The following is a 72089-nucleotide window of genomic DNA, read 5'->3' as shown; positions in this document are numbered from 1 at the left end:
TAATACATGTAGATTTTGAGCAAAAATCTACATAATGAACTAGCAGCTAGTGTGTGATGATCACAATAATTACCAACGTGTTTGAGCAAATCAAATGAAATCAAAGAAGTCAACGATACACTTACACGTGTTTTTTTTTTTTTTTTTTTTAGTTTCAGAGTGAAAGAAAATGCAGAGGTGTATCATCTTAAATATGTGATTGATAGTTGACGAACCGCCATAACTTCTCGATGTTTACGTAAAGGCCACGTTTACTCAGAAGTCCGTTGGACTGTTTCCAAGCATACCAACACCACCACATAATTTCATCTATTGATCACGTTATTTTTCTTTTCATACGAAAATTGTATAGGTGCATTATCAAGCTATTTCACAGTTGTTGTTGTTGTTGTTGTTTTAAATAAAAAAAGAAGAGAGAGAGAAAAATGGGGCACTGTACAAATAATTTGCCCCAGACAGCACTTAACATAAACAAACATTATAAATCTTAGAGAGATATAAACAAGAATATTAAAATATATATAACAGTCGCACTATTTCCAAGTGATCATTTGTTTTGATTACTAAGTACTCCATACCTGTCAAGACTGTTTTCATATGGTTTGCTCAAGGCACTTTAAATAGTAACAGGTGATTTTGTATTGCGTTTGTATCAGTAAATTGACTGTTATCCCGGGAAACTCGTATATTTTCACTGATACAATTTTATGGCGTAGATGTCAATTCTTTGTCTCGTTGAGTCTATGTCCCTGGCTCAGTTCTCATGACAGCAATTCTATCCATACATAGGCCTAAAACACAATATCACAACACACACACACACACAAACACATAATTCACGCATACACACACACACATATCTCACACATACACGCACACACACACACACACACACACACACACACACACACATAACTCATGCATACACACACACATACGCACATACGCCCACAGGCACATAAACATACGAGTACAAGTATCTACCTTTGCAAGCACTTCAACAGAACGCTTGTAATACACTTAGATGTTATTTCTAAGAATGGGAATTTTGTATATTTTTAGGCAATTCCGTTCTTTATGTGCAATGAACTGTTATTGTTTTCTTGGTGCAAATATTGACGATTTTGTTATGCTTTATGATTGTATTGTCCGTCATATATAATTGGAAGAGTTACAGCGATTTCATAGCTGTGGATATTGTAAAACCATGAATTTGAATACACACACTGATGCACACACACATACATTATACACATACACATTATACACACAGCCGCATCCATACACACACACACACACATACATGCACGCACACACACGCACACACACACACACGCACACACACACACATGCTCACAGACACACCTCTCAAGCGCCTCAACACATGTTTGAGATACAGTAAGAAGTTGTTTCCTCGTGGTAAGAATTGGAATTTTTTATATTTTAAATCATTTTGCTTTCTATGCAAGGAAGTGTTTTTGTGGTTTTATTTGTAGTAAAGTAATAGACAGTTTTGTTATGTTTTGTGTATGCATGTTCTTTGATCACAAGTGGGGGCAATTCATCATGAACAAACACGCAATATTATAATACGTTTGAATAAACACACGTTAAATGCACACACACATAACTGCATACACACAATACAGACACATGCTTAAAGACACCGTCCCTCACGCACCTCAGCAAATGTTTGAAATGCACTAAGAGGCATTTTACTCGTAGCAAAGTATCGGAATTATATATATATATATATATATATATATATATATATATATATACATATGCATTTTGCTCTGTATATATAAAGAATTATAATTTTATGATTATATTTGCAGTACAGGTATCAGACAGTTTTACTACACCTATATGTATGCATTATGTCTTTTATGTACAATTGTGAGCAATTCAGCAATCTCATTGCTGCGAGTCACGATTTCTATAAACCATGAATAAACCCTGAATAAATAAATAAATATAAATAAATGTCCCGAGAGGATAATGAAAACAAAAACACTCACACAAAGAAAATGGAAAGTTTGCCATTGAAATTTATAATATGCTAAGTTAATGGAATCAGCATAGGAAAGCTAGTGGCAAAGGATTGACTAAAGGAAGTGAAAAATTATACATTTAAATATTACTTCAATTCAATTCAATTTATTTTCATACTTCTCAATGAAGGAATGTACATCAAATATAATAAAAACATAGTGAATCATGATATCCGGCTTGGATGTACAGTAAATTAATGTAAGCATGTAAAACATATAGCGGTCAATCATCGTACGTTTGGTTCTATGTATAACGCTAAAGAAATATGATGGAACCTACTTAAAAGCGAGCTTGTTAAGCTTAGGTCCCAAATTCTGAACAGAGTGTAAAGATGAGGAGCACGGATGCAACGTAGGACCAAAATAAAGACAAACAAAAATGAAGGCAAAAATACCTGGGGCACTAACAGAATCTCCTCAATACATTAATAATTATATACAGACAACCACATTCTGCAGATGTAAGAACAGTCGATTTAGCAATGTTGACAATAGTGTAATAATATGATTTGAATAATGGTGAAAAGAGAACAACTCGACATGCGAGTCCATGTCATCCATTCCTCGACGGAGACGGACGTGCAACTGTAGTTACTCCCGGGTTCTCGGCCGCCGCCCTATTCGCTCGCCTCTCACTTTTTGAAACAGTGACAATATCTTTGATATCAGTGACAATATCTTAGTATGAGGTATGAGCAGATTTTATGTGCATATTGCTGTCGTTCGCAAATGTTATACAAAATAATCACATCCTGGAACTGTGGAATCCTTCCAGAACAAAATTGACGCACGAACTGGTACGAGTACTTGTTTTCTTCCCCAGCCATTCCCCGTATGATTTCTTATTGGAGCCTCTGAGATCAGAGGCCATATTCCGTCAGGCTGAAGATTGACATTTGACACCTAACACTCTAACCCCCTCACTCGTCCTGCTTGGTGTAAAGCAGGGAGAGTCCCGACCAAGTTGAATGAACTCTTGGGGTGCGTGAGGATTAACAATCAGTGTTCACCTTGCGTTCTTGACGATGCCATGCGCATGCTCATTAATCTCTGGACCAATGAAGTTCTAGCTCGTCTTCCAGTCTTTCATAAAGTTTCAAACAATTCAAAGCCTTACTCTTCATGATGCAGATGATCCGAGAAACAGCCTCTGTTGAATACAATCGCTAACTCGAGGAATTTGGTCAGCAGTAGTCAGAAGCAACCCACTGCATCAAAAACACAAGCACGATTGCCCACGGTTTTTGACAAATCTGACGGAGAGCCGAGACAAGATTGCAACTTTGGCAAACATGTCGAATCCCGCCATGATCACGCTAGTTTTCATCGCATTTGCCGTTTGGGTTCCTACCTCGATGTCATCTCCAGGTACATTTATTATTATTATTTTCTTTTACAATGTAGTGGTTTTAAAAATGCAGCTGAAATTAATTTGGTTAGATTTAGGTGAGCAAGTTCCTGCAAACCCACTTTAGTAAAGCCGAATGCACTATCCATTTCACTCAAGATGTGTTCGAATGTCTATATACTTTTATGTTATAATCGTGTAGTTAAATGATTTCCTTCCTACTATTGAATTTCCAGACTTTATGTTATAACGATATTCCTTGATCATCATTAATTAATGTCATGTCAAATTTAATAACACACTTCTTTCCAGAAAAGCATGAAAAACACACACACCAACGTCGAGACGGGTGATGAGGTTGATCTATTTATTACTGTCAAGAAATGTGTTCTTTTTTGTATTATCTACCAATACAAAAAGCATCATAGAGGGATTTAGCTCATATAAACTGTTCCTGTATACCTTTCTGCTGTTCACTTGATAGACTTATGTTCGATGAATAAACATTCTAAATGCAATTGTTATAACATTACAACAAGTATTTAAATAAGACGGCGTTTAACAATATTTCAAGCCCTTAAAGATCTGAGCTGCATTTATAACCTCTACATGCTACGAGCGGTTTTTGAAATGCTACAATCATTATATTACATGCATACGATGGTATAGAATATGGATAAAAATTAACGCTTTACACCTTAAAAAAGTAAAAATAACTAAAAGTGACCGGATTTACTGTGCTCAATATTTCCCTTAGAAAATAGTGTAAGAGTACAAGAGTTAACCATTCAAAAGACGGCTTGTTATATTATTTTGTTCATAGACCTTTTTAGTGATGACAGCATTTTATAACTCTTAAAAATTTAGTTCAGTCATATTCGACTCTTAAAGGGATGGTACAGTATTGGTGGAGATGAGAATTGGGCTTTTAACTTTTTGCGAGATGCCAAGAAAACACTTATTATATAGTATAGAGAATACCATTTTAGGAGGAATTCAAAGTTTATTTGATGAAAATCGGATTTGGAAGGACTGAAACATCCAAAAACAAAGTAAAACAAAGTGATCGTAATAACGTGTGGGTCCCACACTTCATTAGAATCGCTCTTTTTTGGATATGTCAGCCATTTCAAAACCAATTTTCATCAAATGAATGTTGAGAATTCCTCTTAGAATCACATGCTCTTTCATGTTTTACAAGATGTTTCTCATTATCTCACCAAAAATGTCAGAAACCTGAAATTAGGTCTCAACCAAAACTATACGATCCCTTTAAAATTTAGTTCAATCAGTCATATTTGACTTTGATAAATTCAGTGTGTTTGCAACGCTATTATAGTCATCATCGTGGACGGTATTGCTTTCACGTTTTATTGCTGTTTTTAAATTGTATACGTTACTCATGTTAGTGGTGCAAATCGCTGATGTGACTAAAACTGCACCGTGTTTGAAGGGTGGTCGATAAAAATTTAATGAAAGTAAAATCCTGAGCATCATTATTACCAGTTTCATCATAATCATTGTGATTCTACAGTTATCAAAATCCTTATTTTCACAGAACATCTCTTCTCTTTTTCATCAGTTCCAAATACGATCGCATCATCGGAGGAGACGAAACCGCCCATGAGGTGGCGCACCATCTCTGCCAAGGAGGAAGCCAAATGCATTGAGATGAAGAACGTCTTCAGAGCCTACAATCTGGAGCTCAAAGTGGACTGTGTGAGGAGGGAAGAACATGCGGTAAGATTTAACATCAGTATTTTATGGATGGATGATGCATGGCAGTAGTAATGGACTGTCTTCAAGGTCATACCCTTACTGGAAATAACACAGTGTCCCACAGTGTGAAACACAATGTGAAACCAAGGAGGTTCTAGAGCATGGAGTCACAACCGTCTTATTCCCTTTGCTAGATGTTCGAAGCCGCCGCTCAAAAATATTTGAAGCATGTGCCAAACAGGGTCTGCCGCGCAGATACGAAGACAATTGACTTGTGTCTCATTGCATAATCACCAGCCACTTTCAAAGGAAAATATGTCTTTGTGGTGGTAATTACTTTTCGCTATCCCTTCTCATAAAATGTAGGTGGTACAGACACGAGGATGCGCGAATAGAAATCGAGCAAAAAATGCTGAAATAAAGATGAAAATTACTCGACTGGGCATACCTGGGCACTAATCTGAATCTATCAATAAAGAATTATGCTTGAAGATTATTCCATATTATTTTCACTTGTGGAAATTAAGCGGAAAAATGATAAAACCAGCTTTCTAGGATGGTACAGTTTCAAACATTTTCACATGATAAAGCTCTGATTTACTCTTTTGCGCAAATTTCTGGACGGAAATGACTTTTGTTTTACATGCTTTATCATTAATTGAAATTTCATTTCATTTAATAAATGAATAAGCAAAATATGGCCAACATTATGAAAACGTTCCAAAATGAATCTTCAGATTGCTCAGCAAGACGGCGGCTTGGAAAATCGATCTTCAAAGGCACAAGTGCACCTGTGGAATTCTTTTGTACATCAATAGAAATCTGACGACTGTTTGAATGATTACAGCCAGTTGAAACTTCAGCTATTAAACCTCCTTGGTGAAACACAGCGTGGACTCTCTTCGCATCGTTAGATTCGAGCATACTAAACATTGTAAACGCATTGGGAATCATTAAATCAAAGTGTGACAGAGAACATGGCTATGTGAGCACTCTGTGAAAAACCACATCACAGTCGTAAGTGTGAAATCATCTTCACACTGTTAAATTAGAGAAGTTTCACATTGTCAACTACGTGAACACGTTGTGAACACACGGTGGGACACTGTGTTATTTCCAGCTGGGACAATTTTCTTAATTCAAGAGATAATGCTTCCGACAAGTTGAATGCAGCCGGATGAGTACGGTATTCTGCTGTTTTGTTTATTTGTTTTAAGGTGAGAAAATGAAAAACAAAAGAACTTATTCTTATTTTGGTTTTGCAAATTCATTCAGAATGGGTACATGTTTTTCATATGATTGCCTAGACGAGAAATTTCTCCGATTGCGCATGTGTATGTGTTTCTACAGTATGTGTGTGCAGATGTTCAAAGGTACAACCGTGTAGAATGTATATGGATGTATACATATTAAACATATGAATATTTTTATGTATTCATTTATTCACGTTTTCTTTAAAAAAAAAGAAAAACAGGGTAAGTCTCGTTCAAGCCAGAGGCCTGCTTTTCAAGGGAGCCCTGTAATTGTACAGATACATTTTGCATATTATGATAAAATCATACAATGAAATGGAAGATAATACAACAAATGAGAATTCAAAATACAAAAGATTAAAGAAATAGACACAGTCAAAACCTTACATATACACACAAGCGCATATACTCATGAATGCGCGCATGCACATCATACACACATGCAGACACACACACACGCAGACGCACACACACACACGCATACGGACATAGACACATTTATCTGTCTTGAAAAGATATCCATAATAATAGATAATGCGTATCATTGACATGTTACAATATACACTACTGCCAAATAAACTTACTAAAACATTATCTAATTTGCCTTTTGAATGTTGACAGTGATGGACACGTTTGTGCAGTATTTGGTAGATTGTTGTATAAAGAGCATGCTATGTACGAAAAGGAGCGTTTCTTATAGTCAGTACGCGGGTGCGGAATGAATAGTGGGACTATTGAGGGCGTGTCTGGTATGATACAACATAGGGCGTCTTTCAACTAGAAGGTTTAAGTGCGGAGGGGCTAAATCGTTCAAGATTTCAAAAACTGTAACACAATACTGGTGTTTTAATCTCCCATCTACAGACTGTCATTTCAATGAGTTTAGTAAAACAGCTTTTGGAGTAGTATAATCAGTCTTCAGAATTAGTCTTGCGTATTTATACTACCTTTCGTGCAATTCCCCCATACCAGTGCACAGTAATCTATGTGAGATAAGATCAGGGAATAATATAACTGTATCAACATATATTTCGGTAAGGATTTTTGAATCCTCCTTATACATGATATAACTCGAGAAATTTTGCTTATGATTTGGGAAATATGTGGTGACCAGTTAAGATTTTCGTCAAAATGTACACCTAAGTATTTTAGACCAGACACACGCTTTAAACATTGACCTTGGTAACAAATACTAAGTTGACATTATTATTGATGTGTTTCCTTGATCCGAACAACATCAATTTAGTCTTATTAACATTAACTTGTATTTTGTTTATATCAAACCAATTACACATCAAATCGAAATTATTCTGTGATATAATTTGAACAGCATTTGCATTTTTCCCTTTTACAAAAATGGCCGTATTATCTGCGTATAAGGATACTTTATATTTGATTGATTATAATCAATGTTGCACAAGTCATTTATATTCAAACAAAACAGAAGCGGTCCGAGTATTGACCCTTGTGGTACACCTGATTTAACTTTGAGAAAACTGTTCAGTGCTCCATCATAAAATATACAATGAGTTCTGTCAGTCAGGTATGATGTAAACCATTCTAACTCCATGTCATGAATACCATAAAAAGGCAACTTCTGTAATAAAAAAGAATGAGATATAATATCGAAGGCTTTTTTCAGATCTAGAAAAATTACCCCTGTGACGTAGCCAGCATCCATATTGTCTAAGATAAAGTCACTAATGTCTATCAGACATGTTGCGGTTGAATGCTTAGGCCGAAAACCGGACTGCCGTTCAGATGATAAGGAATTGTCGATTAAATATTTGTAAATTTGTTCATGAATAGCTTTCTCTGATATTTTTTATATAAATGGTAACAGCGAGATTGGTCGAAAATTTGAAAGTTCTGATGATTGTCCGGTTCTTGGAATTGGAATTATTTCAGCCACTTTAAAGTCACTGGGAAATTTTCCTGACGAAAGCGATCAATTAAAAAGGACAGTCAGTGGGCCAGCAATGAAAGGTGCAGCAATTTTAAGTAGTTTAGGATGCAAGTCATTTAGACCACCGGCCTTTGAACAATCGATACAAGTCAGTTCCTTTTCAACAAACTGTACACTGATATTCGTAAATTTAAAAGTATTTACAGTTGGTTGCAATGTATGTATATTATTAATACCAAAATTATCATTATTATGCATATTCATACAAACATTATTAAACATTTTATTTAATTCATCAGCTATTTTATCTTTATCATTACAATGTTTTCCATCAATTTCTGATCAGGAGCTGATGAGGTTTTGTTTGGTAATAATTTTTTCATCAATTGCCATGTTCTACCCATATCATTGTCTGTTCAAATTGTTCTTTATAATACTTCCTTCGGAGTTTTTTTTTTTTAAACTTATTTGCTTTATTCCTAAAGTGTATAAATCTCTCCCAATATAAAACATTTCTCGTTTGAAGAAATTTCTTTTTATTATAACTTCTTTCTCTTGTTAAATGTAAATATTCATCGTTAATCCACGGAGAGCCATTCTGTTTCTTTCGTACCGTAGTGAAGGGAGCATGTTTGTTACTTAGTTTAACAAAGTTCGATTTGAACTTGCCCCACATTTCGTCAACGTCTTGTGACTCTGAAAAAGAGCAATCCCAATCAATTGCTGCCAAATCTTGCAAGAAGAGGCTCTTGTCAAAATGTCTGAAAGAGCGAAAGGTAGCGATTTTGGACGTGTACTTAGGAATCGACGCTTTCATAGTTACATACGCAAGAGAGTGATCACTAAATCCCACTGACTGAACTCCAGAATTCGTTTGAAGAAATTTCTTTTTATTATAACTTCTTTCTCTTGTATCGGTGGCTAAGATAAGATCTATTGTATTAAAGATGAACTGGTTGGAGTTACGCGGGTGGAAACATTGATTAGCTGGGAGAATTGTAAAGAGTTACAAAGTTCGTTGACTTTGTTTGAAAGAGGATTTTTTGTTAGCATGTTACAATTAAAGTCACCAATAAGAAAGATCTTAGAATAACGCAAAGAAACACGGTCTACTTGGGCTTCCAGTAACTCAAAAAAGGTATTAGTGCAGCTGGGTTTCCTGTATACAATTCAAAGTAAAACTGACGGCGAGTTTGAAAACTGAATCTCGACCCACATTAATTCAATATCGTTAGTTTCTACGTTATATTTTCTCACATATATATATGATACAATATCTTTAATATAACATGCTACACCACCTCCGTGTTGGTCTCTATCTTTTCTTTCACATCTATAGCCTTCAATGGATAACATATTTGAACCAATCTCCTCATTAAGCCATGTTTCTGAAAGTGAAGGAATATCATATTGGTTGTTCCTTAAGAACATAGATAATTCATGAGTTTTGTTTCGAAGACTTCTTATGTTCAAATGTGCTATTTTCATTCCTTTACAAGATGAAAAATGTAAAAAAAAAATCGGGTTTTTCCACAGGTTCAATTTTGACATTAACTTGATCGGACGTATTGTAGAATGGTAACACTTTTAGAATACATTTTGGACACTTCCAATGTAGCAATTTTTCAGATGAGTTATTCTGATCAGATGTCACACCCGCACAGGAAATGTGAACCCATTCATTACACTCTGTACACAACAACGCTATTTGGTTTGATTTGACAGGTTGCAGACAACACACGCATGGATACTTAAATACCATTACAAATTAACAACGAAGAATATCACAGGCAAAAGTCGTGGTAAGTAGGCAAAATGCTAAAAACAAAATAAAAAAAAAATAGAAAGGCGATATGGTAAGACATAGCTCAAGTTCTTACAGCCGGGAATTGAGTCTCTCGAGATCACGGCCTTTGGTGATGGTGAATCGTTCGCCTCTGGGTGATTTCACTATGATTTTACCGTCTTGCGTCCATAGTTTACAATCTTTCTTTGTCCGGTCTCGCTTGATTTCCAGAAGAGTTTTGATCGTCGTTTCGTCAAGTTCTCGTTGATGAAGACGGTTTTGTGCTTCGAAGATTGCTTCCTGAGGTTGAATCGCGCTTGGTAGACCTTTTCTCTCACACGATAATTTGCGAATTTGATGATGACGTTCCTTGGCTGCGATTTCCTTCCCTAGTTCGAGGTCGAGGTGGCAGCAGACGACGGCTGTTCGAGGAGGGGTCCTAATCGATGAGACGATGTCATCGTCACGTAGTTCGATTCCGAGGTCCTCCTGGCATATCGTTTTGATGATGGAGTCCGTGTTTTCGTCCGCCTTCTCCTGTATTCCAGCAAAGATGAGGCAGTTTCTCCTGGAATATTGTTCTGCCTCATCCATTGCGGTTTCCAGATCACGCACGGCCTCTTCCAGGGACACCATTTTTTCATCGCGGCTTTCAATGTCGAATTGCAGAGATCGCTGAACTTCCTCACATATGGTAGCCTGGACCTCATTTAGCAGCTTGTGTTTTAGAGCGTTGACGAGCTTGGTGATAAAATCCGAGTCAGATAGCAGGTTTTCCACTGCAGCTTGAATAGTTACAGTCAGCTCGACATCATCAGCTCCGTTTACGGCAGGATCACCATACCGTTTCTTCGCTGCAGTACACGGGCTATCGCTGACTTTGTTTGTAGTAATGGCCCGTTTCGGTCGGTCGTTGGCAAACATTTTGTGAGGTATAGATTGCTGGTCTGTTGTAAAGTATATGTTCGGCGGAGCGGTACTTCACACACGTCTATACATTACGGTGTTCCGATAATTATAAGCAGTCACATCTGTGTATAGCGGCCATCCAAGGGAGATGGAAAAGTGGCCGTTATAGACAGGTGGCCGCTATAAACAGGTTATCCAATTTTGTATGCATTGCTTACATGTGCATGTACAAATGTATCATCGTTGTATACATCTATAAGTACTTACATGTATACATCATCTGTGTGTGTACATATGCACACGTGTGTTTCATGCATTGAACAATGCCGGTGTTCATGACATTGTTGCACAGTATGCCATGCAATGTGTACAGTCGTAAAGAAATCGTAACACTAGTGCATTATAATGACTGAATGAGAGATGAATGCAAGGTGGCGATCACTGGACGTTGCCCATGAATGATTGGCACAGCTACAAAGCAGAAAAACACGCTGCATTGTCGGCTCTGTGGCCGCTATAGACAGGTTAAAATCTACCGCGAGAAACAAACTTTGTGGCACCGCTGGCCGCGTTAGACAGGTGGCCGCTATACATAGGGTCTTTAACAGGGTTTTTCTCTGGGGGGATTTTTCAGTGGCCTCTATAGACAGATGGTCGCTTGGTACTTGGTACTTGGTACTTGGTAGTGATCCTCCAAAAGACCCCAAGCGGAGTTTATACTGGAAGTGGCGGCAGAGGGTGGACTCAACTCTGGACTCAATTTGAGAAATGATATTTTGAAACCACCGCTAAGGTAGGTTTGACTGTTTAGGCCTATATATATATATATATATATATATATATATATTAATAGTATCGCAGAAGCGCTAAAGCCTTGAAGAAGAGAATATACTTTGTATGAGTTCGAAGTGGTTGACTTGCGAGTGAAAAGAGAAGGAAATCAGACAGCAAATAGAAGGCACATTGCTTTACTTGAAATATAATCGTATTATACAGTATGTCAAAAAATGAAATACAATCAGATTTTCACATCGATAACACCCAATATGATTAAACTGTCAAAATTCTACTTCAGGGTCTTAAAATATAACATCTTAGCTCTATTTTGCAGAAAACCCCATTCAGTTTGGTTAAGCGGTCACAGAGAAATGTGAATTGTTGTAAAGCATGCCATGAGTCTGATTCTTCCAAGTTTAGCACTTCGATGATCTTGTGTGTGAATACAATACACAGAACTTGGAGGGAAGAGATTCCTGACATCCTCTACAAAATTCTTCATTCTCTTTGACCACTGAAGCAAATCGGATGGAATTTTCTGCAAAATGTGGGCAATGAGTTATAGTTTCATACCCTGAATTTGTATTTAGATTGATTCACTATTTTTAAAGATATCATTGCGGAGGGTCCCGTTGTGATTTTATTTTATTTTATTTTATTTTATTTATTTATTTTTTTTTTTTTTTGGGGGGGGGGGACATACGACACATTATGATAACTGGCTCATAGGCACTTTCACTAAGCAGCCTGTGCTTGCTGAAGAACAGCGTTAAAAGAGCAAGTAAGAAGGTGGCATTAATTTTGCATTATTTGCAGAAAAGGACAACAAAACACTCATCCCTCGTTTCCTTCACAATCAAAACATGCAATTTTCTCTTCTTTGAACATATAATACTTTGCTTTCCTTTGTCCTCTCACGATCACTTTTGGACCATTTCTTTATGCTTATTTTCATGGTTTTTTGTTTTGCTTTGTATTTCGATTTGTTCTGTTTTGTATACTGTGTTTCGCACCCGGATATCCAGGAATTTTTAAGGTAGTACTCTGAAGTTGGTGACAGGGGAAACACCATCTCATCATAATTCAGTGGATTTAGAAATGCTGTATTCGTCCTCTGAGAACTATAAACATGTTCTGGGTCATTGTGATCATAATATATTGAAATATATAGATTTCAAAGAAACCCAGCACATCACCGGTTCGTATTCAAAAGTGTGAGAGTGTGTGTGAGTGTGTGAGTGTGTGTGTGCGTGTGTGTGTGTGTGTGTGTGTGTGTGTGTGTGTGTGTGTGTGCGTGTGTGCTTGTATTGTCTTTAATATTTACCCTTCTGAGCCCTAAAACAGATATTCAACAGCTGGATCACGCTATGCAAAGGGGCAGGCAGCAGGGGGTGGTAATGTGCCCATGGAAGTTTGGCAAAAGCTATGATATCACTACTACTATACTAAGCCTACTACTACTACTACTTTCACTACTACTATAAGTGCCTATACTGTTACTACTAGTACTACTATTACTACTACTACTACTATCTAATAGGCCTACTACTCATACTGCTACTTCTACTTCTACTACTACTACTACTACTACTAATAATAATGATAATAATAGTAATACCATTGTACTCTTGTTACTACTACTACTCCGACTATGAATACCTACTCCTATTAGTAGGCTTAATACTACCACTTATAGGTTTTCCCGCCCAAGTTCATCAGACTTGCATTCGATTTAACCATGATTTAACCATACGATCATCCAAGTTCGAGTGACTTCGAATGAACTCTCCAACACTTATTCCTATTCAACTCCTCTTATTGTCCCATCGTTCTCAACGCCCCCCCCCCCCCCGCCCTCAACCGGGGCTGCATTACCCCACACCACTCCTTTTGTCCTACCCAAACTCAACAATGCCCCCACCCCCGGGCTGCACACCCCTGGGTCTGGCACACTCTGCATTGTATTAACACCACTCGATACTTTTGTCCCCCCCCCCCCCCCCCGGCTGCACAACCCCTGGGTCTGGCACACTCTGCACTGTGACACCACTCGATCCTTGGTTTTACCAATCCCCCACCCCACCCCCCCCCCCCCCCCCACTGCACACGCCCTGGGTCTTCGTGCGCGAGGCTATAGGTATACTTCAGTATCTTTGGAATGGCGATGTGAAGCAATTATTGTGAGTCCGTGTTACTAGTATTACCAAGTGCGATTGTAGCGTAAAGTTACGAGAGACAGCGCCACCTAGTGACTGAAATCAAAATCATTTTTTTTTTTTTTTGCACAACCATGATTGTGCAAACATTTAAAAAGGTACAAAAGTAAAAATATCATAGAGTTTAGATTGTTTTGCCTCGATATGAACACTGGAAACTATTACAATCACACCAAGACAAATAATTATAAAAAAAGTATCCACTTAGCGTTCACATGTGATCTTCCTCCCTTAATTTCATTTCCGAACGAGTATACGTCATGGCGTCCTGGTTTACAGAACACAACGGATACAACAATGTGGTTTTAAAATCAGGCCAAATGGAATCGACTTCTCCAGTGAAACTCTGATTGTTGGAGTCTTGACGTCAGAAGTGATATTTTACATCGAATTTATCATTTTCAACCTGCAGAGGATGTCACGAGCAGCACTTGAGTTGCTGTGGTTTGGCTATCGGTTTGAGGCCCTGAAAATTGTTGACAAGCCCTATGTTGTAGTTTATGGCAAGATTTAGGTCTAATATTGATATTTCTCGGACGTTATACTATTAGATTTTACTGATGGAAATATGTAAGTGTCTACAGGTTGAAAAGTTTTGTTTATCACAGTAGGTAGTACTAGTGAGCGCACTACATGATATTCTTATCACTTGCTCTAGCCGTGCCGTTAGAAACGGCCTAGCATGCAAGTGACGTGCTAATTCTCTTTGCCACTATTGTATAGCTAAAATAAATGATCTTAGAGCCCGAAAACCTACACAGAAACTTCAATGTGCAACGAGAAGGCGACATTAGGAAACCAAAAGAAAAAAAAAATCGCCCATGCTCCTTTCAGGACGTGAAGGCAACAATGTTAGTTGGCGACTTGTGAAAACGATGTTTGCGAGAAGAAAAGAACACTAGTCTACTTGTTTCGTACGAGAAAGTGAAAAGGCGGCATAACGAAATTCACCAAGGCACCTTGTTGAGGACCAGACACTTGTTCAAACTCGTCAAAGTACCAAGGCGCCAGGCGAGTGTCACAGAAGTCGCCCTCTCTGTATAGTTGTCTCGCCCTAAAGCGCATAAAATTTGTTATGAAGAAGGTTGTTTCCGGTAAAGTTCAAAAAGACACCTGGGCCCAATGTCATACAAAGTTGATATGACAGCAACTCTTGCTGGAATGGCAATTGTCATAGTAACGACAAGAATCCAGCTTCCTGATTGGTTGTTGCTATTGGAAGTTGACATTCCAGCAAGAGTTGTCATTCTAACATCTTTTATGAAATGGGGCCCTGATCTCATCGCACGTCAATCGTTCTTTCGAAAGCATGCACTTCACCAAACCCATCATCAACATTGCCTTGGTCGTACAAATGGTTATTTGGTATAGGTTATTTTATTTGTTATTATACTTGCAATGGTAGTTGCTCATCATGATTGTTGTTTGTAAAGCAGCCCTACATGCCGTTGTTAAAGGAAAATTTCAATTATTATTATCATCATTATTGTTATTATCATTATTATTATTGTTATCATTATTATTGTTACCATTATTACCATTATTATCATTATTATCGTTCTTATATAGCGCGTAATACCTTTGGCAATGTCACTATGCGCTTTAGAGGGGAAAAAGATAAACAGGAAAAGGTAATTATACAGAAACAATAAAATGCTGCATAAATCATTGTCTACAATCACTATGTTACTTTTTGAACATGCAGTGGAAAGTTTGTCTGAAAAGAAGGAGTGAAATTTTTATCACAATAATGAAAATTTGATCAACTTCGGATGAAACAGAAGAAAGTTATGGCATATTGAAGCTCCATCAATTTTCAGGAAACCCTTCTTAAACAGTCAATTTGCGTAATCAAATAGTGAAGCGATGATGTCATCCCCTCACATCTTGCCACATGGTTTGTGCATACAATTTTGGAACATCCAGATATTCATTACAAAAAAAAAAATATATGCCCCAGTCTAAAATTCTGATATGTCTAACTGATCCTTATTCCGAAGTTATTCAACCAAAAACAAACACCATGTTTAAACATTAATAATAAAAATATGGACTCGTCCTATTTTTTACACGATTAATGGAAAGTTATGAGTTGATGACATCATTAGCTCACTCATTTGCATATTCATATCAACTGTGCGAGAACTGTTCTGCAGAAATTAGCGAACCTTCACAATTTCATAACTTCCTTAATTTTCATCCGATTTTGATAAAATTTTCAGTGTTGTGCTCATAGTTATAACTGGACTGGAATTCCTCTTTAACTCCTCGCTTGTACACGTGGTTACAAGTTTCGTGGCGCATCTCGCTGCCCTGCATCCTCAAACTCCCACACGTGGCCGTGTTCGCTATGTTTGTTACAGAGCAACCTTGTCCCTATATCTCAAAGAAGTTATATCTCTTCTTCGATGAGTCGCGCGTTTGAGCAATCATCCAGAAGACCAAAACCAGTTGCCCGGATGCATGATTTACGAAGCGCGTCTTCCCATCGACAATTCTAGCGTATACGTTGTCAATAGTTACTATGGTTGTCTGTATTATTGTCATACATTTACGTCACTCATTTAAAATGTAAGGTTTCATTCATAATGAAAAGCATCAATATGTTAAGAGCAAAAACAACCCCTCCACTGGACATGCTAGCTATTGAACCTATACACATTAGTCACATCGATTTCAAGATTTATATACATTTTACAAACAAATCAATCGAACACTGCCCAATGACGCTGTCTCTCATTTCCACACATTTAAATCATTCAGAAGTTTGATAAAGTCTTCTTGACAGCTCCTAGTTCAGTTGGCCATTGGTGTTTTTTTTTTCTTCGATGCATGATTGTTACTTGGGAGTTGTTTGGCCTGCCTGCGAATGGTCTTGGTGGTGATGTAACTTGTCCTGGATAAAAATTATTTGGAATGGCAATGGAAAAGTCAAAGCATTACTGAGTGGCAAAAACCAGCTGCTATTTGGGCATACTAGTTGATGACTACAGATTTTATCCGTCGGACAATACAGTAATTATGGCAGTTAAAAGAAAGTTGCAATTCAAGTAGTAATAACAGTTCTGATATTCCACCGATTTGAAGTAGCAGAAGAGGTACCGCCAGGGGACTGAGTGGTTGTCCACTGTGTGGCAGAAGCGGTTGCCCACCAATGTAGCGTAGTATTAGTTTGCTTTTAGTGGACATGTAGCGACAATAAACAGTAGAAGTTGCAATGATAATATGACTAGAAATTGTCATAATTCTCTATAGGTAAGGAACTATTTGCAGACGTCAAGCTCGTTCACTGTGTGGTAACCTCAGTATTCTAAAGTTTTCGGTTTTAGAGTGTTTTCATTTACACAATGCGATCAACTTTGATTGTTTTGAAGTCATATTCTTATCATCAATCATTGTGAAAAAACTTGTTTGAAATATAAAAATCCACCGTAACACAAAGAAAGTTCGATGACTGATAATTAAGATATTTTGTTTCGATGCTCTCTGATAAAAATATGTTCAAAACGCTTCGTGGAGTCTATTTTTATCAAAACGCTTCTATATATTGCATGCTAAGCTAGAAGCCATATCAAATTCTAATATCCTTTGTCGCAAGTTGTTATTTAAAAGCAGAAGTATGTTTCCTTCGTATAATTCAGCAGAAACGTGAAGCAGCTTATTGGAGTGAAAACGACAGCCTTGAATGAGGCTTTCAAGAATCAAATAACACCTGAACAATGCATAACAAGTACGACGATACACCTCATTGGTGGACTGCGCTGGAAAGGAAGTAGACAAAATTGGAGCGTATAACGGAAGAAGGAGACAAGATTGGAGCGTAGCGTCCATCGTATTATGAGTATTGCCTTCCCTACGATGTTGCGACTTTCCAGTAGAGCTCACAGATTATGGCAACATGGTAATGTGTACCAATAGGATTCCTGGAAGCAATGGGTGAAATACATAATTCTCTCCAGCTCCATGGCAAATTCACCATGTCAATCAATTCTCCTATCTTGGTATACATGCTGCGTCTTTGTTTCGAGTTTACGGTAATTATTTGTCAATCTATCCATCAAATTTCACTTTTTCTAGCCATTCATATCAAACTTTGTAAAATTAATTATCGTCATATTTTTGTCCGTGTCTATCACTATCTTTCATGACATGTATATTATAATATTATGCATATTGTTTATACATAATACATCTATATTATATCTATCTATATGAACATATATCTCACATCTTCCCTTTTTTATGTATCGTCGAGTATAATGTGCTATCTATTTTTACATCTTTATCTGCCTACACATTCGTCAATACGTCTCTGCACACCTGTTATCTCTTATCCTCTCTGTCTATCTCCGAGCCACTGAGATCAACACTCCGTCAATTAAAGGTGATAAATCATGTAGAAGAGACAGCGAGAAGGATAAATCGATGGCTGGATTAGGCAAGCCACCTGCCTGTTCCAAATCCAACCGTGCGACTCCCATGGGGGTCCATTATGAGGCAATCGGCATAATTCAAAGTCATATTCTGGGTTTAGAATATCATTGACCATTTTCATACGATATGCTGCTGTAATCACGCGCAATATACTTCTCTCACCCTTCATTTCAGTGATTTTTGCTGGTCAATCAGATTCACTAACGCGCTTCCGTTTCTTTCTTGGATTTGATGAACGACTGCTGCACGAGAAGGCCTAAGCTGATATTTTAAATGTATGATGCAGTATAGTCTGCTAGTTGCTCTAATCTCTCTCTCTCTATCTATCTATCTCTATCTTTCTCTCTCACTCTCTCTCCCCCCCCTCTCTATCCATCACACACACACACACACACACACACACACACACACACACACACACACTGCCTCATGTGAGGTATAAAAGTGGGAATGATGTTCAACTGCTAAATATAACTCCAGTGCGAGTGAGATTAGGTGCTGATCATCATCGTCTATCTTCTATAGACCATTTTGTAGACCAGCACACATATCTTTCCCGTCTTGAAATGATGTGTTAGGGAATGAAACATATTCTGAGCATCAAATTAATGTTGTCTAACGTATTGTTACATGCGGTAAAAAACGTTTAAAACTGACAATAATCTATAAGTTAAAAGTATCATAAATTACAGAAGATAAAAAGGATTGTCATCAATTAACACTTCAGACAGCCTCCAGTACTGCAAGCTATTTTTCCTTCAGTTCAATCTACCACCACTCGATTGATTAGTGTCATCAAATTGTGTGGGTTATTTTTTTTTTTTAGTTTAAACTTTTAGCTTGTCATAATCTTGTCCGCATTTTTTCCAATCGAGAGACTTATTTGCCATTAACTCACAGATTTGTAATTAGAATACAATGTCAAAGAAACATCCTTCATCCTCCCAGGATATGAGGGTGGATCAATATTATTCTCACACCGACACTCTCGAAAGGAAAAACAAAATCAAAGATGTTTGCAGGCATATATCTTTTGACTCTGCAGATCTATTCTTGTATTTCGGAGTTTTGTTAAGAATGTCTTTCATATTTCTAAACAAGAATGTTTAAAAGTTCAGGGGACACGAGTAATTCAATGACCTCTATTACCGCTTCAGTGGACGGTGATGGAATCTATAAGACACAAAATGATTGTTTAAGTTTTTATCCGTTTTCCACAGAATATGACAACCTCAACAGACTGCTCAATGAGAACAAAGCTGTATAAGACTGGTTTCATGTTACTCTTTGCTTTGTGCTCGTAGGAAAGAAGTGCGTCTGAGAGCCCTGTATTTTTACATGGTGTTAATTAAAAGTTAAGATAAATAGAAATGAGTGCATAAAAAAAACTAAGTTTGGCTTTCCCCTTTGGTAATGCAAGGAGTTTGTTATAAGATATCTTCTGCTGTTTCAAACTAACGTAATTACAATCGATTTTTAATCATGTAACATTTCCACTTGAGAGTAGGACAGGGTGTACTACTTTTAAAAGGGTCATCTTTTCACTATTTTTCTCCTACCTTCTTATTCAACGCCGGTCTCTTACTCCAATGACAACTATGGCTTATTTCAGTTCTTTATCTTAATAGTTGGATATGACAATAATGTATCAATTTATCTATAAATCTATATAAAATCTATAAATGAACATAATTATATTTTCTGTCCTGTATGAGCGCCTAATAGATGTGTTTTAAAGAGTGAATATTTTATGTGAAAATAGAAAGCTGTTTTTTTTCTTGTCCTAAGCCGTCCTGTCAACTCCATCTTCTGCAATATCTATATACAGAGCAAAGTGGAGGGGATAGATAAGATACGTGAAGTTATGGAAATTACATGAAATCCTTCGATAAAGGGAAAAACCCCTAGATACTATAGAAACGACATTCGATGATCATGAGTGGTACTCTGGAAGAAATAATTGCCTCTGGGTTGTCGGTGTGCCTGAAAGAGAAAGAGAGCACACCGAGAAAATACTTGATACATATAGACAGGGGCCACCGTTTTGGTTTCAAGTTTGATGATTGGTAGGGTCTGAAACCTTGCCTTTTCAAGCAAGACTCGTACAACTTGGATAACTATTATCTTGGCAGCCCTCCGAATAAATTTGGTCGTGAAATGGCTTTCCAATGTTTTATGTATATGTATACATATATTTCAGTGTGTAATTCGAAATGATTTGTCATGTATTAGAGATAATTTAACGAAAGTTTTTCATTGAACTTATTCAAAATACCTGATCATTTTATTACAGCACGACTATTGTATTTATGGTCCTCAAATACTGATATTTTGGATGTAAATTCTACATTGAATGATATTTTACAATAAGTGGAATGTGAAACCAGACATTTATTTCGTAGGTAACTTGATAATGATTTATTAGGTTACGGTATTAGCATAACATAACATTAGCACAGCATAACGGATAACTGTTGAGATATGATGCATTCTTTTAATATCGCAAAACCAACTTGTACTGCACCAAACAGAGCTTGTGCACTGGAAAACCAAAACTCTGATTCAAATATAAGAACTATATCTTTAACATTCTTGTGCCAAATACATAATTACTTCTAAGAATTACAAAAACAAAGGTACAAACCTTTATTCGCTGCCCCAAACAAGCAATATTATTGGTGAAACGTTTCCCTCAATACAAGGTGATCTCAAAATAAGAATTAAAAAAGGACTGGGAATATCATCAATATCTCATGGGAAAATAGATGTGTCTTGAAAAAAATTAAGGTTTTTCTTTAAATCAGGATGTAGTAAAAACCAGTCACGCCAGTTTAACTCGTATTTTTTATCAAATTCAAATTGGAATTCAATTCATTTCCATTTTTCGACAAGAGCATAATATACATCTTCCTTCTTTGTGACAGAAATAGTGTAAACAAGACAATGTTGTGACTTGATTAGAGTACAAAAAAAAACAATAATTGAAACCTTATACACTGTTTAACGAGTTCTGAAGTTGTCAACGTGACGTATTAATATGCACTGTGCGAAAAAATGGTGGAACCCACTGAAAGACAATTAACGCTTAATTGTAGAATGTCGGCCCCTTATGGAAAAAAAAACAAGTGGAAAAATCGGTTGAAACAAGAGCAACAAAGTTTCGGAAGCCCACTAAGAAGACACAGGGACAAACAGACAGACAGACACACACACACACACACACACGCAAAAAACAACAACAAATGAACAAACAAACAAACATGAAACAAGCCGGGACAACCAGCTGACAACAACAAACTACTTACATGTATAGTGTAGGGAAAAGACTGACATGGGGTGACGGTAGGAAACCAGACTAGCATAACATTTTTTATCAATGCCAGTGAAAAACTGTCAAATTCAATTTCTACCCCAATCTCATCCATTTCAAGAGCTTGTTCCATGTCTAAACGCTGAATCCTTGTTTTTAAAATAAAGTCTCATTAGAAACTTCAAAAAAAAATCTGTGAAAGACGTATAAGATGAAACCTGGTTTGCAAATTTACAATGAATGATACAGATTACAGTACAAGGTATTATTATCATACTTCAGCACGAGCATATAAAGAATCTTATCAGATTAAGGCTAAAACCTGCATTCAGCAGCAGCTATTCAAATATGTAAAAACAAAAACTGACGTCTCCATCTATAGTGAATGTATAGTATTGGTGGAGATGAGGATTGGGCTTTTAACTTTTTTTGAGATATCAAGAAACAACCTGTAAAATATTAATAGTACAGAGCATACCATTCTGAGAGAAATTCAAATTTTTTTCATGAAAACCAGTTTTTTGAATGGCTGAGACATCAACAAACAAAAAAAGAAGTTAAACAAAGCTGTCGTAATAAAAGATGGGTCCCACTTTTATTAGTATCGCTCTGTTTTTGGGTATCTCAGCCATTTCAAAACCAATTTTCATCAAATAAAAGTTGAATTCCTCTTGGAATTCCATTCTCTTTCATATTCTAAAACAGGATTTTCATCATCTTGCCCAAAAATGTTAGAAATCTAAAGTTAAGTCTCAATCAAAACTATACGATCCCTTTGATTATATGTGATAAAACTCTGGCTTTGCTGGCTGACAGTATATATGGCAGATATTTTAATCAAAAGATTAAGAACGTGAGATATACTTTGAAATACCTTGATCTGGCATCTATTTCACTCAAACTAGTAAATTTCTGTCCTTTTACTATGAACCAATTTCAAATTCTTTGTGTGGATGAAGTATCAAAAGTCATTAAATTGCCTCTTCAACTTCTCTCAAATCTTCGCTCATGAGCAGCGGTCTTTTTGATGTTTTTATGCATCGTGAATTTTTGATATATATTTTTTTCTTCACGCCTCTTCCAGGGAGGTCCTTATCATCAGAGACTGCGACTGCTTGGCTGGGAAATCGTTTGTATTCTGATATTTAAAAACGCAATGACTTCATTTACGTTCGCCAAAGAGAGAGAAAAAAACATGCTTCGCTATAAATAACTTAACGTTTTAACTATACCCTATACTCCTATCTACAATAGAAGACAGAGTTACGTAATTCAGCTGCCTCAACCCTTTTCTGCCTATCTTATAACGATGCTCAAAATATAGTGGAGAAAATTTAAAAAAAGGTAGTCATTTCCCGATTCATTCATGGTTAAGGCATTAGTCGGCAAGTCAAAGCTGAGCATATCGGGACACGGATGTACTTGATATGCCTCCATCTTATGATGTTTCCAATTTTTACATATGTCGTTTGATAATTGAATTTCTTTAAGAAATACTTATTACTGAATGAAAAAAAGGATATTGAAGTACGAACGTCATAGCAGCAAGTATTTGATAGAAATTGTAATTGTACCAAGACAAACAGGGCAATTAATATGCTTCAAGATGTCACGTGTCAATCAAAGCAATTATGATATATTCCTGTTTTTTAAAGCACACATAACTGGAGCGCATATGAACCTTTGCACCCGCACGTGTGAGAAAACGGGCTATACTTTACAAAAATTGGATGAAAATGAAATGCGATGATTGTCCTATTATCTTTCTTTTTTTTCTCTCTCTCTCTCTTTCTTTCCTGACGAAGAATTACGAAGAGACACCATACCGATATTCTGAAGAAGAGTTCATGACATTTACCGTAGGCAATATCAGCTAATTGTAGAAATTCATGAACTGCATTTTTGCTTCAGTGCGTCACCAAAGTCAGCAGCAATCATGGCCCAATGCGTAGCCCAGACTGAAATGGTTGATGACCAAAGGTAGAAGCAGGGGAAGAGAAGAGAATAATTAAAATGCTTGCATATTTGTCAGCATTTTGTAACAGCGAGAATGCGCTCGTCGTCAGGATGTGACCATTACGGAAAGCCGCCTCGCCGAAGAACCAAGGCGGGTACGTGAAACAATGACGACGTGTCTTTGCGATGCGCTGACGTCATTTAATACGAATATCATAATTAAAGATGGCATGCCAACATACTGTACTTTTCATTTACGCTTATTATTTTGATTATTTTCCTGCCTTTTTAGTAGGGCCTAGAATCCACTTACACTAATATACAAACGAATAAAAATCTAGTATCTCGATGTGCCAATTGCGTTTGGATCTACGTTCCCATTTCATAGTTTGAAGGGATAGTCAGTTTTTATCTAATTGAAAGTGCATGAAAGTGATAAACTTTTCATAACTGTGAAGGAGAATGATGAAAGAATCTTTGACAAGCTTATAACATGTTCCAACGTCTGCACTCTTTTCAGAGATACCTATGAAGACGGAGTATATATGATATTCGAGGGAATGTAAATTAGGGGTTGAGCATGATTTGATTAAACATTTCAGTGGGCTTATTGCGAAATATGTCATGAGAACAATACCTTCCCTGCTGAAAAAAAAATCAATATAAATCAAAAGCGACAAAAAGACATGATTAATATCGAATTATTGGATGAAGAGTTCCCCAGTCATGCATCGACGCATAATCAGCGCGTACAGAAAAGGGCCCCAGTACACATAGATATTGGAAAGATGAAAAATGGGTGGGGGTGGGGAAGGGGGTTTCATTCATTATGTGTGCAGATATCCTATGTTTAAAAGTTGATTTGATGGAGAAAATATATAGAGCCGGGAAAGCTAAGAAGGGAGGCGGAAGGGAGGAAACCATGATTGAGCGAAATGGTAATTATTAAAGCCATGACTATTAGAGATTGGGCTAATGAGTAAGGAATAGTGACAACAACGCCACGTTTTCAAAAGTGGGGGCCTTTCTTCAGCTGACAAGCAAAAAAACAACACAAAAAGACAAACAAAAAACAAACAAACAAACAAAAAACCCAAAGGTCTTCAGCTTATCTTCATCATTCCACTTCCGGGTTTCTTCAGCTGACAAGCAAAAAAAAAAAAAGTCTTCAGCGCAAAAACAAAGGCCTTACCGGGCTCAAAGATATCATCCTATATTAGTATTCATATATAATGTGCGGGTGCAAAAAAAAAGTGGAGGAGGGGGGGGGGGGGGGCAGACAAATATCCATTCATTAACCCTTTCTGTGTCGGGGACTTTGGATAGTGCATAGAATGCTACAAGGTTTTATTTGCCAATTGGCACTCAAAACTCAGAGCGTACAAAGGGTTAACGAATCTTTTAACCTTTCCTATTTTAGAACAGAATAGAACGGAGCAGTTTGAAAGACACTTCTCTGAATCTTACCACTATATATCGTGACGCTTCTTCAGATTCATCAAGAAAAATATGAAGGCATAGGTTTGGACAGTCTATTGAAAGGGCGAAAAGGCATGATTTTATAGCAAGAAGAATGCTGTTTGATTATGAGATATCTGACTTACTGGAGCAAACCAATCAAAATATCTCTCATAGCGAGACCACGCCCATCAATCTGAACGTGTGTCCGTGTTTCGCGAAATGACGAAAGAGTTATCGGGCACTCGCGTTGTTTGCGACGGTCTCTCACTGACTTGAGCGGCAATAAAAAGGTCTCTGGAGGGAGCTGTCTGTCATTCGATCGCCGGAGAAGGGAACAGTTTGCTGCAAACAGCGTTACTGACAGGGAATCTACACTCTTCATTCATAGCAACACATGCAGTCACACAGAAAAGGAGAGAACTAGACAGTGCATCGCCTCCAGCTCTGCATCTTGAGCAGATAGCAAACTTCGTCTTGCTACACTCTTGTCCGGTCGAATCTCACGGCAGTCCGCAGAACTCTCGTGAACAACAACTTTAACTACGATTGTTGGCAGCCAGAGGATAGCAATAAAGTCTCGCCATGACGTCACAATACTGTCAATCGATATTCGTTGTGGTTATGATGTTTTGTTCCCACACCCTGGGCATCGAAGAACAGGTGGGTAATATCAAATGTTCCTCCTTCTTGTTTCGTCTGACTGCTATTGACGAAGAAATAATACCTTTTGTTCGGTATTGAAGGAAGCTTACTCTTATTTCCGAGCTCAGAGAGACAAAATGAGTAGTGAACTGTCCCCTGTAAAACTCATACTTGGAAAAAAAAAACTTTGAATAAACTTCGAACTTACATTGACATAATTATTACTAAAGATAAACATTATGTTAAGAAAACAGTAAGAATTGGCTATCAACATAAAAAGAAAGGCAAGAAAAAAAGAGAATAAATTGCAAGAGATAGGGCTTATTTACAAAGATTTTTCAAGTACAATAATCTGTAGACAAAAATAAGATACTGATTCGGTAGTGTATTAGCTCTTGTGAAAATCAGATGTATTTCAGATATATAAAAATGAAATTCACCCATATACCGCTCAAGAGAAAGTGTGCTATTCCTTGCAGCGTTACTACTGACAAACGCGCAACAAAATGTAGCCAATCTATGGCGCCAATGGGAAAGTTGTAACACATGTGAAACGTTAAGGTCGAAGGGAAGCAGAATGTGGTGTATAAATGTCTGAACGATGCCATTCAACTCCAAGACAGGAGACAAATTGCAGAGAGGTAAAACGGATGTTAAAAATGAACTTCTGCATATTACAAACATGTAGGGGAAAACAAAACAAAACGAACTGCTTTTACCATATCATAATTATTAAATGCATCGGGTTTCCATGGCCATTTTTCCCCTATACGGACTACAATGATGAGGATAATGATTATGATAATACTGGTGGTAATTGATCCCTTGAAATATCACAAGGATCAATTGAACTATTAAAATTGATTCGATGATTATGTAACATTAATCTCCATCCGTAAGTATATCTCATTTCTATGTCAAAATTATCTAAATCGCTATTGGTCCTGGACAGAATATGCCGGTATAGCACTCGTGTCATCAAGTCTACATAAACTACAGCCATGTTACCATAGTGTTGCCACGTTAATTGTCTATTCATAGGGAATGAGTGATGTAAGCGGAAGTTGTGAGGCAGGTGGAGCAACTTCCACCTGTCGTTTCTATTGGGAGAAAATTGATGCGTTACCTTGAATTGCCATGTCATTTCCATATCAATTGTTAAACATTTGAGTGAATCCCGTGCGGCTGAAAGAATGAAGAGGAGACAGATATCCTGAACATTTCGACAAATTTCTCTGTATAGACAACGCTTTGTAGAACGAGGGATAACGGATGAGAAAGTGTGAATCAAAATTATGCTCAGCCGTCTTCCTCTTGATGCAAGACACACAATTTGAAGTACTAGTATGTTGTCCTGTTGTTAAATGATATGTACGGAGTCGTCACAGAGTTATTTAAAGGGGAAATCCAGTCCAAAATATAAGTGAATCTGATAAGAAAGAGTAAAATATTACGAGTTCAACGGTATATATTTGATTGAAATCGGATGAAAAATAAGGAAGCTAAGACATTTTGAAGTTTCGCTAGTTTGAGGGGAAACAGTTCTTGAACAGTCAAGATGAATATGCAAATGGCAAAGTGAGCATGTCATTCCCTCACAACTTACCATAATATAGTTTGTACATAAAATTTTGAAATTTCCTGTTTTTCTTTTAAACGCAATTATGCCCGAGGCTCAAATCCTCATACATCTAACTGATCACTATTCTGAAGTTATTCAACCAGGAATAACGTCATGTTTCAGACTTCAATGACAGAAACATTGAATTTTCGTCATTCTTTTTTTTTTTTTTTTTTTTTTTGGTACACGATCATTGCAAAATTGTAAGGGTATGGCATGTTAGCTCACTCATTTGCATATTCATACCCACTGTACAAGAACTGTTTTGCAGAAATTAGCAAAACTTCAAAATTTCATATATAGCTTCCTTATTTTTTATCCGATTTCCGTCAAATGTCTACCGTTGAACTTGTAAAATTTACCCTTTTTTATCAGACTAACTTATATTTGGACTGGATTTCCTCCTTAAGACTGAAAGTGTGGCTGATGGTAGATATTATGGATGATATGGTGTAAAATGTTGTTATACGCAATAATTTCCATCGGACTCTCTTAATCATTTCTTTAGCCCCTATTTACTACAAAGAAAAGAGCAAATGAATGAAAGCGACTGCACCTATGCATTGTGAGAATAGTACTGGTCAGGTGACACGTGCGCAGTAGCCATTGGTAAGACTGGTGGCGTAGTGACAGAATGTTTGAATTGCAAACCAATGTTTGACATGAAATATCCTATCTCGTTTTATAGGCCATATCTTGATCATGTTTAAATATTTGGTAATATGTTATAATTATGTCACCTCATGTTCAACATCCACTGCTCTTTTCTTTGTCCATTGAGTTAGTCTAGTTGAGATATCTTTGAAAATATAGCAAGCTAGCTGTGCCATGTTTGAAAAAAAAAGGCGGAGGTTATATCCTTGAACTGCTGAAAGCAACATTTTTAGCACGGATCTTGATTTTGATGGGAAAAGTACAGTTGTAACATTTTATCCTGTCCTGGACAACAGGCAGGAGTAAAAGACTTCAAGTACACTGAATTGCAACGGAGGAGACTGCTACTGCATATCATGTTAATATTGGTTGCTGTCAGCTGATTGTGTTTTGTGCAATACTGCTTGGGTAACCTTTCTAAACGAAGGAGAAGCCTTATAGATGTATTTCACAAATAACTTGTTATGTAGTAAATTGCATGTTATAAAAAAAGTGACATTAGACATCATTTCTACTAATGTATGGAACGCTTGAATGGAGTACCAAAGTGAATCCGAACGCGATTTTTTTTTTCAATCATCATTCGATTTAACTTTGTCGTATAGACATAGTGTGTAGGTAAATCGAATCCTGAGAGAAGAGGCCTAAATACGGTTGCCAGATGAGACATAAGACAGTATTTGTTTGAACGCACCACTGGGTCAAATATCAATGAATACATACCATGCACGTAATTGGAACACAGACTCTAATATAAGAATCTTAAGACTTTTCTTTGTAATGCTAATCTTGACTGAATTTTGTTGTAAAGTGCTGTGAAACCAGTCATTGACTGTGTAAGAGCGCTATATAAATGATCCGATTGTATTGTATTGTATTGTATCACTAGAAACCGGAATTAATGTACAACGGTGCATAAAAATGTGCATTACTCGCATAATAACTTATTACATGATTCTGACGTAATTTTACGTTCTCTCCCTCCCCTTTTTTCTTTTTATTCGGGACTCTGATTTCATTCGAAAGATTTGTATCAAACAGGAAAAGGTGAGGAGTAAGATATAAAAAAAGGAAAACTAATGATTCAAAAGTAATGCGAGAAAGAAGGAAGAAGTAAATAGATCCCCTCAAATCGAGCGAAAAAAAAATCTCTATAGTCGACAAATGCAAACTAGATCTTTTACAGCTCCGTATAGTATATATAGTATAAATGTTTTCGTTGGCCTCATTCGTCGAGAGGAAAATAATGGAGTCAACAACCTAGCGAGTCGTGGAATGATGTACTTCATTTCCTTTATAACCATAATTTTGTTAGGAGCGGCAAACACTAACAGCAGACACATTTGAGTGACAAACGCAGCGTCTGAGGATTTCTCATCAACGGATGATAAAATCATGATGGAGGCGCCGATTCGTGGTTTGCACATGGAGAGAGTTTTATTTTGTCCCAATATCAGATTTTTAGAACGAGAAATAAATCAACCCAGATCAGAATTTTTCGCATTCGTTTGATACTCATGCATATAGTAAGTATATCAATATACCAAGTCTCAATCATCTAAGACTTACTGAAATCATTATTGGAGTCAGGAAGAGGGTAAAGGAGTGTTACTTTTAATAGAATCTATCATGATTTTGAGTGGTTAACGGATGGGGGCAAAACAATTACTTGAAATCCCTCAGACGTTTTAGGTAGTCCCTTCTCGCACAAAGATAATTCGAAAATATTGAAAACGTACTAGAATTTTCTTGCGATCTCGGTGCTTCATTTTGTATCTCATTGTATGTGTGATGCGAATTGCTTATCGACAGTTTCATCCAGTCCTTTGAATCAGCGTTGGAAAATGTCGTAATCTGATGATAAATGAATTTAGGGGAAAACATTATTCCAAGTTACACAATCACTCACATGTATACGTTGCTTGCTAGAGTAGTTCGAAGAACCTTCCAATGTTGCCAATAAAACTGCCTTTAAACAAGCGCATTTAATATCTTGTTTGAACATTTCAAACTGAACCTACCGTATGTTTGTCCCCGATTTAAGATCATCTATTTAGCAACAGAATAGACTACTACAAAGAAATAGCAGAATGTTTCGATCTTCAAGGATGATTAACCACGGTAAGATGCTCTATAAAAAGAAACTAATTCCGAAACGCGTGATGCCCATTTGCATCTATTTGTTCCTTCAACGTTGCAAAATGCAACAAAGACTAGGAATCCCTACACATTCCCCTGTCATTAATCTCTCTTGAGGGCTGGGGGTTTTATTTGATGCTGTTTCTGTTTTTCTTTTCTGGGGAGATCTGGATACCATACAAGGATTTTAAGAATTTAAAAACGAGTCAGTTTTAATTTTGTAACTTAGAAAACGGTTAAAACAAATCTCAGTCTCACATGTAACGAGTGACCTGCCTACAATAAAAATCTATGCTAAAATGATGTGAAACGTGTTTGTTCACTGTGTGTTGATTTGAATGCACAGTGCGTGCATGCTTGTTTCTTAACTTACGTGCTCATACAATTTCGAAGATTCTTGCAAATGTTTATAATATATCATATGTATCATACATACGTATATCATGCGATGGGCTTCTAATCAAATGAAGAACTGTTGTGCTTGGTGGGTTACCCATGTATAGATAATATGCTGAAAAGGACTTATGAATATAGATAAATGAGTGGATGACTGATCAAGTATTTCAGAATTATGTAAGACAAAGAATGAATGAATGTCTTTACACATTTCTCTTTTATCTCCAATCGTTTCCTCCTCTTTGCTGTGCCAATTGCGATTCCACCCCTAATATTTGTAAAATTAATTACAAATGCTATCGGCAAAACCAAATTTGACCTTCTTTTCGAACAATCAACTCAGTGTTTGATGTTAATTTTGTCTTCTGTTTTTTCATTGGTCTGGACGCCACTCAAAGGCTACCCATTTGCGAGGGGACCACGTTGACATTAGCATGCTTCGCAGGAACGTCGATGACGGCCACCCCACAGACGATTTCTATTCGAGGGACCTGGGTAAGCAGAGAGACCACTTTAAAGGGTTGTTTTTAAACACAACGGGACCTTGCGTCGCTATTTTTTGTCAGGATCTCAGCTGAAAAAAAGAATGATTGAGGCATTAGCGTGATTAGGCTCCCGTAGAGCTCTTCTAAATATGTTTTGAAAGGCAACAAACAAAGGGGCTACGAGAATATACAAAGCATGCAATCCTCGCATTAAGAGTTTGATCTTGAGAAACCCAGTGAGAAGCTCGAATGATAATTATTCTAATGAATCACAAAAAAAAAGAAGATGGGTACAAATAAATTTTTAGAAGGAACTTTGAAGGAGAGTATGAAAGTTAAACATGATTAAAGATGGTAATGAGGTGGGTTTTCTTTTTAGAAGTTGGGATCTTATTCTCGAATATTGGTGGTGATGATTATCATAGTTTCACCACCAAAATTGATTTCTCCTATATTACTGTAACTTGGCAAGTCGACCAAATGTACTCATGTTTTTTACTTTCATCAAAGAAAAAAGCAACGAAGTTCTTCAGATGCACACCATTATTATAGTGGGATCACTCAAATAGTGAAGACGGCAAACTCATCGTTCTTAGAATGTCCTTACGACCCATACGATCATTGACATTATACCGCAAACACTTTTTTCCCCTTGATATTTCATTGATTTCATTCAAATCATTCATAAATCAACCCATTCTGGGTGTAGCATGAACATGAACGGTATAAATACAATTCAAAAACACACACACACAAAAAAAATCCATTTGTCAATTTATACTTCAAATCATCTCTCTTCAACATAAACAACCCGGTTATAAATCAACCCTATACTGACAATATATTTCTTCACGAGAGAGTAATATTGACATGTATATACCAAACATATATCCTTTGAACATACTGAATTATGTAACTGACACTCACAAGGGCATATACATAAAAAAAGATACGTTATACAAATCTAGAATGAAATCATTCATAAAAAACCTAACCAACTCTTCCCCTACCAACCAAAACCAAAAATCTACATCATCTATCCTTTATCTTTTACCATTTATCCAATATCTTTCATACAATTATAGCTATCCTTCTTCAAATCAAATCCCCATCCCCACCAACCCCCAATTCACCAAAACCTAAACTACACCCACACCCACACCCACAACCACCAACCCACATACACATACACACAAACACCAACACACATACACCCCCTCCCACACACACACCCGAAACGATACCACCTTCCTTCCTGATGAAACGACTTCCAAATGTTGATACGTAAAACATAATGGACCGTATGCATAAAAGCAGCATCCGTCCGCACACAAGCACCGCTTCAAATTCAAACACACACACACACAAACGCACACACACACACATCACACACGCACACACACACACACATTCATAACTCTGTTTGATAGAACACATGTAGGCTTTTAATTTTTAGTATGGGTTTCACATCTGAACGGTCATGATACGCAGAAGACACAATCATGATTCTGCTCACCGTAAGACGGGAATGCAAACATTTTAACTTGATGAATCGAGGCATAGTGTGACAATGGAAAGATCATCATGAGTATGGTGTTGGCAGTTTACGCACACACTTGTCATATTGAAATACCGGCGGCTATAACGGGTATGCCCTTGCCACTCGAATCGTACCCTCAAAGATTCATGCATATTGACAAGACAAACCGTGCTATTGACAGGGTCCATTACAGCAGGCGAGGCGAGCTACGAATATGATACAACTTTCAAACTGCAAACAGACAAATTACGTGAGACGGATATCTTTTCTACAATACATAATATACATGTCCACAAACACACACACACGCACACACACATCATAAAGTATTAATAGCATATCAATATATTATTTAACGACAAAACTTCTCATCATTCTCCCACACATCAAATACGTTGTATGCCATTATGATGACAACTGTCTACACTGCACTATGAAGAAACTAGACTGTAGAACATGGATTACCTCACGATTTCGTTTGTAGGTTGTTCGCGAGAAGGAAAAATAAATTTAAATCATGCGCTCAGTACTCTGCATTTAAGTAAACATTAGAAAATTCAACGATTATAACTTCGACGTATAAGCCCAATATTATGGAGAGTCAAGGGGGGGGGGGGAGTATTTGTAAGGAGTCTACAGTGCCCGTTACCACATGTCTAAATCCCCCCTTTTACGGAACTTCTTATGTTGGACCCTATCTTGTCTTTTACTACTTATTATTTGTTTTATCCTTTTTCTTTTTCATGTCTCTTTTGTTTCCTTCTTCTTCTTTTTTTATATAGAAAAATCACACAAGTAATAAAAGGAGAGTGATATATCCGAAATGAATGTGAACGTTATACTACAGTAATTGTATTTATATAATAATAACACATAGGCCTAATTATAGAGGATGAGGTATTCATTTAGCACTAAGCATCGGAACTTATTCCGTTCCATACGGGAACCTGTGGCCTGCGTATTAAGTCTATGGGCATTTCGGAATTTAGTATGGAATGTGTTAAATATATGATGCAAGTGATAATATTATCTTGATAAGAATTCTATAGCCATGTAATCGGTTGTAACTGATTGCAGTGGTCCTCATGGCATCATGTTTTTAAAGGTAAAGGTCTACTGAATTGCACTGACTCATTCTCTTCTGTGCTCACTTTCACAAGCACACCCCAGTGATTTCATGAAGAAATTGTCAGATTATCATAATTCTTGGCATTCCTGTTAGCCAGGTGCCTCGAAACAAAACAAGAATAAGTATTAAATGAGTCAAAAAACTATAAAAAAAAACACACAACAAAACACAGGCTTTCCTATGTACTTTCTTAATTCTATGCTTGATGGAAAATTGATTAAACTACTGCAGACGATAGAGTGAGTACATAAACGCAATAACAATAAAAGATAATATATTAACCTTACCTTACAGCTGTGCTTCAAAACTTCAGATTCCACAAGGAAGATTACGTCTTTAGAAAATGCCGCCAATTTAAAATTAACATAGCTGACGCAGACTACTGGCCTATTGGAAAAAACACAAACAAACAAACATGGAAGATATGCGCATATATTTTTTTTTTTTTTGCTCTATCATTTTCTAAATATATCGTAAACAGGAAGTGATACATATAATCATAAAAGATAGAGCACAAAATGTTAGTAGATGTATCTTAAAGCAAACATGGCAAAAGGATGTAAATGAGTCAAAAGAGATTTTACTCTTCAGTATACTGTATTCTAGTTTTTAAAGCAAAGGAAATATTTAGAGAAGCAATCTTTCATGAATAATTAAAAGTATAGATAAATGATTCATCGAGCTTGTGCATGATTTGGTTTGCTTAATGATTCGACCTTCTCTGAAGAGAAAAGTCAGTCGGGTGAAATGGTCAGCCGATGAGAGATAATAATGCTTCGGTGTTTTCGCTTTGCCACTCCCACGTGTCACTCTAAAGAATGTCGGAGCGGAACTGGTAACTAATTACCAGGATATCTATGCAAAGCTAACACCTTGTCATAACGGCTCGAAAAGGTGGGAGGGAGGTTGAGAGGGACAGAGAGAGAAGAGGAAGGGAAGGGGGCAGAAGAGTGGGATAGGTTCTGATCTACTTACGTGGGAATGACCTTCTATACACGAAGTCATGAAAAAAAAAAAAAAAGTCATGAATCTGATCTTATCTACTGACTTGAATATAAACGCGCGTCATAGTGAGCCAAAGAGCCTTGAAATTAACGTCACAAACGTATCAAGTGAACAATGACGAAAGTCACATAACTGCTCGGCGCCATTTAAACCGTGACCGATTCGAGCTTGTGGACTAATCAGTCACGGTCCAATGCACCCGCAACACCTAGTCAGGGTGAACAATTTTCACTCAAGGACGTAAACAAACACGGATTGGATCCCACTGTGAACAAGTCACTTATGAAAATGGAGAACTATAGATAGAACAGACAAGGAGGAATGTATCATATAATGAGGTTTATCACGTCGATTATCAGAAACTATGATATAAAGTATTAATCCTTTATGTCCTTTACGCTATATCAATTTTGACTCTAAATATAGGCATACATATTTGACTATATAGGCATCAAATATATAATATGGTAAGCTTCATTCATTCTATTTTTATAATCCTTCGTCAATCACAATAATGAGACCAATGATAGTACATTGAAGCTTGAAATCAGATAAAAGTATATACCCAGTGCACCATAAAACTATAGCGATTCGTTATCACAATTCAGTCACACCTAAGACTATACAAACACAAAGTGGAGATGAATGAGAAGAGGTGACAGAGATGAGAAAACATCGTGGAATGAAAGAAGGAAGAAATGAAAGAGAAAGAAACAACGAAGTGCAAAAAAACAACAACCACGGAATAACATCAATGTACACAAAAACAAGGAAAGATAGGGATGGGGTACAATACGCTGTATGATAAGAGGCTTGTGGGAGAGAAAGTCATAATTGTTAATATAATATTAGAAAGAGAGAGGAAAACGAAGTAGGGCCTACCTGTAGTTACACTTAGAGATGTAAAATGATACGAAGCCCACACAATGTTTCGTCTCCTTTTGAATTATTATGATTTTTTTTTTTTATTCACTGCGAGACGTTTCTAAGAAAAAAAAAAGGTGATGAATTTTTTATGAAATTACCGACAGTGTTTGACTTTATACCTGAATGTCAGCTAAAAATTTCAGCTAGAAGTGAACAATTTCTGGTAATTAGTAGTCAATCCATGGACTTCAAGTAGCTGTCGTCGACGGATATAATGCAAGTTATTATGTTAAAAATGCATTATAATGTTCACACCAAATGGTATGCATGCTTGCTTGTTATCATACTCGAAGGAAGGCTTTTTAATGGGAAGATTTATTGCGCTAATGGGAATGTGGTGATTTGTCCATAAATTTGTGGCGTGGTGGCGGCGCCAACTCCTTTGAAGTGAAATAGAATAAGCTAATAAACATTTAACACAAATCAAGAAAATAGACTGGTTAGTGAATATCTTACAAAAATAGAGGTAATACAATAAATTATCGGATTAGTTTCACATGTTCCCATACAAAATGACATCAATTACATTACCAAGGCCCGTCTAATTCAAATTAATTTCAAATTCGTTTTGTTTCCATCAAACATAACGTAGCGAATCTATTTCATTTTTAATGTAATGATTTAAATCAAATTGGTTTTCTACAAGGAAAATATGTATATTATTCTTGGCCAATAGATATAATTTTTTTTCTAAAGGCCCATATTGGTAAATAGTCATTTAAAGCACTAAAAACAATGATCAAAAAACAACTAATCATTATCACGCGACGTCAACAATATATTTGTTTTGTGAATGTCCATTGTACGGATTGATCAGCCTCGAAAGGCCAACGGCCTACTGCTGATTTCCACTACTATTGCTCAAATTGTTATGTCAATCTCCAACACACACCTTTCAATTATGACTATGAATACTTAACTGAAATAATTTTGGTTTGTATAAAGGCTTGCATGTATATTTTAATTGATTGTGTCTCTGTATGTTTTCAACTGAATTTGTGGAAATAAACTTGAACTGAATATTAAAATCCTGCAAATTTTATGTTCAATTTGGTGAAACTCATAGGATAAGATTTTTTGTTTAAAATTTGCTCCTCAAGGTTAACTTGAAAATGGAAGAATCATTTAACTTCATCTCATATCAGCTAAGTGTTAGGATTGTATTTGATAAAATCGGTGTTAGATTTAACACCATGGGTGTTAAATCTAACACCGATCAAGTGTTGATAGAGGACCACATCCACAGGTGTATAAAATATATTGTGATGGTGTTGAAAAGTGTTCACCTGGCACTTCGTGGTGTTAATTTACTACTGTTTCTGGTAATATTTTTGACACTGTGCTGGTGTTAATTCAATAATGACACCGCATGATGTTGATTTGATATTGCTGGTGTTAATGTCAATGGTATAACACCTGTCCAGCTTCAATAGGAGACCACACCAACTGGTGTTACGGTGGTGTAAATGTGTTTACACATTTTTCCAAAAATCAAGTGTTTTATCGGAAATTCTTGATCGTCTTGTTAAAGTTCAAAAATCAACAAGAAGTGCTGTTACTAAGAAACTCTTCAAAAAACAATTTTATATTTTGAAATGACACCCGGAGGTGTTAATCTTACACCATAAATGAGCACCGAAAATTTAACACCAGCTCGGTGTTTCATATTTAACACCGGACTTTTTGCAATGAAACGTCAGTGCTGATACATTCGATAACAGCTGTAGTGAGGGCTGCCTTGTCCAATTTTGTCAAGTTTATCAACTCCATGACGGTTAGATGTAAGGGCAGTAGTAAAATATCTCAAAATTGACATTTCAAAATCAAAGCATTGGTAATCGTAACAACATTTTTTTACCCATTTGTTCTTTTGCTGAATTAAAATCAGCAACGTAGCAACGAACACGAGGTTGGTCTTCACTTCGTCATGCTGAGTCACTAGATTTGTCATGAAATATTGTTAAGAACAAATAAAACGAGTGTTCCGTGAACTAGTTCTCATCGATTTCAATGTATGAAGTAGAAAGGGGTACCGTAATAACAGCAACAGAATTGATGACGATTTGATGTCTGATTTGATAATGATAATAAAGGGTGCAGGGGTACTTCCAAAAGTTATTGACCCAAGAAAAGCAAGTGATATGTTTATGGGAGAAATCAATATTCGACGTGATAGTACATGTATACAATTACAGTAATAATGTGACTGATATAAAACTGGTCCTCTCGTGAACTCCCTGTGTTGCTGCCTGTAAAAATGGAAAAACAATGGTTCGTAAGTTTTACTTTAGTCAGTGTCTAACTCTAAGACGCTAGGAGTGGAGTTCATAATTGAGATAAGATTAACATAAAGAAATTACGTACTCAGAAAAAGACGCATTTACCTTCAATCGTATCCCCAGCGTGTAGGGTCGACATGGTTGGGCTGGAAGGTACCTACTACTACACGGCAAGGCCAGAGAACGCTGGAACGGTGTGTGCCACGTACCTCCTCGCCGAGTCAAACGACTTGGTCGAGATCGAGTTCACTGAATTCGATGTCGACTGCAGCGATCCTGAAAACGAAGTACAGGTAGGAATCGTTCAAAGCATGAATGACATAATAAGAAACTTGTGTATCGAACTGCCATTCTTACATTGTTTTCTTTGTGTTTTGATTTCTTTGTACTATGAAGATAAATTCATCATGTGTCGCGTGTGAATTTCTTTACGGACATGTATGAATAAATTCGAATGAAAGTTAAACAAACCAAACCAATAAATACCTGACTTCATTTGGCCTACAGTTCTTCGATGGTTGGACCATGGGATACGGGTCATTCCCGGGAGTGGAAGATCACCCCTTGACCATCGCAGAGCGGGTGGTTAATGTGTGCAGCCAGAGGAGCCGCATGTTCCGGTCTCATCAGAACGGGGCTATGATCACTTTCAAGCTGACGGATGCTGCAGCAAGCTTCGCATTCACTTTCAGGCCAATACACAACCCGGAGCGTGAGTACAATCCATTCTTTAAATTCCTATGGCGTTATTGTGATTTGATTTACTTACAACCTATAGTTTCTAATCCTTTGTCACAAAATGTGAGTGAATAATACGTATAATTGATGTTTATACGTTTCGCCGGCGTAACCTCTCAATCTAGTGGTTGTAGAAAAGAGTAAATGCTTCACGCGTCAACGTTTAAGATTCATTCGCAATATAATCTCTGAGAGTATAATATACGCAACATATCTATCTTTATCTTTTTTTTTTAAACGAGTCTTTGTGGTCATCTCCTAGCTTTGGTTAAATCTTCGTACGTAACCAAATAAACTTTCTTCAGGGGCACTTATGATCTCATTATCTCTTCAAAGTTTTCCCCCAAAGCATTACATTTTAATAGAATTATGTAGCAGGTGGAACATAGCAATGCAAATCATCCTACACTAGTCTGTGTATTCAGCTGCTGTAGTAAACCATTTTCTGTTTGAAATTCAATAATGTCTAGAAAATTTAGATTTTGTCCCTTTTAAAAGCCATCGGACCCGTACAGAATTGCCAGAGTGTAGATCAGTGATCCAAACAAATTATGAAATTTTACCACAACAAGGGCAACGTATGCCAAGGCGCAAGTGGATTTATAGACACCAACCTATGAACCAATATCGTTTACTTCTCCCCAAATACTACCGTAAGAATCAACAAACGGTAGGATTTTAATTGCAGGCCAAAACTACATAGAGATCATGAACAACATAAACCAATAAACGGCTGCTATGAGTGCAGGGACGCTTTCAATAGGTAACATAAGTAAGCAAAAATGAAAGCTAAAGCGAAAGGTAAAATTGAATTTTGATTATACTGTCATTCTATTCCTTATTGTGTTCTGGAACGGTCCTATCTTAAAGGAGGTAGCCCATTTCTTGGAGCATTTCCAGTGGTCACACTGAAACACAGACAGACAAAGAACAATCCCTTACCTTCTAAACTACAGTTGAAATCGATGGCCCTATCAAAGAAGAAAAATTAAAGATACAATCACCCCTATCTCCCCTTTCCCCCTCCCCTTGCCATAATCAAATCAGCGGGACGGCTGCAAACAATCACCACGTCACGTCGTTGCTATGACATCTAAACCATCCTCGTCAAAGGTTGGGAGGAGAAAAGAAGTAAATGCAAGCAGTGCCTCAAGAATGGAGATGAGAGACAAGAGTGTGCACCTTGTCTTCCCCATCATCACCACCCCCCCCCATCTCATCTTCAATCAGTGTTATAGGAAAATCAGGTGTTATAGAAGTGAGGTGTCCTAACAGTAGCAAATGCACTGCCAAGATGCTGGATGGGTTTACCCAAGAGTAATGATCATTTGACGGTGAGATCGTTCTTTTTTTTTCTAAGTAGGGAAAAATGGGAAAACTAATTCAGATGTGCTATACAAAATTACATCCAACACCAGGTAGCAACCAATGAATGTTTCTTTCTCTTGAGTGCATAATCATAATGCAAGACTCAACAACAACTTTTTCTTTGGGTGCCGGACAATGAGTCCTGCTGGAAAGAAAAAAAATAAGGAAAACAAAAGAAGAAGAAAGAATCTGAAGAAATGATATAAGGTAATAAAACATAGCAATAATGTGAAACATGGCAGATCTTATAAAGTGCTTCAAACACCAAGTGTTGCATTTGTGGCTAAGAGGTAAGAAAAATAAACATTTAAATATGAATTAATTCAATAAAACATTAAAGTGACTATAAACCATGATGGCAATGTGAAAATTGGCAGATATGATAAAGGGCTTCAAATACCGTTCGGAAAGTCTAACATAATATCTGTTATTGATTGAAGGTATAAACGCGATTTTCCATGACTCTTCATATTAATAACGATTTGACATTAAGGTATACCTAAGACATACTTTTATTAGCCGGTAGATAAGTCTTTAACATGGTTTGGTGGCCCAATGTGTTTTTTAGTGATTCTCAAATGATCACCTGACATTTATTTCTGGTGGCCCATGGCCAATCGGGCACCAAAATCATCAAGCTGTCATTTATTGGTGTCTTAATAAAACGTTGGGGCACGAAGATAATTCAAGGAAAAACATGCAGCATGAAATCATTTGATTAAACATCAAAAGAAAGGTTAAACGTTGAAACTTAGTGAAAATTTGCAGGTATGAAAAAGTGCTCAAATACCCCGTACTGTGACTAAGAAGCGAGAAAGTATGTTTTGAATGAAATGATCTGATAAAACATCAAAATAATCATGAACCATGTTAATTATGTGAGAATTGGCAGGTAAGATTGAGGGCTTCCAATACCGGTGATTAAGTACACTTAATCTATAGCATAATTATGCAACATTGAAGTACCTAGGAGTTACACATTTTTCCGTGACACTACAATAATGTCCGTGAAATCATTATTTAACATAGGGATATAACTATTTCCATTAAAAGATTGATGAAATTTAGCACTGAGAAAAAATAATTTGGCGGAATTTGGCTGATATTTGATGGTAAATAGCCTGAGTTTGGCCGATGAAGACTAGCAGCGATCTGTTTACCCTGGTCACAGCAGCCTGCTGAAATGAATTCAGATATCAAGCTCTGAGTCTCGAGTCATTCTCCCCTTTTCCAGATGAGAAAAACACACAAAACATTTTAAACACTCGCAAATATTAGGTGCCCCGATGACCAAAACATATTATTTCAAAGAAAATGATGGTCTACCGCTAATCTCGTGCCTTCTTTGTAAACGCTCCGATGATTTAAGTCATCCACAAATAATATCAAGCATATTCCACAGATGGAAGTACCATTGGTACAGCAAATCTGATTCGTGATATTTCTTCTTTTTTTTTTTCATTAGAGTGCGTGCATGAGTATGATTCCCAATCGTGAAAATTGTGTATATAGAGGTCGGTGCATGCAATAAGTATGCAGAATGCTGTGTTCATGTGTGTTTACGCCGTGTGTAGAGTGTTGTAAACAATGTCCATGACAGATCAGGACGTACGCCAATTGATGGTGAGGGGCGCGATGGAGCGTTAGATAGCCAGTTCGCTTGACGGCCAGGCTGAATTTGGAAACGGTGACAAAGTACGACAAACAAGAACTTCAACGGATTCAGCGAAGTGTGGAATTGCTGCAAATTCACTGTCTTTGTCACACAAAAAAGCGCAAAAGGAGTCCGTGCCCACCGGGAATATCGAGTCACTGCCCGGGTGATTTGATAAGAAGTTGCCGATTTTGTTGCTGCATGTTTCGTTAGCCAATTAGTCTTAGCCAAAGCGGATGTGCGTGCATAAAAAGGATTGTTTTCCACACACACAAAAAGAAAGAGTTTATGACAGGACACGCGCTCTAGCTATGGTAGCACTTTTGACATCGATCGATTTCTAGACTTGGCTATCTTCACATCTACCGCAGACGTATGGTTCTGCAATCTTGTAGTTATCAAACTGAGATTAACGTACAGAATCAACAGTCGGGTAAGGTGCAAAATATAAATGTAAGGAACACGTCAGTGTCACACACACACACACACACACACACACACACACACACTCTAGCCCCATAAAGACCTAATCGTGGGGCCTTCGTAAAACAATATCTTACAAATTAGGGAAGTCTGTGGAAATTGCTGCCTATCATTTGGCTTGCCAAATTTGTGGGGCACTGGCGTAATGTCTGGTTATTGAAAACTTGAAAGATCTGGGAATTTAGGAACCGACAATAAATAGCCAGTATGAAAACAACAAGGAAGGTTTTTTTTTTCTTTTTTTTTGTGAAGTTCAATGATAATATCTAACATCCTTAGACACAATGCCTTTAGCAAACCTAGCTTAAACTTTAATCGGATTTTCAGGTAATCATTTTCATGTTAATAACTATAAGAAAAAAAAAACTGCTTTGCACGCGGGAAAATGTCCACAATTGTAAAAAGTACTAGAATAACAGAAAGTGTCGGCACAATATCCTCCAGACTAAATAATGATATCCCAAAACCATACACCAAAGACATACAGGCAAAGATACACGTGGTTTGGAATATGATGGAGAAACCGCAATGTTTCCAAGTAATGGTCATGGAATCAGAATGAATTTGGATTTCCATGAGCAAAGAAGATACTAATTAAGGTTAAAATAGTTTCAGAAATCTTTCAAAAAACACAAACAGAAAAGAATTGGTAATATATGAAGCAGTAAACAAGTAGATTATATAGATAAAAGTAACACATTGGTATAAAGATGCGTAAACATCGTATGGATGACATTTATGAAAAACAAAACCAAATAGTGGTAAATCTGATTACCAAATGTTAAATTTTCCGCATGGTTTGTGAAGCTTGTCACATTCTGCCTTCCTTGAAGTGTCTGTGAAGCTTGTCACATTCTGCCTTCTTTGAAGTGTCTGTGAAGGGTTTGACAGACAACCGTCTCCCCCGTGAGTGGTCATGTATGTATTTTGTGTGCCTTGGAGGATGCTCCTGGGGGGAAATTTATTTTCAGCTGGTTCCCTTAGCGCTTCGATCGCGTGCATCGACAAATATTTCAAATGGTCGTGACTTCACCAGTGTAGAAATGCGGTCAGACAACGCCCACAGTCATCACACGAGGCTGTGAGGGGTACTACCCTACATGCTTACCGACCTATAATCACTTATTGTGTGCGTGTGTGTGTGTGTGTGTGTGTGTGTGTGTGTGTGTGTGTGCTTGCGTTTGTATATGCAGGTGCTTGTTTCCGTTACACAGTATTTTTTTTTTTACAGACAAAGACTTAAGATACGACACTACATCATCATGAAGAAGGGGGTATGCATAAAGATAGACACACACACATCAGGAATCTGCTTACATAACTCCAGTTTTCCTAGACCTTGGTCAACTTATGACGCGGGTTTTTTTTTTTTTTCTCTCTCTCTCTATCACCATGAGATGTGACATCACCACTATGACTTATTATGTTGACTATTCTTCCTATGTGGGTCGTGGGCTGAGGCTAATGGTGGGATATTACATCAGTCCATATATTGATGTATCACATGGTGAAAAATCAGATGAGAAAATCAAGATAAATTTTGTAGAGGCAGCAAATATTTTGAAAAGAACCATCATCATAAATGGTATTTCATTAGCAGACATGGATGACTTATGGATTTTTATCGTTGGTACTCTCATGATTAAGATATTTACGTTATGTTGATGAACTTCTGTTATATTTCCCAAATTTTATTTCTATTCCCTATCTCCCGTGTCTTTGTGGTGTCATGAATCAGTTATTTATTTTTTTCTGATTTGTTAATTGATTTATATGATTTTAATTCTTTCAGATGTTATGATAAACAAGGGTTCAGAGAAAAACCATTACTGTGACTGCCTTATTCACGAACAAGATAAGTCCAAGAAAATATCAATGTGCTCATTTTGCTCAACCATCATAACTCTTAGCAAGAATATGACACTAAAATACAGTAATGGATAAACATGTGTTTTTTATGACTCGATATCCTTGACAGTTTCTGAATGAAAACGATGGAAAGATTTTGATTTACCCAGGAGCAATAAACTGAAGTTGACGTAAAACAAGTACGGTACATTCTATTCCAGTCATAACAGTGTGCAAAGAGGAAAAAAGATGGAGATTAAGTCTGCTTTCGTTTAATTCGCTGGAGACAGTGTGTGGGTGTTGGTAACTTAGCTAATTTCCCCTGACAAACTGACAACAAGAAGATGTTGCTCATTCCGATGCACACCATCAGATATCTGAGTGGAAAGGTTCAAAGTTTCTCATCTTTCCTCTTTCAGCTGTTCAGAAGCGCAATACGACAAAGAAAACTCAATTTGTAAAATTGCATGATGAGAAGTGATGACGTCAAGAACTCAAGCAAACATGACAGATGTCACCTTACCTCTGCAAGAAATAAACGTAAATAAAGAGAAAAGAACAAAGTAATAAAAGAGCGGGAAAAAAAACGCACTCAACGCCGCGAGGTATTTTTAAACTATTTTTCCTATCTGCCCAGATCGCTCCGTGCAGGGGAGTCACTAACGTACAACACCAGTCCCTATGCAAGGAAGACAAACTGAAGTCTATGGATCGATTTCAAAGACACAAATGAATCAAATGTCTCATAATTTGAGGTGAAAATTACTCGTCGTTGTGCGAGTGACCCCGGCAATACAATTTGGATGACTTGGTGAACAATTGCCTTCCAGGCTTAGAAGATCAAATTAATACAGAGAGCCTAACTTGATCTTAGGTTCTACTGGTTTAGACAAGGGATGTGGCTCTCCCTCTAACTCCGGCAGATGTAGAAGGAAAGACTGTCATTATTTTCAAACGCCATTTGGAAAAGTGAAGCATCTATTCTGTCTTTGTCAGTAGGTTAAAGCCACTGGGATCGGATCCTCCTATAGGATTGCTTCCACCCGGAGCAAACTGGTGTAGACTTTAAAATTTCGTCAGGTGTTTCAGAGAGCTGTCTTTTTTTAATGGGAACCCGATACTTTGTTATGATCAGCTTCATTTCATGAATAGAATGCTGGTTGGAAAACGTGTTGAATGGAGTGCGGATTCTCGCTGGAATCAATTTGGCGTCAAGGAACGCCTGACCGCCAAAAACTAGTTCTTTAGAACAGACGACGTGTTTCTGGGTTTCCTTGTGTCTTCCGGTCTGATGAAGTCACTTGGAAGCAGAGACGAAATAGCAGATCACCACAATTATATTTTTTACTTAAAAAAGGAAGAAAACTCACAAAATGCCAGTAATTTTTATCGTTCTTTCTGATCACTATTTCGCTGTAATTATTTAATCAATAAAATGAACAATAATTGTATGCACTATTTGTTAAAAAATGGAAGAGTATCAAAGAAAAGTTTAAAATAAAGAACCACAGTTCCATGTTCCTTTTATTTTACTTATCAATTCATGAAGAAGTCGAAAACGTCAAAATGTTTTTGTTTTTCAGTCAACTTTGACCAGCAATATTTTAGGTAATGAAACATTATCATTTTTTTCTTATTACATTTACATAGAAAACACAATTCAGCTGTCTTCCGTTCTCACTCATCCTATGATCTTTATTCTGTAGGAAATTGTATGAAAAACGCTGTGTTAGTGACCACCTTGACGATATTGTTGCCAGAAGTGCAGGGCAAGGGACAACATAATTATCCGGGTACACGTCACGAGCTATATCCACGAGTCAAGCTGCCCATGAGTCATATATCCCATGAGTAATACAGTTCACGAGTCATACAGCCAACGAGCTACGAGCTCGACATCAAGTTAAGTACAACAGGTAGGTCAACGAGCTATACGGTCCACTAGCCAGACACAGGCAATCAAGACCCTAGTGTCAAACTCGTGGTCTGTATGACTCGTGAGTGTATGACTCATGAACCTTCTTTCATTGCCTAGCTCGTGGGATGACCCAAATTATCCTGCCTTTCCGAAATGATCACACTGACTGAATATTCCAGTGTTCACTTATATTGTTTATGCTCTCTTCAGTGCGTTCGTCCATCACGCTATAGCAAATCAGATTAAGCAAAAGGTCCTAGATTCGACTGAAAACGTTGATTTGTGTACTGTAAAATGGCTTGCACATCCCAAAACGGGGTGAATTGCACTCAGAAGAAATCTCCTTGAAGAAATATAAAGAATCAATGAAACAGGAAGCGAAGAAATACTGAGCGACAAGAATTTACATTCAAGATTCTTTGCATGGAGGAAAGGGAAAGACGGATTATGGGTGAGACGTGAAAGTGTCGAGCGGGTTAATTACCAGGCAGTAGTCAGCTGACCAGATGTCGCCTCGCGGCAAGAGAAGGAGAGCCGAGGCGTACATCTCCGATGGCCATGCCTTGCCTGTCGCCCTTTTACCAGCCGGCAGCGACATGATCGGCCCTGATATACAAGTACCTCTGTCATTCAAAGTCTTGGAAACAATCCAATCTCGGAAAAAAAGTAGGGAAAAAGTGGGTAGGGTCACACGAATCCACGGATGAGCTTATATGGCTGTACCTTGAATGAATAATCAAATACACAGCCTTTAAATCGATGATGTATATTCTTATGTGGCGCTCCATTCAGGGGTGAGTGATAAGCTATCCCATAGGCGATATTTCGTAACAATAATGTTGTAGTGCAAACATTAAGTCATTTTTGGCTCGCGGGTTATGGGGAATGTCATACATCATGTTGACAATTCAGTCAAGATAAATTAATGCTTGTCCTGCCTCACTTGGCAACCCCAGAGAGTCGATGAGGTATCGATCGCCGTAGTAACTTGATTGATTAACAATATTTCCTCAGGCTTCTGGGGAAAAACACGGTCATCTTTAGCGCATGACGTTAATAGCGTTTCAGGAGTTCTTTAACACAGACAAGTGCAAAGTGATAATGGGTTAGTGTTCCTGCAATATTGCGGAAATGACAACGGCCTAAAAAAGGGGGCGTAATGACTAAGCTATGAATAAGTCAACAATTAAAGTCATAATGGATCCACGCGATGAATAATTTCTTTGCGTTAATGTTGGGTTATTTCTTGTTTGACACGTGCTATAAGATATTTGTATATCATGTGTTACAGTTCCACGAGCATAAATAGACACTGGTCTATGGAAGACAACTGAACGTGTATTGGTCGAAGACAGCAATATTTGAATCTGTTGTCTCTCCAAAGAGGACATCTCTGGTTTTCTCTGTGGATACTAGTTCCAAATATTTCTATTGAGTCAATCTGGGTAATAAGGCTAGCAAAATCCAAAACTCACTTAACCAGCACTTTCGCTCATTTTTCTTCATACCACAGCATGCAACGTTATTGCTCCCGAACCAAGCGGTGCTCACACACTCCGTAACTATGGCAACGAGAGAAATTGCTCTTTCTCCATCATCTATCCGGTGACTATCCACATCTGGGAGATGGCAGTGGGAGGCTATGACAATGGTGACGCCAGGCTCAGGGTAAGAGACGTCTCGCTGTGGCCATTTACTTACCGTATTCCCCTGTGATTTTATACGTACCTATACCAATTTATTAATGATGTGGATTTGGATATAGTCATCTACCTGTTCATGTAATTGTCATAAGGCATGGTGAATTCCGTTCATAACCATTCTAACCATAATTATGCAAGCCCCGGCAGAAAATACAAAATACAATGTAAGCTGACTTTTCGTGAGGTGGACGATATGAAATCTATTATGTTGTATACACAAAGTAGGGGAAGAAAGAAAAAAAATCTTTCAAGACGACATATTTTTATCATGTATGAAATCGGTGGAAGTAGTTATTGAATAAAAGTAACAAAATACTTGAGAGACGTTTCTCACAAATTTTCATTGTACATGTGATGAAGCAAAATGTGGTTTAAATAGTATGATTGTATGGTGATGAGACAACATCATAGTGTAATATCAGTATTGTGTAGATTCTCTAGAGCAACAATTCAATTAACATTTTGAATTTCCATTTTCGCGCTAAAACATGACGCAATTTGAAGAGATTGAAATCGTAACATTAGTGGCCATGAATAAAACACAGTAATACAACTATAAGCATGATTATCACAAGTAGGGATCGCAAATTTTGAAGCAAGTAAATATTCTACCTAGCAGATAAATTTTGAAGGTACACGACGTTAAACGTGACATAATAATAATTAAAAATTCGATGCAATTAACCAAATCTTACCAATTTCATGGTAGAAACCTACTAAAGAGCTGCTGAAGAGCTGATAAGCTCGTACGGACTATAGGTCCCTCGGAAAAAAGATGAAATAGAGATAAACTGAAACATCAAAAGTTCGAAAGTAGACAACAGAAAAAAACAAATGCATATAAATAGGAATACATGCATGAACATGATATATGTACACAATGTCATATAGACAGTACAGTGGGCATATACATTATTCCAGTAAATTTTGATTCATGCAAACAGATTTTAAAACAACCCCTTCCCCCCGCCCCACCACCACCACCACTAACACCACCATCACCATCACCACCACAACACCTTGCCCGCCTGCGCGCGTATTTTGCTCATTTACTGTTTCATTGTAAACTTATAGCTGTACTAAAATGAGTTTTATGCATCTATATTGAAGTTAAGGAGACGGTAAATGAGCATAATATGCACAAAGGCGGTGGTGTGGTGATGGTGGTGGGGGGGGGGGGGGGTAGGATGGTTGTTTTTAAATATCTTTGTATGAATCCAAATTTAGTTGGATAATGCATAAAACTCATTTTATGTCCATAATCATAATCGCGGGGTAGAGAAAAGGAGACCCTGACTACAGACTAACACGAAAATACTTCATTCTGTGCACCATACATGACTGTACGAAATACCTAGGGATACTAGGAACGTATAATTCGGTTATTGGTATTTTTCATTGAACTAACACGAAGAGCAGACAAGTCTTAAGCATATAACTTTAATCATGCAAGACAAAGGACGAGGGCAAAAAAATGGACAATAAACTATTAGACCTACTGAAAAGCGATGACTATAATGTTGCGCTGATAGCAATGGTTTTAGTCAACGTAGTCGAGATTAAGACATGCAGTAACAAGGAACCGTCGTCATTTAGTTTAGTCATATTTCTTGCTATATTAAGATAACAAAATTAACTCAAGTGTACGTTCAAGTGTATGTAAAAAAAAATTATGAGATTGTTTAAACAAGGACTCAGAGAATTGGTGGAATGAAGAAAAATGGGCCATTATGAAAAGGCGTATTTTGGGGTATTCGTAATCTCGTATTGGGGAGTTTGAAAATTTCAGTTATCCAGTTGAGCATGCATGTATTTGATCGTTGTATTTAATAAGCTTTCTATTAATGGTGGTTTATCATTTCTGTTCAGTCTGTACTTAGTCTTAGAGAAAAAAACAGCTGAAATATTCAATCGACAGTTTGCTGTTTTTCTTAAGATACAGGAGTTCGGATTTTCACATGAATATTCGATTCCGTATTCATTATTAGATTGCAAAAGGTAGTGTGACCCTCAAGTAAATACTTTTTCCCGAGGTCGATGGATTCGCAGGATATTTTCCTCAGCTCCAAATAAAGAGGCATCGCTCTTGATAGTGTCTAAGAGGATTGCCTGTCGAACAGAATTCAGATGGGCTATGACGTCAATAACGGATCTGAGATGACGTATTTTGCGTTTACTTATTTACTAATCTAATCATTGACACATTCGGAGGGTGCTGGATTGGCACGATACATCACTGCTCATAGGTACCTAGGAAAGAAAACATTAAAGGCCTCGTCAAAAACAAGACGAAAACGAGAAGACTGCAGTCCCTGATGGATCGTCATGTATATAAAAGGATGACAGTGGAGGAGACTTATTTTTAAGACTTTTAATGAATATTAGGAGAAAGACGTGGCTGATGAATATTATACTGCATAAATCTGTAAATCGCACAGTGAAGAGCAAAGTGAAAATTCTAACAATGGCAATTTCAGACAGATTATTTTTCGTAAACGAACTGTAGGGGATGAAATACTTTCAGTAATGATTAAACACTGATGATAAGAAAGGAGCCCATAAATTAACATAAAAGCAGGTATTTCCAATAGCTTGTAAAGCTTGTACCATTCAAGTAAAACCAAAGAGACGAAACGCAACTATTATCCACTTAAATAGAACAGAAAAAAAGACCACTTTAAGTCGTCCGCATGCTATGATGGATTTCATTATTTTTTACGTCATGAATGTGGTTTCAATATATCAAATCTGATTAATTTGTCATGATTTACAACCCTGTATATAGAACGGGAGTATCTATCTATCTCGGTCTAAAATAATTTTTCCTCGTCGTAGATCATACTTCCTCTTTTACTTCAGACACTGGCATCGTAATATCAGTGTGTCTAGTGCGGAAGGAATAACAAATCTTGATATTTCATGATCACATTCCATTTTCATTGTTTTGGAGCACTGTCTATACGAAGGACAAAGAGGTCGTCTATTCCGTATGTCCCTTTTATACCAATAGGTATTTGTTCCATAAAGAATGTACCTGACACTTCTTTCAGTTTCAATTTCAATATACTACATACTTCTCGTTTATCAATATTACATCGAAAGTAATAGCACAAGTTCTCGTTCCTTGTCAATAATATACAAAACAAACAAACAAACCCCCCAAAATATACAATGTACAGTAGTTGTAATGATAACTGGTCGAAATCTATGTTCGGGTTGTACAAAGAGAAGTATGACGGGACCTATACCCGAAAGCAAGCTTGTTTGGCTGTAAGCCCCAAGTAAGCAGTGTTTGTGATGTGATTCTGTTTGTGATCTTCTTATTTGCATCTCCTTTATCTTCGAGAATCTTCCTGCACTTCTTCTTCATCATTCTCTCAATACAATACAGTATGGGTATTTATATAGCGCTCTTACAATGAGTGAACATTTATTACAGCTCTTCACAGAAATATATCCACCTTACACTTGGGAGGCAGAAGAAACAAAAATACAACAGTCAAAAAGAAAAAAAAAAGTACATAATGAATCAATCAGTTATTGAAAAGGTATAGTCTTCAACGATTTCTGGAACACTGACAGAGATGGTGATTCCCTGATACTGTGAGGGAGCTGATATTCACTGATAGTCCAATCTCGTGTCGTGTAATTATCCTGACAGTGTCACATGGGCCTGGACTACGTTGAACTCCTTGAGGGAAACTCTCTGGATATGAGCGCCATGACAACAGAAGGAAGTATCTGTGGTCACGTGGGTAATATCGTCAGACAAAATGGGGACGGAGATTCGCTGAACAGGAACAACCACATTGTACCCGGGGAGTCTTCTTGCCAGTCAGGTGTGTGTGAGTTATGTCACTTCACAGGTTGTTTGTTTGTTTGTTTGTTTGTTTGTGTGTTTGTGTGTGTATGTGTGGGGTGTGTGTGTGTGTGTGTGTGTGCGTGTGTGTATGTCTGTCTGTCTGTCTGTCTATCTGAGAGATAAATAAGATCGTTGAGCAAACAAACAACTCGATAGTATCGATGGACGTTGTTTGTTTTTTGTTTGTTTCTTTGTATGTTTTGGTTTTTTTCTGATATTCATCATTTTCAGGCTAATGTCTGCAATCAGATAAAGTCCCTGCTACCAAGAAAACACACATCGCTTTTGAGGGTTCTGAAAGTTAGCGTAAATGTAACGAGTAGTTGAGAAAGATTTGTTACTGATATGTAACTCTTAATGAGATACCATCACGCTAGAAGCCCTGCTTTTTCTTCGAACTGCGTTGAATGATTAAAATGCAGTTCAGAAAGAGCAGATTAAATCCACAAACACGAAAGTACACCCTAGGTGAAAGAAACCATCATCCAATGTTGTTTTGCGTCTCGTAGCTTTGGGCAATCAAAATGTCTGTGGGCGGTTTAAGCGTCTATAACAATTCGAGCATACAGCTTCGTGGCAACAGTAAAGACAAGAATCACACTGGCAGGGTAAATGACCAGAAAAAAGACGCACGCAACATCGCACAAGAAACAACATAATGCCATGTGATGAGTAGGATTGAAGCCTGCAAATGTAATCTGCGCAAGGTCAATGACTAGATAAGATGCACGCAACATCTTGCAATTAGAAACAAACATAATTCCATTTGATGATGAGGAAGCTTGCGAATTAATATAATATGATTCCTTTCCCCAAGCTGTGCTAATGTCTGACCTTTTGAAAACAGATTCTCTTCATTCAAACAAGGACGCCTATTATAGTATGATATTTTCATTGTCTTGCTTCAGGTTTTACAACATGAAGAGCAAAAAGAGGCTAACATAACAAAAGAAATGAACAAGAAAATGAATAATGACGTTAACATCATGGTAATTGCAATTATACTGACAGCACAAAAGCAACGATGAAGAATTGACATGCGGCTGTTGATGAAGCTAGGAGGAGAGAGAGCGTTTCGTGTTGTTAACCTCATTTTCATTTGGTACTCCTATACAAAGTTTAATTTCCCGTTCTTTCTTGCTCGCTCTCCCTCCCCCTCCCTCTCTCTAAATCTCTGTTTCTCTCTCATCAGATGCGTTCAGCGTTCCTCTGATGTGTCACAATTCCGTCATCCGTCTAGTCTCCAGCAGCCAATATGTGAACGAGGTTAGCTTCCGCTTCAACAGGCTGAACATCGCTAGGAGTGAATGCCCCGAGACCGATCTTTGAGAGGACATCGCGCCAGTTTGACTTCTTTACCTCTAAACGCAATCAAAGATATAGGTGAGATGCCGCATTGTATACGAGCCAACACGGGGTCAAGGGTCAATATTGACAAGTCAATGAAGATTTGCTATCTGTATATCGTTGTACCAAAATAATACATCTTTACCCATGCATAGACGCTGTTGCACATTGACTATGGCAAACAATGATACCTTCCTAAAATCGCAGGTAGAAGAACTTACTAGTGCTAGGCAGATTGACATTTCTGCATAGCAACTAAATAGAAGCCACATTATGTTTGTACATGCTATAACTGATCTAAGATGATGTGAAGTCTAACGCATTCTAGGATAGTGAGTATGCAAAATCTCAGCCCCTTACCAAAGAAAGATGAAAGATGAACTTAATTGTTGGTACGTGATATCACGGACTCGTCATTCCATGTCACAGTTCTGTGACGTCTTTCGCAAATCTTATTGTTTCTTTTGGCAATATATGCAATATATGCAGTGTTACACAACATTAATAAGATGATTTTTGGCACTCCAGACAAATGCGAACTCGACTATGATTGAGACAGAGTGATGACCATAATGCATGATAAATTACATGTTTAATTAAATGTCTTTAACCTTATTCGTGCCAGTTAGTCCAAAATGCACAATTAATTTTACATGCATTCATATTGGCAGGAAATTAATATAGCACGCTGAAGGATATAGAGCTGTGATAATCGGGAAAAAAAAAGTCAATCGACGTGTCAAGTCTACGTTGTTTTGGGTACCAGATATAGGGATCAATGTACAGAAACAACAATGATTACTTGTCATACCATGTAGTCGCATAGTAATTATTACGTAACTTTATGATCCTTTCTGTAGCAACGTTTCTATTATCCATAATATTGCTAATTATTTTGTTTTCTCAAATTGACTCTGTTTTGCAGACTAATGTCGTCCCTGATAGCAGGACCTCTGAAGAAAACCGTCGCAGCCTACTCGTTTTGGATTTCGCGCAAAGAACAGACATACGGAATCACTCACATGCTTCACAACACAGGACGCCTCGATGTTATTTTTACATTGATAGCAACGTTACGAAGGACTCTAAAAATGTTTAACTTTGTGCCGATATTTACAGTATCCACATGAAAGCAGAATTTGAGTGTGGCGCTATAAACTTGAAGCAGGCGACCTTAAATTCTGATTTAATAGAAACATTATACAGTGTACATAAGATCGTTTATGGTACTGAAAGCGTATGCCTAAGATGTATGTAATGATAATTCTGGCATCTTGTAGTGTTGAGAGATGTAGTTATTTATAAACACGAGAAATGACGAAGAACACGAGTCGTTAAGTGTACAAATGCTTCATTTTCAATGTCGTGATGTCATGAGTGACGTCACCATATCCTCAATTGTTCATACATAATACTGATCAACACATTGTTTAAGTGTAACAACATGTCTCTCCACGCTCCCCTTGAACAAAGGCGTATGCACCATGTCAAAGTTACTGTTTCTCTTAATATTCTATTAAGCAGTGTTTTCAGCGTGGACGTTGTTCGTTGTATCAAACATTTGTAACGCTGTAAATAGCATGCGTGTGTGTAAACTGTAGACAACCAACTGTACTATTCCGCTCATGTCGACTTGTATTAAGTAAACCGACACCATGAAAAGTGAATGAAATGTAGTAGAAATATCCCCCTCAAAAAGAAGGAAAAAAAAAACCCGCCAAACGCCTTTTGTTACCTTTCTGAATCATTTGCAACAGTTTACTACTATAGGCACAATAAAAAAACATACATACACACAGATGTATGTATGTATATTATGTATAATTATAAAGTAAATCTATGCTGACGTGTAAGCAAATAGATACCCACTCACAAACATGCAGATATTTATATATGGGTCTGTTCACAAAGTTGGGAACCAAAACGTGACATTTTATCGTAAAATCATTGTAGTTTTAAAACTATGATTTTCACAATTATGCCGTTTTATATGAATATACTTGGTGCCTCCAGGAAGCTTTTGAAGAACACAGACAAATTGTTTTTCGATGCATTTTCAAAATATTGACAAAAACATGTTGTGGATGTAACAGGACACCGGTGTCCCATGTTACATCCACAACCACCTTTTTTTGTTGTTGTTGAGATTACCAGCATATCTATGATACCTTACATAGCTATAAAAACCTGCATGGTTACGGTGCTGACTTAATGAAGCAAAACTTTGAACAAAAGAATACTACCTTCCCTGAGTTTATGATGAAAGTTGTGGGTGTAACGGTTTCCACCCAAATGTCACAAGCTGTGGATGCACCGGACACCAAAAAATTTCTGCAACTCTTCATCAATAACTCTCAAAGTCAGTATACCCTCATTGCAGTTGTTGTTGCATTGAATTAAATAGAGAGCCCACTGTAATCAGGCAAGTACTTATCATCAAGATCATTACAGACGTGCCATTATGTCTCAAAATGAGGGGTTGTGGATGTAACAGAGACACGGTTTCCAGTTACATCCACAATGCTGGTTTTTCATCATTATTTCCAAAATGCATTATGGAACAATATGTTTGTGATTCTCAGATGCTTTTTTATTTTCACCAGAGATAAAATGGCCAAGTAAGAAAATTCTAACTAGACCTTTTTATTGAATTACAGGCGATTAAAGACAAAATGCCTTAAAAGGTGCCCAACTTTGTGAACAGACCCATATATTTTGTATTTCCAGTATGATGTATGTCTAACACTGGACACGTTAACATGGAGCAACATTAAACATCATGACTTTGATTTCTAGGTGTTAAAAAAAAATACATTGTACAGACTTCGGTTTGTATTTTGGTTTGTTTTTGTAGTTAAGTTTTTCCATGTGCTTTGTGTGTAATAAAAGTGTCGACTTGTCAATATATATTTGTGAAAAGATGCATATTACATTCAAGTAAAGCCGCACTAAATCAAAGCAATTCTAGGATCTATCCCTACTTTTTCTGAGTGTTTCTCCTAGATTCTCCCTTGAGGGAGGATGCGTGGAAGAAAGAAACAGAGAGGGGAGAAGAAGGGGGAGAAAGAAAGGGAGTGGACTAAAGAGATATTATAAAATAAAAAGATCAAATGATTTATTAGGACTAATGTAAATCCAAGTGAGTAATATAGACGCAGTTGGATAGAGAGATAGAGACCAGAGGTGGAAGATTGATTACTGTTCATGCAGTATCCAGTATATCAATGAATGCCTTAAAGCAACAAAACACTTTGAAGTGGAAGGAAAGTGGACAATTTGCTTAAGAATTATGAATGTTTCCAGTTTTGATACCGTCAAAATGGCGACTGCAAACAGTTCGTGACGTCAGCAGGGCAATGATCGAAAAGAATACAGAGAGATTTCCACAAAATTTCAGTTCTTATTCATGAATACTACACCGTACACATTAAACAATTAGGAGAAATGTTTTCCTACTTGTGACTGATATTCATCATCATCATATTTCCCATTGTTGCCCACCTGTGACATCACTAATCGATGTGGTCTTCTTCCGCAAATTATTTTAATCAAACCTTTAAAATCTGTTTACTTTTTAACGGTCGGTCGGAATTTCCTCAAACTTCACATATGCGCACTATCAATATTTTGTTCATTCACTGAATCCACATGATTTTATATAATGGGTTAATTCCCAATCAATAATGATACATGGAAAAGTTGATGTGACTTCAAGCATGATGTTTTCGGCTAGCAATGGTATCTTACACAAAATGATATATACCACAAGATTCAATGTATTCCATGCACAATTTTCGTGAAGGCGATGAGCTAAGATACTACAGCCCAAAATAAGATAACCATGGTTAATTGAGATCATTACATCCTCATCAACTTCGCAAAGTCGAGAGAAAGACGATCCATGCTCTTTCTCTGCGCAGGCTCCTTTTAATCACAGCTAAAAGTATTTTGCGAAAGGTTAACTGCTGTTCAAAGGTTAATTGGATGCTCTGCCTTCATTTAGGTCTCCATTATGATTTTTTCTTTGATAATCTCTCATCAATTATGCACCTTTCTCTACTGTTTTTTTTTTATTTCTTATCGTGTCGCACTCCCTGGTAACCACCAAACATAATTTGAATATACAGACGAAACATTTTATAATCTTACTTAGAATTCAAAACAATTTTCATACACTTTATTCCTCTGTTTATTCATCTATCTGTTAATTTATTTATTCATTGAATTTTGAATATTCATACATTCATCTATTACTTCATCCTTTTGATTAGTTATTTGGTTATTCCATTCAATTTCAAAGTGTAAACAAAACCTGTAAGAGTAGACCTACGTGGTACAAGTTCGCAAAACCAGCAGCCAATCGCTAAGAATTATTTCACTCTTGAGGTTCTCCTCACTATTCAGTTACAATTTCCTTGAAGGATTCTATATTGTTTGGTAAGGAATGTCACAAAATGAAACGATATTGATGAAGTATAATGAAGAGTGACATGTTATATATTATACTGGCATCATGAATCAATTCCGAGTCTGACTCCCGTGATAGAGCCTTAGCACATCATGTGTTAAGTCGCTTTCAAAATCCAAGGCCTCAAAGAACTACAACGCTGAATAACCATAGAGATATCGAGTAGTGCCTGGATGGCACTATGCCGAATGGACCTTGAGACAAACCAGTTAAACGATGTTTAACAAGTATGTGCCCTCGACGAACAAAAGAATCGATTTGAAACATTCAGTGTTGTGACAAATGTGACAGAGCCAGCCGAGAGTTGCCCTCTACAAGTCAGTAGAGCGTAGCGAGTGGGGGCGCGTTCGGGCGGACCTCTAATAGGGATCAATAGTTCCCATAGTGACGATTCAATGGTCCGACACGAAGACGCTATTCGTCAGCTTGGGAGCGACTCGACAGAGAGTATTTGTTTTCGTCTGCTTGTAATGGCCAAAGTAGGGTCATAAAGACCGTGTAAATTTGGCTATTTACTTGGGATGAGGATCAAGTGCTCACCGGTAGTACATAACCGTTTACTGCATATCATGTAGTATGGTTTGCCTTGGTGATGAGAAGCCCCATTTAAGGATACCAATTTCTTCCGCGTGATGCACTAGCTACCAACAGTTTTATGTTCGATTCTGCTGTCCCAAACGTAGGAATTTGTGTACGGTTTCTCATCGGTGGCACCGGAGTGTGACCCTCTTCACGTGCGTTCTGCATATTTTAGAGTGAAAGAAAGTCGTAGCAAGATGAATAAGGGTGAGACTGGTGCTGAGAAGAAGGCAGGACCAAGACCTGGCACTTCAGCTAGTAGTAACAGCTCCGTGGAAACTTGGATGACTGTTAACAACGTCCACAGAATGGGTAAAGGAGAACTCCTGTACACTGGTAAGTTGTAAAACACGTTTCGGATCTTATCGAGCGTCGTGTGTGTTACAAGTGCAGGGGGGTGGGGGTGGGGGTCAATGCATGCTGTAGTTGCTTTGTGAATGCTTTCATTTGTGAGTTTCTGTGCGGACACGTTTGTTGTTAAATGGCTTGCGTCCAGGGTCAGGGGTCATTTACATCCCGTTCCCATACCAACTCATGAGCCGATATACCCATGATTATGTTATACGTATCCCGTTCTTACCACCAAATTTAATACATGATAATAGCCCGCTTCCCAAGCCACGTAAAGCAATCGAATAAACCACGTCAGGAGTAAGGATCGCTTCTAATGTCGCTTTCTCCAGGTGAATTATTAGGTTACCCCTTACAAGAAAACAACAACCCAAAACACCTCTTATATATCCATATGATATCTAGCTGTGTTATATTTGCTCTTCTGCTTTGAAAAATATGTATATAACTATTCGATGCAAAATAAAAAGTCACCCATTGCTTGAATGATATTTTAGATCTAAGTTAATGTGTCTAGCTGATGTCTGACCAAATTTGAAAGGTATAACGTATATGTTGTTGTTGTTTTTTTCTTGCAAGTAAGAGGCAGTAGTTATATCCTCATTGATGGAATTGAATTTGGGAAGTTGGAAGGTCAAAGTCGTATAATGAATAGTAGCGTTGCCATATAGTCACTTATTATACGTAGGCTTGTTTCTCTTTACTTAGATTGATAGGTCTGCATTATACAATGATAATGCCGAGGTGTAAAAAGAATGCCACATGTGTTAACATTATACATAGTGCTCTCAGTCGTTTAAATGGAGAAATGCACAAAACAAAAACAAAAACAGGGCAAAGCAACAACCCGGATCAGCACATCACTCTAAGAAAAATATATTTTACTTTGCGCCTTTACGCGTGACACAACTGTAGCACCTTTACGGATGCAACTTGGCACCTTCAAAGGTGCTCGCTGTTCTGAAAAGTGCAAAGTTGCACCTGTATAAATGGAGGTGCTACAATTTTGTCATACGTTAAAGGGGCAAAGTTAAACTTACTTTCCTTTAGAGTGTATGGACCATCTATTGCTTTTTTACTGCAATTGCCTTCACTACTTCAATCCACACTATTACTGTGACAACTGCATCAACTTCCACTTTTTGTACGGCTTTAGATATCTTATATAGAGATTATGATCATAATGGCAATAATCTATTGGTAGATGAAATTAGTTCTGATGACAAAGATATAAATGCAATAAAAATGATTCTCATTATTTTGAAAATCAGATACAATTGTACTTCTCAAAGCATATTGCAGTTGATGATATCAAAGTGATTACAGTAATGATTATCATGTCAACTATTTCAATCGTTGTGAGCTTTTGGGAAAAGAAAGAATACATTCATATAAAACAAGAATAACATCCACTTCTGTACAAGTTTACTCAATTTAGACGTCACAATAGGTCGCAAATAGAAATTAGTGATGCTGTATTCTAGATGTTAAACGCTTGTCATTAACTGTTTTTGTTTTAAACATTTAGGGATCATGGTGATTTAGAACAATAAATTGCAAAAATTGTTATGTCGCGTCAGCGGCAATAAGCCTGATACCGTTGAGTATTGCATGAGATATCGTTATAACACAATAAGATTTGAATAGGCAAGCACGGTGAGAAAATAAATTACTGTGTTAAAGTATAGTATATACGATATCCACAGTTTATTCGCATAAAGCAGCTGTAACATTATATAAAGAGCACAGTATCAAATTTAAACGAATTCTCTGAATTGTCCCCATTACGACTGTGCTCCCCTGGTGAATACTTACGTTATAGGATCTATGGACTTTTTACGAGGTGTAAGCGGACAAAGTGGTCATACCTGACGAATTATTTTGATCATATTTCAAGAAATGTCATCAACGAAAGATATCATATCATTATGCGTCATTTGATAGTACATTTCCCGTATTCAAGTCTCAGTTAGTTACCGTTCAAAAGGTGGCCTATCCAATCATGGATAACTCTCGTCATGTCTCAGTGGCGTGATGCTTCCCGTTCTGCTTTTTTCCCCTGTCGTCATAAACCTGTCCTGTTTGTCGCAGGACCTCGCAACGCTACCAGTTTGTGAATTCAAAAGTACTTACACTCACTCATTCACATCATTAGATTATTTCGGCCGCGCTCAGAAATTTCTGCAAACTTGGCGTAGAATGCTAACCAGCTCAGTATCCAGTCCAGTGCAAAGGCTTCAAGTGCAAATCCACAGCATGTTTAAAAGGGTGCTACTGGGCAAGAACTTAGCGTTTGCTATATCATGGCAGATACAACACTCGACATAAACATATACATATACCACCACTATTTTCATTCTAGAAATCCTACCAACTCCACAAAATGATGCAACTGATGTATTGTCGATCGTAAAGCGATATTCCACTGGATGGCGCGTATATATGCAAAATGATAATGGCGCATACAATCGTTAGAAAAGCCCACAACGCACATATTAACGCACAAATCAGCGAAAGTCGCGCACGGAATATTACATTCGATAAATTCTGTAACGCCATTACTATTTTCATGGTTTTCTCTTCACAGAAATCATAGTCATACTATGACATTTCATTGGCATGTAATTTCGTAGCATAAACAGATGAATGTCTTCGTAAGTCCGGCGTTGGCTTTGTTTGATAGAATAAAATCGGTCCAATAAAAATAAAAGTAAAGTCATCAAAAATCGAAGGTAAAATAAGGAAGTTATGGAATCTTCATTTTCCCATTGTCTCACAATTCATGTTTAATAGTCACAACCACATCCCAAACTTGGTAGCCTATAATTCATGTGATAATTTCATCATTTCAGCTGTTTTCCAATGGTTAGATGAGGTTGAGTACCACAGCAGAGACAGGCAGCCAAGAAAACAGTGATACTCGATTTCTTCAGGGCTCCAGTATAAAACTTTTTCCATACTGACCAATACCACAATACCGCATTTTAGAGTCAACATGATATTATTATCATTAGAAGTCAAGAGAGTTCTCACCGTGGTGTCGGTAAAATATGCGTTGGTCTGGGCCGTCGTAGTTGAATGGCTCTTTTCATGACCAGCAAGAAACACACACTCACACACACACACACACACACACACACACACACACACGACAAAAACAACAAAGATTAACTTCATTACATAATCACCTCTTTTGTTTACATGAAAATTTGATAATATTGATAGCTTACTTAACATTCATCCCCACTTAGTTACATGCATACACACACGTTATACATCAAGTCACAATTACAAGTTTGATACTGTGTGAAGCAAATTCAAACTGACCGCCAACCCATCTGACAGTGGCCACCTGTCTATATAGGTCACTTTTCTGCTTCAAATTAGTGGCTGCTATCAGGTTTGCTGTATAACCAACACTTCAGTAACATATGCTATCATAGACAGAACATAGGACCTGTAGCTCCCCAGAAAGTATGTTTCAGTAACATTTTTCTGTTACAAGTCGAGAGAATGCCTAAACTATGATATACTGTACAATAATCATGTGTCATGCAGAAATCGAACATTTTTTGATAAGATTCCTTTAAAATTTTCGTTAGATTTTTCTGCTTCCTCAGCATTACAAATTGCTGTCCCCATCAAGAGTGGCGCCTCATGAAGCAAACAACAGGTTAAAGATTCATAGACAGACCGATCTTCCTGAGAACCTTCTCTATTCTACAGATTTGTTCCAATAATCTTTCAGCGTTCACCGAAGCCGTATGGTTTTCGGGAGACGTCCTATATCATGCATTTGTCTGGCATCAATAGGCCCTTTGTAATACATTCATCATCCTGAGAAATATTTCGATTATTGAAGGATACTGTAATTTCCCTTGAAGTTCCACTTCTAATTGACATGTGATTGAGAACAGATGGTCCTCGTGAGTCTATAGTAACTCGATATACTCGTAATATGAATATGTAATTAGCAACTGTAAAAAAAAATGACGTCAGTTGGATAGTGACTTCTACTTCGGAAACCTTCTTGACGTTTGGCTCATTCGGGGAAAAAAAGCCAGTTTGTCGTGTTTGTGGTTAGCGCGAACGTGCATCAACGGTGTCATGTGACTTCTTGTTACCACGCACTGCCCTTTAGAATGAAGTATATGTTTCATCCAGACGGTCCCAAGACGGTTAACGTCATATCTTGCATGAACAGGTGGACGTGCGGAGAAAGAGGCCTTTAACAGTTTTGTTTAATGATTACCCTGGCCTACATGAAGAGACGTGTATGACGGGAAGTGGGACTTATGTACATCACTGTATGAACCTGTGATGTATCCAGGAACCAGGGGAGAACAATCATTTATAAGACAGCTGTAAGACGAGGTCAGAGGATGTATTCAAGTAACAAACTCGGAAATATAACTATACACCAAACAAATACTTTATGTGTAGATGTTAAGTTACTTTTTTTTCTACCTAAAATGATGATTATCTTCATGCAGGTCCCGAGGGCAAGCGGCAACACAGAGTATACGTTCTTCCAGAGCATCGTGTCATTGGCATCGGCGCTCAATCGGCTGAGCACACTACCGAACTTATGTACCTCTATCGCATGCCTGGGGGCACCAAGTTTCCTGAGCAGATGGCCCGAAAGCCTGGCGCCATCGGTTGGGGCATCCCCGAAAGGGGAGACCCAAGAACGTGGCCTGTGCACATGAAGCTGAGAAGCGAAGAGGTAGGATGCGCTTTAAACTCTCTGTACTCGTTGACATATCACGATAACAATCATTGGCCGACATTTTGGACACCATGCTGGCACATGGACAAACACATACAATGTACATGCATCCACTATACTATCGTCATACACATACACGATGGAGGACAACTAACACGCACTACCTTACTCACATATTTAGCATACTTCACAAAGCTTGAATATACCGTTGTTCTTTATTTGCCCAATATTTGCATTCTTCGCGTATATTTGGTCGCACTTTGCGTCAGAATGGTAGCTGATATGAAATAAATTTTCATGACAAATGCAAACAATATCAAATTAGCCCGCTCTTTAATCAAATTAATCACGTGTCCAGGAGAGCACCGTTTGTTCTTCGAGCGCGTCATTTGCCATAACCCTCCAGAAAACAAGTGCCACGAGCTAGCCGAACAATCAATGAAATTAGGTGCTTCTCTTAAAGGCAGTAACACTCGTCGAATCAAAATATTTCTGATGAAAAATACAATTGTAGAAGAACCATCATTTGTTATTATATGAAAGGAAAAGTGATGATGTTACCGTGATCACACTACTTTGTTATTTGCAAGAAAAAAAAATCATTTCATTTTCATTTCATTATTTTGCTCAGTTTCAGTTTCGGCAAGGAAAATATAAAGGTACAAAACATATCATGCTAAATAACACAATTCTAGATAATACTATGTCAAACGAATCACAATATAATACGTTGTAAGCAAAGATGCTTGATAGTTACTAGATGACGTTAAAAGTGGAGGAAAAGACAAAAAGTAGGGCTAGTAATATGTTTTCCCCCTCAAAGCAATAAATTGATAATAAGGTAAAGAAAAAATGTTGGCTACAGAGAAACGTAATTATACATAGCATACATAAAAATCAAGAATGTCCTCCTTTGAATTGTCCTTGTGTGCGATGTGACATTTTTACTTATCTGTGAGATGGATAAAGCGTCATCAGATAAACGTGAATTATGACCAGTTATGTAGTTTCATAACGTTTTATGTCCGTTACTTTTGGCTTCGAATGTCTTAGATGATGTACGACTCAATAGATAGCCTTACAATGAACCAAGAGTTCTAACCATTGAAACATTTCCGAGAATTATACTTTTACTTTCGAGTCTGAGGGGACATAACTCAGCCACAATAATATCATAATTCAGATTTCCTGAAATAACATAGTTATTTTAACAGCAATGAATACGTAATTGCGGCTTTGATCTTCGAGTTCTTTAAATATTTTTTTTTTCCACTGCTGATCATGTGGCACGCTCGATGTGTTTAAGCGAAGTTGGTTTGCCACCTGAGTTTAAGCCCTGAAGTCAATAACCGCATTGGTTTTCCACCCACGTCTATTTACATTCATTAACCTTCATTATAGCCAAGTGAACACATAATTTCTGCACGCTGCCAGTGACGTTAAAAGGACCGAAGTTGTTTTATTATGAACAACTTCCACGCAAACACAAACAAACTCATTTTTCATGTCACGCTAAGTCTATCTCTCTCCTTCCCTATCTTACCCCCCCCCCCCACTATTCTGTTTTAAAATGTGAAATAAACAAGGATTTGACCAAAAAGAAACTGAGGTGAAAACCGCCACATGCACAATTTAAACTCTCGCATTTCATGTAGACCTCGTATGGAAAAGGTCATATTTGTTATTTCTCCGCTTTTTCTTTTCGTCAGGAAATGAAGGAATCGATAGCAATGGACAAACTCATCTACAACCGGCGATGATCTATGGTGACGATGAAAGGGAGTTGACGACTCATCAATATTGCAGCGACAGTTTATACTATAGGCACTCCACACATACTCGAATCGATTGGAATATGTGTCGTAATCCGCATTTATTTTCAAGCATAATTTACGCGTAGATCCGTGTTTCTTAACCGTTTTTTAACCCGAGGCCTCATTTGACTTTGATGAATTTATGGAGGCTCAGTTAGATCAAATACAAATGCTTTTAATTTATTTTTTTTTAAATATTGCGTCCCACCTGAGGGAGCTTTGCGGCCCATTGGTTGAGAAGCGTGGAATTATTGATTATCCTTTTAATCAGCTGTTACGTGTGTCAAACAGAATGTCTATTGGACAGTTTAATAGAAGAAAACTGCCATTAAAAATTTCAGGGCAACTAAATAAATGAAATTTCACTGGTGGTCAAGGTACTAAACGTATCATGACCACCAGTGAATAATTTAACATGATGTCTTATTTGAACATTATTATGGCCGTCTTATTCAAGCTAATAACGTCATTTGACTTAGACCTAATTTGTCTGAGCCTTTGCTCTTCGTTTACTCGACAAATTGAACCGAATCCCCTCCATCGGCATAACTAATAAATTGAAATCTTCAGAGCTTCATTGAAGGGAAAGCTTCGTCCGTGCTCGGAGCATTTCTAATGCGATGGGTTGCTATTTAGCAGGCTCAGAAAAAGTGACTACCGTCTTTTATCATGTCCAGTAGCTGCAGAAGAAAGCAGAAAATGTATGACTTTGTCTTAAGGTAGTATGTCCCAGATTTAAATCCAAGCTGAGACCAGGATGCCCAAAAGGGAATTAAGAAGCAATTACCTTTCAATTTCACTTGGGCAGAGTTTTAATATTGGATGAGGAAGCATCTAAATAAGATAATACTTATGGCTTAACTTGACCATGCATTGAAGTGTCTGACAGGTCGCCTTTATGAGTTAATCATTAAGAGATGTAATGAACATGTTTCTGTATAACGCCCTGTGCAGGTGTGTTGTGGGGCTGATGTCAGGCAAAGGTCAGCGGCTATTTGGCGAAACACAAGAGGGCGTCTGTCACCCCCACTTATTATTTCAGTTCATAAAGAGAGCAGTGTTCTGCGTGATTCTAGAGGCTATTACCTCCTGCTACTGCAGTTGGATAGCCCTAAAACACTTTAATAATATGGGCCTACTACTATACGTTGAACTTAAATGCCGCTATCATTGGAGAGGTATCCTATAACTCTCTATCATTTCCGCCCTATTTCGTTTCATCTCTAATTCTTCATTTATCTTTTCTGTATCTTTTTATGTGCTTATGTATTTGTAGATTCAATCTTTTTTATTCATTCCATGTGTCAATTTATTTTCCTTTATATCTATTCATTCATTACTTTATTCTAACATTCATTCATGCGTTCATCAACTTGCTAAATTTGTTGTCAGTTGATAGTTACTCTAAACAAACGCCCTCGGTTCTGACATTCCCTCGCGTATAAAGTTACTTAGTAATGATGGAATATTGTTCCTCCTCCTAGAGTTTTGTTGTTACCAGCTTCATAGAATCGATAAGCAGATGACGGCTTCCACATTTAAACAGATATATGACTGCTTATTTATACAACGTTGCTTGATATTTTGACAAGAATGGTCATTTACCGCCTTTAAATAACACCTCTCATCCTGCAAGGGAAACGAATTACAAGAGTATTAGTATGATGTACAAGTATATGATGATGATAATAATGCTGATAGCAAACGATGGTGATAATTATAATGATGATAATAATGATAACAATGATAGTGATAATAATGGTTGAGATAGAATGATACTTATAATGATGATAGTAATGATAATAATATTGATAATTGATGATTAAACATTATATAATTCATATTACCATGCAATGATTCTTGCAAGACTGCGGAAATATCAGCATCAGTAGTACATAGAAGAATAGTCACAATTTTGTCAAGCTTCTTGCATTTCATTTGGTTTGGTTTTCTTTTTAATTAACATTTAAGCCTAATTGTTGATGTATTCATCAATTCCTTTAGTACGGTACGACTGGATATAATGTAAGTATACCCATCATTGTATCTATGCTGGTATCATGTTTATGAGTTCTTTGTCCTTATTCAGTGAGTCATCCATGTATTCAGCCGTTAATTCGATTACACGTTATTTGTTTTGCTGAAAGCATTATTAAAATGCTTATAGGTTATCAGATTTTATTCATTTTCTTGCGTGTTTGTAGCTATTATATCGTGTATCATTGATTTTACGCGAATGTCCGTTGTATCGCCTTCTGTGAAAAACGCGGGGCACTGCAGATGGGAATCTCATCTCGACGGGGAACCGCAGTGAAAGAGAGCCCTCTATCGACAGATGCAAGTAATGCCTAGATTGTGGTTATCATCATGTTGCATGTACACGTGTATCACAATCATGTTACTGTTACCAACTTCACTTTCTTTATACGCAATTTACGTGGGAATGTAGCAATCTGTTTGGAGGCTATCGTTTAACGCCGTGCAATGATTTTCTGGCTATGACACAGCAGGTTAAAGTCATAAAATCAACGTCTTCCATGAAATGAAGTGGTGTTCAGTTTCACCAGCGTTTATGAACGCTGACTAAAAGAACGATGGAATATGATATTTCCTCCAATAAAAACGAAACGAAGAATATCAATGTTATTCCTTCGTCGTACAGTGAAATAACACGTGTTGATGGTAGTTTTTTTTTCCCTAACCCCCTTTCCTCCACCTTTTACGTGTCTCAAAACATTTCATTCAAAGCTTCGAAGAATCCTGCAGCTATACATGTATCAAAGATCGTGCAGAGTGTACGATCTTTGCATGTATTGATCGTGATGGTTAACACAATGCAGAAATTATTGGACGCCTTGTACATTCGGATTGGATGAGACATAAGAAATCTAACGTCAAAAGCAAACCCTACAGTTTGTGTGCATTCTTAACGTAAATCTCTACTCATTTCTATAGTTGCGATATATCTAAGTGTCCTCCGGTTTACACATGAATCCATTTCTAGTTATGCGACATTATAGATTAGAAACCCCTCTACTTTTCTATCTCTGTAATCCCTCTCTGTCTGTTTGTATGTCTGTTTGTCTTTCTGTTCGTCTCTTCCTTTCTCTCTTGACAAAGTTTTTCTGTGCTACTGTCCATGATATGATGCTTCATCATTTGTAACAGGGTCTTAAATTGATCATCAGACATGTCAGAAATGGGATGATACCCACTTGTTCATTGTAACTTTACCTGGGTTTGAAACAGTGTGTTGTTGGTGCGGATTTATACCTTTGCGAGCCTTTGCTTTTTTCGTGTGTGACATATTAATATGATGAATGTTATAATACTATAATATCTAATTTGTTGTTATCAGGATTATCGCGGTTATTGTCGACCCTAATTTTATAGCTCCCAACTCACGCCCTTACACACTTTACGTTCTCCATGTTTCCAGGATGAAGACAAAAACTACGAGTAAAACTGCATCCTCTCTGGAAAAAAGGTTCATGGGCTTATACATCATTGATATTGTCTATTTGATCGATAGATAGGGCTGCAACACCCTAGAAACTCGTTTATTCTGCCTCGCTCAGACTATATTATTAGAAATGTTTTTATTTGCCCCCTCCCTTTATCTGTTTCCATTCAAGTGGTTTCATAATTTTTAAAAGTCAACTCGAACATGATCTGCCGCTTTTAAAGGGATGGTATAGTTCTGGTTTAGATGTGGATTCAGCTTTTACTTTTTGCTAGATAATTAGAAACCACTTATGAAATATCAGAAAGCATACAATGGTGAGAGGATACCAAAGTTGACTTAATGAAAATCAGTTTTGAAATGGCTGAGATATCCAAAAACAAAGTAAAACAAAGTAGTTTTTGGAAATCTCAGTCATTTCAAAACCAATTTTCATCAAATAAACTTTGAATTCCTCTTAGAATTGTATGCTCTTTCATAGAGATTTCTCTTTATCTCACAAAAAAGTTGGAAACTGAAAGCTCCATCTCAACCAAAACTATAACATCCCTTTGATAATGTTTCCATTTGATCTTTAAATGGGACACTCGCATAGCGTCCAATTCGATTTCAACAAATGATTGAATAAAACAATCTGCTAATCTTTAGCGGGGCGGTAGAATGAGAGGAGATGTACCAGCGCTTGCAGTACAGTATGTACAATGTAATTGACATTAGTTAAAGAATACTGGGAGTATAGGTTTAAAAGCTTCATTGGAAAGATGAACGGAGAAAAAAGCAGTAAATTTATGAACTTTGCAACGAGGGTTTTTTTTTTTTTAAAGGAACTAAACATGTAATAACTTTTTATCATAATGACATGTCACAGGAGTTATTGTCCTGACCAGTCCTTCAACATTGAGAGTATCGTACATTGATGGTCTCTTGAATCTGTTGAAATCGGCGAATATTCAGCAGGCAGGCAGTTGAAGCCCTCTTTCTATACCATCATCGCATCATGAAGGCTTTTGAATGTGTCAAGGGTGTGCCTACCTCCTTTTTAGGCCTACATACAAAACATTTCCGTCACTTCTTCCCAAAACTGTTCAACTTCAGAGCCAAGAAATCCTAACTTATTTTTTTTTTTCTGAAATCTTACGCAAAGACGGGAGTGACCATTTGACCTCGAATCTTTGACACTGCTGCTGAGAGGACTGACCTGCAGTGATAGATTTTTCGTCTATAATTGCATCTGCAAGGGATAACAATAGCTCGATTTGTTTCGTTTTCTTGGAAATAACTCTTTTTTTTAATGGATTAAAAAAGACAACGTATGAGGAAGAGGAACTGCATCGTACACGCAGCCCGGGAGCTCTTTGTTGAACTTCGGTGGGCGCCATGGGTTCTATACGCGATGATGACAAGTGCAGGGAATGCTTTTCATGTTATGGTGCAAGAAGGCAAAAGCGTGCTCGTATGGTGCCCGTTTTCGTGCTCAAAACCTTGATCCAGTTTTGCCGTGTTGCTATCTGTGTGCTCAGCTTAGTCTCACCATGTCAGTGGCGTTATCGACAAATCCATCCTCTCATTACGGAAAAGTATCTGCAAGGCTGGTGACTCCCCATTTTTAATTTCCTGCCATTGATCTGGTTTTACAGTTGCCTATACAGATATGAGCGAACACATTATGAATTATACAAAGTACTGTATATGTTATGTAAAACCATGAATTAGAATTGTCCCTAATTCTAAAGACTACCTATGATCTACTTAGAACGAACTAGTTCGGCGCTAATCGGTTGTCACATGCGTATAAACACGAAATAAACCTCTTTAGCACGCCACTGTCACAATGTAGCCCCCATTGAGCAAAGAATGTTCAATCCCAGGGTCATTTGACGGAGATGCATAATATAGACACAGAACACACACAATCACGCAGATGACCCCTCGCAGGGCCCTTTTTTTGCGATGAACGATCTGATTATACACGTGTTGTGATTGCTACGTGAGATACAAAACTCTTTGTTGTTGCTGCTGTAGTTGTTTTCGTGCTAGAAATGTCCTTTTTAATGATTGTGGAAAGTGAAGTTAAATGGAAGAGAAAATGATAGCGTGGTTAAAATGAGATATATTTTTGTTTAGAAATGTTTTGATTTTTCAGACTTTAAAGGTCCTATTTGTCTTTGGGAGTAGTGATTTATTAAAAAATGTTTAAGATATCATACTTGATGCACATGTGTGGGTCTGTTGTATCACAAAACATCCTACCAGAGAAAATTTTCGCAATAAAGCCTGAAATATAGGGAAATATCAGTATTTTGATTTTCTCAGTAAACTATAACTGTAGACGGTTTAGTCTGGAAATTTTTTTTTTTCGTTATAACTATCGTTAACATTTTGTGTATTTAACAATACTTTACATCGATTGTACAGATTCAAATTTTTACAGTGGTTGTTTCTATCCCTAACTCACATTTTAGAACTACTCTCTAAACCAATCGAGTGAAAATATTCACTCTTGAAGGAGTGAATACAAAAAAGAGTGAATTTAGAGTGAAATTGAAGCAAATTTTTAGTGAAAATGTTTATTTCACTAATCTTAGAGTGACCTCAGGGATCACTCCAAAGTCTTCGAGTGATCCCTGAGGTCACTCCAAAATGAGGGACAATGAACATGTTGACTCAAAATTCGCTCCAATTTCCCTCTAAATTCACTCTGTTTTGTATTCACTCCTTCAACAGTGAATATTTTCACTCAATTCTTAGAGAGTGTTTTAAAGCACTAATGCTAGATTTTTGTTTCATCTGCAAATGGTAAACTATAACCAGGTAATTTGTGTCAAACTTTTTACAGAAACAGTGCGAAATTATCACCATTCGGCCCTATACTCATTTTTAAGGAAGGCGGTTGTGAAGTTTCGATGCAGTCAAGTGTACTGGGCATTTTAAGAAATTAAGAAGAAAATATTTAGCTTGAAACATTATTAGGCTGTGTAATTCGACGAGACGCTTATTATGCAGGCAAATGTATAGATATATTTGAAATACACTTTCGATTTTTATTCTCATTCTTTTAGTCACTTAAACTCGTGTTGAGGTAGCTTGGTTTTGATCATCACGGTTTGCAACTGCTATACATAATACAGGTGAATGGAGTCAGATCATCAGTGTACACTCTCCGTATTATGTGCTTCCTGGGGAAAAAGGATGGAAAGAAAAAATGATAAATGAAATAAAATAAAACATTGCTCATATTCTAGGGGAACACAAATTAACTGCATAACGGCAATGACGTTATAAAAAAAAATCGCCCAGGACTGCATGAAGCTGAAAAGCAACACTGTTTAGTATCATATTGCGATTGGGTGTTCAAAAGCCAACAGGCACTATTCAATTCATATAAAAAAAAACAAACTTACAAACTTCACTTGCCGTCATTTTGTCATTGCCCCTTTGAGCCATTACCATTCAATTTTCCTTTTTGATCGCTAGGAGATACAACCTCAGTTTTAGGTGATATCACGTAAATATTTCGAGTTGACTTTAACGGACTGAGTAAAGTAATAGCTTGAATAACTCCAAAACGACGCGGTTATGGAATTTTAACAATTTCCACAGACAGCGATACCAGCAATACTCATAATACATGTAAATTATAGATGCATCGAGGCACTTTACGAACCCGCACCTTTCATGAATCTACGAGAAGTTAGAGCCCGGATCCCGAGAGTTAATTACGTGAGCTTGTCAAGCTTGATCCGAGCTCGCCAGCTCGCTCTCCAGGCGGCTGGTCCAATCCCCTACCGGCATGACTCGGGTAGAGATAAAGGGACCGA

At 37.3% G+C, this 72089-nt stretch overlaps 2 protein-coding genes across 2 annotated transcripts; both read left to right on the top strand.

The window, feature by feature from the left end:
- The first annotated feature begins 25465 nt into the window (after nt 1-25465).
- On the top strand, nt 25466-54461 carry LOC139733723 (corticotropin-releasing factor-binding protein-like). The gene is made up of 8 exons (XM_071644533.1): nt 25466-25789; nt 30980-31076; nt 38070-38239; nt 38454-38658; nt 47469-47623; nt 51320-51497; nt 52713-52903; nt 53793-54461. The coding sequence occupies exons 1-7, from the start codon at nt 25712-25714 to the stop codon at nt 52847-52849; spliced, it is 1020 nt and encodes a 339-aa protein (XP_071500634.1). The 5' UTR covers nt 25466-25711; the 3' UTR covers nt 52850-52903; nt 53793-54461.
- A 3650-nt stretch (nt 54462-58111) lies between these two features.
- Nucleotides 58112-64754, top strand: LOC139733740 (uncharacterized). The gene is made up of 3 exons (XM_071644550.1): nt 58112-58250; nt 62759-62991; nt 64704-64754. Exons 1-3 carry the CDS (start codon nt 58112-58114, stop codon nt 64752-64754), a joined length of 423 nt encoding a protein of 140 aa, XP_071500651.1.
- Nucleotides 64755-72089: the final 7335 nt, after the last annotated feature.

The sequence above is a fragment of the Diadema antillarum genome, unplaced genomic scaffold (assembly GCF_040938485.1).
Source record: "Diadema antillarum isolate AM-2024a unplaced genomic scaffold, OU_Dant_1.0 seq00000488_RagTag, whole genome shotgun sequence".
Taxonomy (NCBI): domain Eukaryota; kingdom Metazoa; phylum Echinodermata; class Echinoidea; order Diadematoida; family Diadematidae; genus Diadema; species Diadema antillarum.
The sequence above is the reverse complement of the archived record's forward strand: the minus strand, read 5'-3'. Positions and strand labels throughout refer to the sequence as shown.

Excerpts from the sequence above, each read along its gene's own strand:
- LOC139733723 (XM_071644533.1), top strand. The coding sequence starts at position 25,712 with ATGACGTCACAATACTGTCAATCGATATTCGTTGTGGTTATGATGTTT. Across the intron at positions 38,659-47,468 it reads GCCAATACACAACCCGGAGC|CATGCAACGTTATTGCTCCC; the intron begins GTGAGTACAATC and ends TTCATACCACAG. Across the intron at positions 51,498-52,712 it reads GGAGTCTTCTTGCCAGTCAG|ATGCGTTCAGCGTTCCTCTG; the intron begins GTGTGTGTGAGT and ends CTCTCTCATCAG.
- LOC139733740 (XM_071644550.1), top strand. The coding sequence starts at position 58,112 with ATGAATAAGGGTGAGACTGGTGCTGAGAAGAAGGCAGGACCAAGACCT. Across the intron at positions 58,251-62,758 it reads AGGAGAACTCCTGTACACTG|GTCCCGAGGGCAAGCGGCAA; the intron begins GTAAGTTGTAAA and ends ATCTTCATGCAG. Across the intron at positions 62,992-64,703 it reads TGAAGCTGAGAAGCGAAGAG|GAAATGAAGGAATCGATAGC; the intron begins GTAGGATGCGCT and ends TCTTTTCGTCAG.